Source organism: Nicotiana sylvestris, chromosome 5, assembly GCF_000393655.2.
Source record: "Nicotiana sylvestris chromosome 5, ASM39365v2, whole genome shotgun sequence".
NCBI lineage: Eukaryota > Viridiplantae > Streptophyta > Magnoliopsida > Solanales > Solanaceae > Nicotiana > Nicotiana sylvestris.
The window spans coordinates 114,596,747-114,668,835 of NC_091061.1; the positions used below are offsets into that span (position 1 = coordinate 114,596,747).

The 72,089-nt window shown below is 39.7% G+C and overlaps 4 protein-coding genes across 4 annotated transcripts; all 4 read right to left on the reverse strand.

Moving 5' to 3' along the window:
• Nucleotides 1–5,029: 5,029 nt before the first annotated feature.
• Nucleotides 5,030–6,031, reverse strand: LOC138869190 (uncharacterized). Its single transcript, XM_070146788.1, has 2 exons — nucleotides 5,382–6,031; nucleotides 5,030–5,336 (listed from the first exon to the last, which is right to left on the reverse strand). Exons 1-2 carry the CDS (start codon nucleotides 6,029–6,031, stop codon nucleotides 5,030–5,032), a joined length of 957 nt encoding a protein of 318 aa, XP_070002889.1.
• Nucleotides 6,032–22,808: 16,777 nt separating this feature from the next.
• LOC104238121 (uncharacterized) lies at nucleotides 22,809–25,486 on the reverse strand. The gene is made up of 3 exons (XM_009792402.2): nucleotides 25,067–25,486; nucleotides 24,092–24,434; nucleotides 22,809–23,142 (listed from the first exon to the last, which is right to left on the reverse strand). Exons 1-3 carry the CDS (start codon nucleotides 25,444–25,446, stop codon nucleotides 23,077–23,079), a joined length of 789 nt encoding a protein of 262 aa, XP_009790704.1. The 5' UTR covers nucleotides 25,447–25,486; the 3' UTR covers nucleotides 22,809–23,076.
• A 3,085-nt stretch (nucleotides 25,487–28,571) lies between these two features.
• LOC138869191 (uncharacterized) lies at nucleotides 28,572–29,856 on the reverse strand. The gene is made up of 3 exons (XM_070146789.1): nucleotides 29,365–29,856; nucleotides 29,250–29,305; nucleotides 28,572–28,977 (listed from the first exon to the last, which is right to left on the reverse strand). The coding sequence occupies exons 1-3, from the start codon at nucleotides 29,854–29,856 to the stop codon at nucleotides 28,572–28,574; spliced, it is 954 nt and encodes a 317-aa protein (XP_070002890.1).
• An 11,573-nt stretch (nucleotides 29,857–41,429) lies between these two features.
• Nucleotides 41,430–42,662, reverse strand: LOC138869192 (uncharacterized). Its single transcript, XM_070146790.1, has 2 exons — nucleotides 42,566–42,662; nucleotides 41,430–41,740 (listed from the first exon to the last, which is right to left on the reverse strand). The coding sequence occupies exons 1-2, from the start codon at nucleotides 42,660–42,662 to the stop codon at nucleotides 41,430–41,432; spliced, it is 408 nt and encodes a 135-aa protein (XP_070002891.1).
• Between the last annotated feature and the right edge of the window lie 29,427 nt (nucleotides 42,663–72,089).

Consider the following 72,089-nt stretch of genomic DNA (forward strand, 5'->3'; position numbering starts at 1 on the left):
TTTGCATAGGTGAGATATTCTATAATAGTGTTGGGATACGGGGAAGACGAGCCATCCTATAGGGCGATCACTGAGATGTTGGCTGACATCACAGCACCCACATTAATTGGGTACCCAACCATAATAGAAGCCACAAGAACTGCTCGAGGAATGGGAAGGCGAGTTTCATTCTAGCACAGATCCAACCTACTGCACACAAATGTCTGCCACCACTTTGGATAAAAACTCAAGGTGTTTTGCTGAATAGGAACCCTGGCAGCAACCATGGTGGTGGTAGCCCTGGTGGTGCTAGAATCTTAGCTAACTAAGGTCGGACTTCATCCCCCAGTGCGCATTTCTCTAGATACTCCTTCGGCTCAACATCCACGAAGCCCAAGTATGTGTTGAGTGTATGCTGATCAAACCTCACCTTGAGGTTACATACTTTGGTCACCTTCATCCCTTTTTTTATATGAGCCACATTGGCATAGAATTCACAGACAAGGTATTCTTTGGCATCCACTATACTCTGGATGAACCACATACACCCCTTGCGTGCCCTGAACGGTCTTAATATAGCTAGGTTGTACCTCTCCAAATCCTTCAATAGAAACTATCGCTCAAGAGTTAGAGACCTTACTGTCCACCACATACAAAAGTTCGTGAAGGCGGCCAGGTTGACCAAACGGTCCTCCCAAACCTCTTTTTTGTTTGATCTTTCAAGGTCGGCAGCTATAACATCTCCCCCTCTACCATCATCGAGGATATCATGAACTGGTGCAGAAACGTGTGCCTTAGGAAATGGTGTAGCCGATGGCTCAGAAGCCTGACTAGTACTCTCCGATCCCTAGAAAGTCTTGTGACATGAAAACAGTTCGTCCCTGAGTTGGTATCTCCCCTGCGGCCTCGACTGTATGGCTGGCTTCTCCTAAACAGAGGTTGAGTTGCCCTCTGACACTTCTTAAGATGGGACATATAAGCTGGTCTCGGAGAGGTTTTCACCTCTCCCTCTGCCAGTTGTTGCTTTCTTTCTTATTGTCTTTTGCTGGCCAAGGGGCAAGGTACTTTTGCCTTGGCCCCGAGAAGATTCACCTCTCCCTTTCGAGGTGTTGCCTCATCCTCTAGATCGAACCATTGTCTGTATTAAGCAAAGGCGATTGTTAGTTGCAATTCGATATTCAAACACATATAGGAGACATGTGAGTAAAGGAGAAACTATAAAACACAGTAGGAGATAGATTTGCATCATGCTTGCAGGGGAAGATGGGGACTTGCGAACAACACATTTTTATTGTGCGGCCGTAGAAGTGAAGTGCGGTACGCACGATTTGACTTGCGGCCGCACCTCTAAATCCCAAAAATGCCAACTCTCTGATGACATTGAATTGGCTAATGTGCAGTCGCAAAAGGATTTTCGCGGTCCACACAATTAAACTTGCGGCCGTACATTGGAGTCTCAAAGTAAGGACTCTCTTATGACAGTCAATGTGTTGTTCCACAGCCGTGATGGGAATTTTGCGGTCCGCACATTTTAACTTGCGGACGCAGATTCTTTCCTCACTAAGTTGCCCAAATTCATCATCTGCGGATTGCACAAATTCAAGTGTGGCCGCAGATTTCAAAAATTACGTACAAATCAAAAATTCCTACTTAGGTTTTTCAATTTCGTGCACAATTAGACATGGCAACATGGTAGAAACATGAAATTATACTAACCTAATCCCCATAGAATATGTATTAAGCTAACCTAGTTGAGATTTTATCCCATATGGATATACAATTGAACACTAGTGACAAATAGCCTTAAAAACTAAAACAAAAAGTAACGTAAAGTTGAAGCATACCAGACAAAGTGAGTGTAATAACTGAACGATCAAAGTGGCTGTGTGTGTGGACAGATGGAATTTCCAAGAAAATTCAATAGAGAACAATTTTAAGTTGAGAGAGTGAAATATGTAAATTTTGCCCTGATCCTCTATTTATACTAATGGTTTGCTAAGGGGAAGAAGGACGAGTGTGGCCGTACATTTTCATGTGCGGTTCGCACTCTGTTACTTGGGGACCTCATCTCAGCTTTTCTTTTGCGGTCCACACATTTTCATGTGCAACTATAGATTCACGTGCGGTCGCAGATCGACCTCCACACTGACAAGCTTAAGCTTCAGAGAGTTGGTAGTTTTGACATCTTAATTTTGCGGTCCACAAGATAAATGTGCGACCACAATTCTTCTTCTGCTATAGCACCAACAATTGTGCGGTCCGCACAATTAAAATGCATTTTCGTCCACAATTCCTGTAAGTCACACTCACCCTTGTAGCACACTTCAAATCTAGTTAGAACAACAATAACACCAAACTACAAAAGAAAAAGGAAAAGAAACATGGGTTGTCTCCCAAGAAGCGCCCGATTTAACGTCGCGACACGACGCAAAATACATTCAAGTGAAATGAATGACCGCCACGACATGGCTATATCCAACTTTTCCCAAGTAGCGCTTCACCCGGTGACCATAGACTTAGAATAATTTATTATTTTTGTTCTTCAAGTCTAATGCACCAAAAGGTGTCACACCCACAATCTCAAAAGGACAACTCCATTTGGATTTTAGCTTCCCGGAAAACATCCTTAACCTTGAGTTAAATAACAATACAAGATCGCCCACCTTGAACTCTTTGTTCCAAATGTATTTGTCATGAAGATATTTCATCTTTTCTTTGTACAAGGATGAACTTGCATAAGCATGGTACCGAAACTCATCCAATTCATTCAAGTGTGTAACCCTCAAATTAGCGGCTATATCCCAATCAAGATTCAACTTCTTTAGAGCCCACATGGCCTTGTGCTCTAGTTCCACTAAAGATGACAAGCTTTCCAGAACACTAACCGGTATGGCGACATTCCGATAGGTGTTTCGTAAGCCGTCTGATAAGCCCATAATGCATCATCAAGCTTCTTGGACCAATCCGTTCGATTAGCATTCACCATTTTGGACAAAATACTTTTTATCTGCCGGCTGGAGACTTCCACTTGCCCACTAGCTTGTGGGTGATAGGGAGTCATGACTTTGTGAGTGACACCATACTTGTTAAGTAAAGTGTCAAAAGCATTGTTGCAATAATGTGACGCCCCATCACTTATAATTGCACGCGGAGTACCAAACCTTGTGAAAATATTCTTCTTCAAAAACGCCACCACACTTCTCACCTCATTGTTGGGTAAAGCAACGGCCTTAACCCAATTGGACACATAATCCGCCGCGACCAAGATGTAGGTGTTTCCACAAGAACTCACAAAAGGGTCCATATCGATGCCCCACACATTAAAAATATCAATCTCCAAAATGGTTGTGAGAGGCATTTCATATATTCTTTGAGATTCCACCGGCCCGTTGACATTCATCACATCTTTTCACTTGCATCTTGGTAAAGAGTAGTCCAATAGAACCCGCAACTAAGCACTTTGGTCGCCGTTCTTGCTCCACCATAATGATCACTATATGGTGAAGAATGACAAGCCCCAAGAATTTCGCCTTGCTCTTCTTCCAATACACATTTTCTAATCACCCCATTCGTACAAATCCGGAAAATGTATGGTTCATCCCAATAATAATCTTGACAATCCCGTTTGAGCTTCTTCCTTGAAGAGAACTCATCTGGAATGATTCCATACAAAGAAAATTTGATAGATCCGCGAACCATGGCACCTCTTTCATTGAAATTTCCAAGAGTTTCTCATTGGGGAAGGAGTCATTGATTTCAAGGCCATCATGCGGCCTCCCCTCTTCCTCCAAACAAGACAAGTGGTCCCCCACTTGGTTTTCACAACGTTTCCTATCTTGGATGTCAATATCAAATTCTTTCAACAAGAGCATTAATCTCATCAACCGAGCTTTGAAGTCCTTTTTTCTCATAAGATAACTAAGTGCCGCATGATCCGTGTAGACAATGACTTTTGCACCCATCAAGTACGGGCAGGTCTTCTCATTTACAAACACAATAGCAAGGAGCTCTTTCTCTGTAACGGTATAGTTGAGTTGGGCACTATTCATGGTCTTACTAGCATAGTAGACCGGATGAAATTTTTTGTTGATGCATTACCCCAAAACAGCCCCAACCACTACATCACTTGTATCACACATGAGTTCAAAAGGGACACTCCAATTTGGAGCGGTGATGATGGGATTAGTTGTCAACTTGAGCTTCAATAATTCAAAAGCTTTAATGCAATCATTATTGAAGTTAAACTTAACATCTTTCTTAAGAAGCTTGCATAGCGAGTTCACTACCTTAGAGAAATCCTTGATGAAACACCGGTAAAAACCCACGTGGCCTAAGAAACTCCGCACACCCTTCACCAAGGTTGGAGGTATAAGTTTAGAAATAACCTCAATCTTTGCTTTGTCAACTTCAATTACGTTCTTTGAGATTTTGTGGCCAAGGACAATGTCTTCCTCGACCATGAAATGTCATTTTTCCCAATTAAGCACCAAATTTGTTTCTTCACATCTAGCCAACACTTTATCCAAATTTGTAAGACAATCATCAAAAGAATATCCAACCACCGAGAAGTCATCCATGAAAACTTCAAGGTAGTCCTCTACCATGTCTATAAAAACAGTCATCATATACCTTTGAAAAGTCACTGGTGCATTGCACAAACCAAATGACATCTGTTTGAACGCGAAGGTACATAGGGACATGTAAAGGTTGTTTTCTCTTGATCTTCCGGAGCAATAAGAATTTAGTTGTAGCCTGAATACCCATCAAGAAAGTAATAGAAAGCACGACCGGCCAATCTATCGAGCATTTGATCTAAGAAAGGAAGTGGAAAGTGATCCTTCCTTGTGACTTTGCTAAGATTGCGATAGTCCATACACATCCTCCAACCGGTCATTGTTCTTGTAGGAATCAACTCATTCTTGTAATTGGTGACCACCGTCATGTCCCCCTTATTTGGGACACATTCAACCGGAAAAGTCCACGAACTATCGGAGATGGGGTAGACAACCCCGACATCCAACCACTTGATATTCTCCTTCTTGACAACTTTTTACATAGCCTCATTGAGTCTCCTTTGATGTTCAATAGATGGTTTGGCGCCATCTTCCAACTTGATCTTATGCTTGCAAAAGGCGGGGCTTATCCCCCGAATATCCGCTAATGTCCACCCAATAACCTTCTTCCTCTTCTGTAGCACCGCCAATATAAAATCTACATGCACGTTAGTTAAACAAGAGGAAATAATAATTGGTAAAGTAGAATAAGGACCAAGAAATTCATACCGAAGATGTGGAGACAATGGCTTCAACTCCAAGGTAGGAGGCTCTTCAATATAAGGCTTTGTAGGAGGAGTTGTCCTATTTTCAAGATCCAAGGACAATTTCTAGGGTGCATAATTGTACGATCCCATTCCTTGCAAAGAGTTCACACATTCCATTAAGCCATCCATTTCGTCATCATCAAAGTTGAGCAAGACGACCTCCAACATATCACCAACATTAATTGTAGCACTTGTTTCATCAACAATAACATCGGTCACCAAGTCCATAAAAGAACACACCTCAGTGCTATTTGGTTGCTGCATGGACTTACACACATGGAATACCACTTTTTCATCACCAACCCGAAATGTAAGTTCTCTGGCTTCAACATCACAAAGAGCCTTCCCCGTAGCAAGGAAAGGTCTCCCAAGAAAAATCGGCACTTCATAATCAACCTCACAATCTAGGATGACAAAATCTGCCAGAAGAATGAATTTATCAACACGAACCAAGGCATCTTCAATTACACCCAAAGGCCTCTTCATAGTACGATTGCCCATTTGCAATCTCATAAAGGTGGGTCTTGGTTTCCCAATTCCCAAAGTCTTAAAAACCAAATAGGGCATCAAATTGATACTTGCCCCAATAATCGTGAAAGCACTGGGATCCTCCAACTTAGGAGCCATTGAATGCACAATTTCACTCACTTGATAAGTGACTTTGATGATTTCAAAATTCATTGACCGCTTCTTTGTTACAATATCCTTCATAAACTTTGCATAACCGGGCATTTATTCCAAAACTTCAACTAATGGCACATTGGTTGAGAGACTATTCATCATTTGAATGAACTTCTTGAATTGATTCTCACCATTTTGCTTGGCAAGTCTTTGAGGATATGGAGGTGGAGGATTAGCCAATGGCGCCTCAGCCTTTTACATTACCAGCTCCAGTATGTCAATAATGTGTTCCCTAGATGGGTTCACCTCTTCTTGAGTCTCTTCCACACTATCATCAATATCAATCCGAACTTCATCATTAGGTTGTAACACATTGTTCGGGAGCTCCTCTTCTTGCATCACTTGATCATCATCAACAAGTTGCCTTTGACTTGAGGTGGGTGCATTCCCACCTTTTCCACTTCTTGTGGTAACAACCATGGCATGCCTCGTATTTTTTCCACCCTTTGGGTTTACTACCGCGTCACTTGGTAGTGCCCCCTTAGGATGGGAATTTAGTGCTTGAGAGATTTGCCCCATTTGAACTTCTAGGTTGCGGATTGATGTGTTGTGTGAGGTAAGTTGGGCATCCGAATCGGCATTCTTTTCCATCATTTTCTTGAACATATTTCTAATATGCTTTGAAGAACTTGGACCATGGGAAGGATAAGGAGGTAAGTTGCTCGATTGCTGATACATCGGGGGCCTTTCAAAACCTGATCCCCGATTTCCTTGATTATTGTTCCATCCGCCTTGATTTTTAACCCCCCTCAATTTCCTTGATTGTTGTTGTTATGTCAATTCCCTTGATTGTGTTTTTCACTCTAACTGCCTTGATTGTTAGAATTCCAATTGCCTTGATTGTTTTGAGGTCACCATTATTGTTGGTTTGGGCCTTGGAAATTATTTCTTTGCCCTCATTGTTCACATATTGCACCTAATCTTCTTGTTCATTATAGGAATCATCTTTCTCAAAGCTACCATCTTCTTGCACATAGTTCTCCACTCGATTTTGCACTTGGAAACCCTTGGTCCTCCTCTTGTTCACCATTATGTTCACTTCCTCCATGGCATTGACTTGCTTGGGATTTTACAATTGATTTAGTTGGGCCTTTGCTAGTTGAGTCATGGTGGTTGTCAATTTGGCAATGGCTTGCTCGTGGTCTTGAAATTCTTTGTGAATGTGGATCATATTCGGATCACCTTGGAGAGCATTGGCCCGGGATATCTAAGTTGATGATGTTTCTGCCATCTCATCCAAAATCTCACACGTCTCTGCATAAGGCGTAGTCATGAAGTTTCCACCGGCAAGTTGATTTACTACACAATGGTTGGTTGTATTAATCCCGTGATAGACGGTTTGTTGAATCATGTTTTCCGTCATATCGTTCTGGGACATTCCTTGACTATTGTTCTATAGCGTTCCCATATCTCGTGTAGTGGTTCATTCGGTTCTTGCTTGAATGCCAAAATCTCATCTCGAAGTGTAGCCATGTGTCCTAGAGAGAAGAACATAGAGATGAACTTTTTTGCCAACTCATCCCAAGTGTGAATTGAATGGTTCGACAATCGTTCCAACCAATCTAAAGCTTTCCCCCGTAGAGAGAAGTGAAAAAGCCTTAGGCTCAATGCATCCTCGGAGACATTCGATTGTTTTCTCCCCCAACAAGTATCCACAAACCCCTTCAAATATTTGTACCCATTTTGAGTTGGAGCACCGGTGAAGAAACCCCGTTGATCAAGCAAAGTGAGCATCACATTGGTAATTTGGAAGTTGCCCGTCCTAATAAAAGGAGGGACTATTGCACTAGAATATCTTTTATTGGGTAATATCTGGCGTGGAGCCGCTCGTGGTGGAGGTAGGGGTGGAACGGGAACATTGTCATGAGGTATCCGACCTTTACGATTGGCTTGTAGCTCATGAGGTACATCCTCTACTTGCTCATCCTCTGCATCTAAATCCCAGCTAATTTTTGAGCTCATTGTTCACATGGTTGTACCTATGATTTCTCACACAAGTTAGTAACACGGAAGGAAAAGAAGATATTCCAAAAATAAACCCAAATATATAGCTAACACCATTTTAACTCCCCGGCAATGGCGCAAAAAATTAATGACGTCCACAATAACCTCGATAAGAGATATGATACGGTCGTATGCAATATAAATTACCCAACTATGAGTCGGGGTCGAATCCACAGGGAGTTATAAGGGGTGTTAGGAGTATACACTTGATGAGAGTGAATGGACTGACTAAATTTGCACTTCCACATCAAAGTTTTGATTTCTACTTCTACAATTACTCTAATAATTGCAAGCTAAGGAAAATAACTAGAAAGGAACGATTGTTTTTGGTGTTTTTCCAAATAATTTAAAAGCCTCGAGATGTGACCATAACCTAGGTGTTCGCCCAATGGGATAAAGACGTTAATACTTATTTTATTGATTGTGGTGTATTATAACTCTCAACTCTACATTACCTACTTAATATCTCTCAGTCAAAGAGTGATTTTGCCCAATTTGGCTTTCTCAAGTTCAAATGGTATCAAACAAAATAGTTGATATGAACTCAAGTCAGATTCTTACTATCTCTAGTTTGAACCCTTTAATTAGGCTAATCGAACTCTTAATTAGCCCTATTCCTTGTTAGCCAAGTTATCTAGACTATGTCACTCTTTCTCAAGTAGAGACTAAGTCAAAAATGCATGAATCAATGTTTGCAACCATTAATTCTAAAATTGAAGCATGAACTAAGATACATAATCAACACCCAATCATAAACAAGTATTAAATTAAATACTCATAAAGTTTACACACTAGGGTTGAGTCACGACCTAGTAAAAATCTAGCTACTCATAGTAGGTATTGAAGGAAATAAAGATGAAAAGCTAATTAAACTTATAATCAAATATAAAAATGATAAAATATAATGTTTAAACACTAAAATAATCACAAACTTCTTAAAATGGCAAAAGGTAACGGCTACATCAGCTTTGAACTTCCAAACTTGATCTAACATTGTGAAACTCGTCTATTTATACTGGGCCAAAATTCGCTGACAAAAATGCCCCTCGGGAGGTTCTGCGGCTGCAGGATTTCATGTGCGGTCCGCAAATTTCTTCAGTGGGCAGGAGATGAGATTCTGCAGTCGCATATTTCTGGATTGCGGCTGCAAAGTATCTTCTGCGGCCCCACAATTCTTGTGCGGTCCGCACCTTAGCAAGGCTTTAGGACTTGGTCTTCTGCACACTCTCTAAACTTGGAATTATTTGTCAATGCAAACCCTGTTTTGCGGCCGCACAAATCATATGCGGTCCGCACATTTGTCAAAATCCTTTTGGGTTCTTTAGCTTGGTTTGCGGCATCAGATGGAATTCTGTGGTCTGCACTTTCTTCTACAGCCACAAAAATTCTTCTGCAGACTGCACTTCTTTACATCTGTGCCCTTTATTGCCTTGTGATTCGGAACACTCCCTTTTGAAGTGGATTTCATCATGGGAGATCAAACTTCCAACATTCTTGAAATTTGCACAATTTCATTTGTTTTAGGAACATAAATCAACATTTTCGGACTAAAATAAAAGCAAAAAGGTGCTAATAAATAGTCAAAATCCCCACTTATCACCTGACTTGAGAGGTGACTCATGGTTGCTTTCTGCTGTTCTCTTAAGATTTTCATGTTTCCACGACATGTTCCTCCCCTGCATCATCGAGGGTTGGTTCCCGTGCATGCCGAGGGTACTGCCCTTCCCGAACCGGGGTTGTTTCGTCCTCTTCGTTACAGGTATCACTGATTGAGTCTTCATTGTAACGACCCGACCAGTCGTTTTGAGCTCTAGCGTGTCGTTCAGCAGTTGGAAGTCATGAACAACTTCATTTCAGGTATATTGACTTGTGCGTATGGTCAGAGTTGAATTTCGGGAAATTCAGAGTCAAATTGGAAAGAAACTTTTCATTGCGGCAACCTTAAGTTGAAGAAAATGGCTAAGATTGGAATTTTGAGTAAACGACCTCGGAATTGGGATCTGAAAGTTCCAGCATGTTCGTATGATGATTTCGGACTTGGGCGTATGTCCGGATTTGGTTTTGGATAACCCGTGAGCATTTCGGCGTATATTGTGGAAGTTAGTATTTTAGAAGAATTTCATAAATTTGGGTTGGAAGGCATTTCAGAGTTATAGATGTCCGTTTGGGATTCCGATTCTGGGAATAGCTCCGTATGATGATTCTGGGGTTGGGAGCGCGATCGGAAATGAATTTGGATGTCCGGAGGTCATTTTGAAGTCATTTGGCTAAATATAGAAATTTGAAGGTTTTTGAGAAAATTCGACCGGAAGTGGAAATTTTGATATCGGGGTCAAAATGCGATTCCGAAAGTTGGTGCAAGTCCGTAATGTCGAATGTGACTTGTGTGCAAAATTTGAAGTCATTTGGACTAGTTTTGGTAAGGTTTGAGACACTTAGTCTATTTTAAGGAAGCTTAAGTTGGAAAAGTCAACCGAATATTGACTTATGTGTTAGAGGGCTCAAAATGCAAATTTTATGGTTCGGATAGCTTCGTTAGGTGATTTGGGACTTAGGAGTATGTCCGGAATATTTTTGTGATGACCGGTGTAGAATTAAGCTTGAATTGGCAAAGTTAGTATTTTGGCGAATTCCGGTTGATAGGTGAGATTTTGATCCGAGGGTCGGAATGGAATTCCGAGAGTTGTTGTAGCTTCGTTATGTCATTTTGGACTTGTCTGCGAAATTTGAGGTCATTCGGACGTGGTTTGGTTGAGTTTTTGATCAAAAAAGGAATTTGGAAGTTCTTGAGATTCATAGGCTTGAATCCGATGATGATTTGATGTTTTGATGTTATTTTGGGTGTTATGAAGGTTGGGACAAGTTTGAATAATATTGTGGGACATGTTGATATAATTGGTTAAGGTCCCGAGGGCCTCGGGTGGATTTCGGAAGGTTAACGGAATGGAATTCGGACCCAAAAAAAAAAGAAAAAACTGCTGCAATTTCTGCTGCTAAGCTGTCTTTGGACAGCAAATGTGCAGTCGTTGAGCATACTTTGGAGGCCTATATCTTTTGATCTACAAGGAATTTTGACATGATTCACAAACGAAAGTTGTAGCCCTTCGTGTCTAGTTTCAAGAAAGCTAAGGAAATTGTAATTTGGACTCATGTAGAGAAAGTTATGATCGATTGAAGATGACTGGTGGAGCAGTTTCTCCAGAATTTTCGGATTTCATGGAGCCGACTTTAGAAGCTCATATCTCGGGATATATAAAGAGTTATATGGTTTACAACCTATCAAATTAGAGATCTTCGAGTCTAGTTTCTAAATCTTCAAACCGTTTGTAATTTGGATATTTATACAAGACGTTATGGGTGTTTAAACAGAAGGTGTCCGACAAGGAAAATTTTTAATAGGATGTACAACTTGTATAGCACAAGTGCAAGGTACAACTCGACGAAGCACGGGCAAATTCTTTAAACACGGATTTGGCTTATTTCTTTCATTTCTTTCATTTGGCTTGGATGATTTTGGAGAGAATTTCAAGGGGGATTTTATCAAGCATCAAAGGTGAGTTGTTTCTACTTATTTCCAAGTTAAATACAAGATTATATGTGAATTAGAATATGAAAATCAGTAGAAAAGTGGGGTTTTAGGGCTTGTGCTTTTGAGATTTTCTAGGGTCGATTTGGAGGGTCAAACGAGCTCCGATTTTTGTGTTCTTTATATTTACGGGCTCGTGAGAGGATGAAGAACATTTTGGTATAAAAATTTTTGAGTTTTGAGACGTGGGCCCGGGGCTCGGGTTTTGTCAAATTCGTGAATTTTGATATTTTTCGATTGCTTTCGATTGGGTATTGTCCCTTTAGCATAATGCGACATATTCGTTGTGATTTTGGGTAGATTCGACGCACGTAGAGGCCAATTCGAGGGGCAAAGGCATCGCGAGCTAAAGAAGTAGCCGGTTTGAGGTGAGTAATTGATGTAAATGATGTCTTGAGGGTTTGAAACCCCGGAATTTCACATCGTAATGCTATATTGAGGTGACTTGCACGCCGGATAACGGGCGTGGGGTAGAGCACCATTGGGTATTGTGACTTAATCCATCCCGAGAGATATTTTTACCGTGTTTTCTACTTGAACTAAATTGAAAATCATCCTTACTTGGATTTAATTGTTACATTTGGGCTTCTTGCCAATTATTTGAATCCTTCAGCAATTGACATCACTGTTTTCGCATACATGCATATCATTTGATCTCAGTCCAAGGTTTTAAATACTGTTTGCAAACTCAACCATCTTTCTAAGATTTGAAAACTTAAATGATATTTCTAAATGATATTTCGGACTGAGAACTACTATTTTACAAATGCCCAAGGGGATTATTATGATTTCTGGACTGAGCATGGATCGGGCTGCGCGCCGCAACAGTGATTTGAAACAGTGGTAACAATGACACTGTATGATGTGACTTGAAACAGTGGTAACAATGGCACTGTGTGATATAAATTGGTCAGGTAACAATGACTGACCAGGACTTGATTGATGCCACGAGATGGCTTGTTATTGCGCTTGGGCTGTAGGAGCCCCTCCGGAGTCTGTACACCCCCCAGTGAGCACCGTCGACGATAAATAAATATGGATAGCTCGGGCTGCACGCTGCAGTGGGTACCAGAGGGTACCGTCATATGCATTGCATTGCACTCATGCATTTATTCCTCATCTGCATTATCCGCCATAATAATTATGTGCTCTTATTTCATTGACTGGTTGCTTCATACTGTTCTGAGCCTGAGGGGCTGATACTGTTCTGAGATACTGAGCCCGAGAGGCTGATACTGTTCTGAGATACTGAGCCCGAGGGGCAGATTTCTACTTATTATTTTGATACTGAGCCCGACGGGCAGATTTCTACTTATAATTTTGATACTGAGCCCGAGGGGCAGATTTCTACTTGTTGTTTTGATATTGAGCCCGAGAGGCAGATTTCTACTCGTCATTTTATTGCCAAATTATCTTTTTTTACTGGTTTAAAAGAAATTTCACATGATGTTTCACTGAATTGTTATTTTAAATGATTTCACTGCTTCTGTATAGAGTGTTGTGTGCCTTAACGTGTTTTCTTACCTTCAGTTATTATTTATATTTATTACTCACTGGGTCGGAGTACTCACATTACTCCCTGCACCATGTGTGCAGGTACAGGTATTCCTGAGGCATAGAGCGAGTTTTCTGCTGTTCAGTTTTCATCGGAGTTATCGAGGTAGCTGCATGGCGTTCGCAGACCCGTTTTCTCCCTTATCTTCTGTATTTATGATATCTTCAGATGTCGTTCCTAATTCCATACTTTGTAGAATTTTAGTAAACTCTGTAGTAGCTCATGACTTGTGACACCCCGGTTAGGGCTGAGTTGGGTTGGATTTCTGTATTTTATCTATACTTTCCGCTATTGGATATTATTAAACCATGTTTATACTATAATTGTGTTAATTAATTGTCTTAAAAGGATGAATTGGGTTGAATGGCTGGCCTTGTCTTCATGAGAGGCGCCATCACGACCAGGTTCGGGAATTGGGTCGTGACAAGTTGGTATCAGAGCCTAGGTTACATAGGTCTCACGAGTCATGAGCAGGTTTAGTAGAGTCTCGCGGATCGGTACGGAGACGTCTGTATTTATCCTCGAGAGGCTGCAGAACCTTTAGGAAAACTTCACATTCTTGAATTCTTATCTTGCGTTCTTGATTCAGCTTGAAAAGTATCTCTTGAAATTCCTTCCACGCGTTCGCATGCGCACATGAGCGCTCAGTATCAGATGTGCCTTGATGGCTTGTGATTCTTTGATTGAGGGGCGAGACGTGATATCTATGAGTTGATGTTGGGCCAGTCTGAAGGACTTGAGGCCGGATCTTTTTCTACGGCTTAAGCACCGAGGTGCTGATTGTGTGAGCAACTGTTTTGAACTTATATGTCCGGTATTGCCCCTATTAGCGGGAATGACGACTGGGAAGCAATGTGATGGGTATGTTAGTCCTGCAGGATATTTCTATATGACTTGGAAGTGTCGAGGAAGATCTGCTGGATGATAGGTGAACTATTAAGTGTATGATTTCCATTGTGATTAGAGGTGTAGCTCCGAGTTATGGGCGTGAAGAATCTTTTCAAGTCTCCTATTTGGAGTGAAGTAAATTTCATGTTACAGTATGAGTTTAGACCCAGGAAGACTAAGTGATTGTGTAATGTGTATGACGGTGGAAGGTATACAAAAATGTTAATTGGAGGCAAAGTAGGTGGGTTATCTCATGCGGAATAATCTACGTAGGTGTGTTCCTTATAATGTTGAGTAGAGAGTTTCTTTTCTACTAACAGGGTGTATGTGTTGAGATTTGAATTTGACTCTAATTGAGAAATTTGAGTTGATTGTCACGAGAATTGAAGGTGATCTTAGTAGTGGAATTGAGGTATTTTACGGTCTGTGTTACCTAAGCTTGTGAAGAATTTTTGTTGAACTAGCTGTAGTAATATGGCAATATTTCTGAGTTTGATGACCTGCGTGGCCTGGTTGAATTAGAGGAATTTAGTTCTGATAGCTTGATTAGGAGAAAATGGATTTCCAAGTGTTCTTGATGGTTTCTACCATGGTTTAAAATAGATACTTTCTACAGGTATGGGGAACGTGTTGTGTATTGTGAGTTCCTGTATATTTCTTCATTATTGATGGGGTACGAAGGTTTTGGAGCGAGGTTCTGTTTAATGTGGGGTTTCCTACTGGTACTTGGTTGGTTTGAGTGGTTATGGTGATCGAGAATGGTGTTGCGAGTATACGAGTTGTGTAGTATGTTATGCGATTATATCTAAGGTTATTGTTATGGCTTGACACAGTTTGTTTGGACTAATACAGTGTGTGTAAGTGAGATTCGGGTCTTGAAAAGAATTCTGGATGTTAGAAATTGGGCTCCAAGGATTTGGGGTAAGGTTAAAGTAATGTTTATTATTCACTACAATGAGTTTAATGTGTTTCGGAATAATTGGTTCCAACTTTTTTTATGAATTATATGCCCTACCGGTATGAGGGTTCGTTATGTGCTATGAAAAAAAATGTTTACAAAATTTATTGAGAAGAAGAAAGAAAGGAAATTGAAAACTACAGTTGGCACAATATGAAATATTTAAACCGGGCTACAAGCCGCGGTGGAGGTTATGTAAGGACAAGGTCCTTGTGGTAAATAATTATGAGTTTAAAGTTTTCCTTTGTAAAGTTTAATTCGTACGATAATATTAAAGGGAGTCATGCCAGTTAGGTTGATTTGATAATTCTTGTATATTTTATGTTCATATTCAGCCATTTTCGTACTGTAAACATTGAGTTTTAGCTTATGAGATGAGTTCCCAGGTGGCGTTAAATGTGACTCATTAATCCGAGTAAGTAATAATGAGGTCTTCATGCCTCACATTCTGTTGTCAGTATTGTGAAAATTTGAAGAGGTGGTGGTTAATATGAGATTTATTGATAATGATGGAATTATTTATGAACAACTATTAAGACCATAAATGTGGTTATGATCATACAAATGATGCGTTTCATGTCAAAATATCATTGTGATAATGTCGGGTTTGTAATGCGGAGATTAATGTTATTGATATACTTGTGGTACTTGTTGGGTTATGGACATGCTGTTAGGAGTTGTTTTGGTGTTACTCTGACAGGTGGATAGGCCCAATTACAAGCGAGACTCTGCCGAAATATTTGAAAAATCTGGGAATTAGTCAAATTTTGGGGACCTAAGAAAGTTGAAATGTTGGAAGAATATCTAAGATCTATATGAAGTCGTTCGGTTCATTTGGTTGTGGATTGTGGGGTGTTGTCCCAGCTATGGGGGTAGTTCTTTCATGTTATGAGAAGAAATGACTTATTGCGGTCCAGGAAAGGCTATCAGCCTAGTTCAGTGCGAGCAGAATCGACCTGAAGTGGGTGAATGGATTTAAATAGGATTATGGGCTTCATGTGAGTCAGATGTGTTCATTTTAGTATAGCGCTCCTCAAGGAGGGGTGTTGGAATATCATATGTTGTTCCATGTTCGCCAACTCATGTAATATTGTGATTGTGTCATGTGTGCTGTGAAACGACTTGATAAATTCCTATTCTCTGGGGAAAAGTCCATATTAGTTGTGTGAGTTGAGCAGTCCATTCCTGAATCATTTCCTTATGTATCTTGTTCGCATTATGGCCTATTGGCGCATTTTTGCATCATGTGAGACCGTTGGTCATTGTCTGTGGTGATTGGTTGTCTGAGCAGCTCGTACTAGGTGAGGCGAGACTATTGGTATCGGGGACCATTGCAGTGGGATTATGTGAGGTATATTTCAGGGCAGTTACCAGTATTTGGGTAGTAATGAGGTGATGATTTTAGTCAAAAAAGAGAGAATTAATGTTTGGTTAACTCTGCAATTGGTTAGAAATTTCTGCACATCTCCTCCGTTGTGGTTGTATCGTCAGCATTATAACAGAATGTATAGGTATATCATCATATGCATTGGGAGCATCAGAGTCGTAGAATTTTGGTTATTAAGGTTCATGGAGTGTCATTGTGGTTAGATGGTGAATTATGCGATGCATGGTGCTAATTCAACAAAGGTACTCAGTCGTGTTCTGGTACCTCGTGTGGTAGTTGATACAATGTTTATTTACAGGGAACAGGTCTGGTAGAGAATTTCAAGTGTTGGAATTGGGTTCTGAGCTTATTGTATGGATAAAAGAGGATATCTGCATATTTGATCAAACTAATGTGTCCATATGAGTTGTGGTAGCACAGGCAGGTGCACGAGGTGTTAAACAGCGATTTCAGATAACTTAAGAGCAGTTCTTGGAACGTTCGAGGACGAACGTCTATTTAAGTGGGGGAGAATGTAACGACCCGACCAGTCGTTTTGAGCTCTAGCGCGTCGTTCAGCAGTTGGAAGTCATGAACAGCTTCATTTCAGGTATATTGACTTGTACGTATGGTCAGAGTTGAATTTCGCGAAATTCGGAGTCAAATTGGAAAGAAACTTTTCATTGCGGCAACCTTAAGTTGAAGAAAATGGCTAAGATTGGAATTTTGAGTAAACGACCTCGGAATTGGGATCTGAAAGTTCCAGCATGTTCGTATGATGATTTCGGACTTGGGCGTATGTCCGGATTTGGTTTTGGATAACCCGTGAGCATTTTCGGCGTATATTGTGGAAGTTAGTATTTTAGAAGAATTTCATAAATTTGGGTTGGAAGGCATTTCAGAGTTATAGATGTCCGTTTGGGATTCTAAGTCTAGGAATAGCTCCGTATGGTGATTCTAGAGTTGGGAGCGCGATCGGAAGTGAATTTGGATGTCCGGAGGTCATTTTGAAGTCATTTGGCTAAATATAGAAATTTGAAGGTTTTTGAGAAAATTCGATCGGAAGTGGAAATTTTGATAGCGGGGTCGGAATGCGATTCCGAAAGTTGGTGCAAGTCCGTAATGTCGAATGTGACTTGTGTGCAAACTTTGAAGTCATTTGGACTAGTTTTGGTAAGGTTTGAGACACTTAGTCTCTTTTAAGGAAGCTTAAGTTGAAAAATTCAACCGGATATTGACTTATGTGTTAGAGGGATCGAAATGCAAATTTTATGGCTCGGATAGCTTTGTTAGGTGATTTGGGACATAGGAGTATGTCCGGAATATTTTTGTGATGACCGGTGTAGAATTAAGCTTGAATTGGCAAAGTTAATATTTTGGCGAATTCCGGTTGATAGGTGAGATTTTGATCCGAGGGTCGGAATGGAATTCCGAGAGTTGTTGTAGCTTCGTTATGTCATTTTGGACTTGTATGCAAAATTTGAGGTCATTCAAACGTGGTTTGGTTGGGGTTTTGATCAAAAATGGAATTTGGAAGTTCTTGAGATTCATAGGCTTGAATCTGATGATGTTTTGATGTTTTGATGTTATTTTGGGTGTTCCGAAGGTTGGGACAAGTTTGAATGATATTGTGGGACATGCTGATATAATTGGTTAAGGTCCCGAGGGCCTCGGGTGGATTTCGGAAGGTTAACGGAATGGAATTCGGACCCAAAAAGAAAAGATAAAGCTGCTGCAATTTCTGCTGCTAAGCTGTCTTTGGACAGCAAATGTGCAGTCATGGAGCGTACTTCGGAGGCCTATATCTTTTTATCTACAAGGAATTTTGAGATGATTCAGAAACGAAAGTTGTATCCCTTCGTGTCTAGTTTCCAAAAAGCTAAGGAAATATTAATTTAGACATCTGTAGAAAAAGTTATGATTGATTGAAGATGATTGGTGGAGCAGTTTCTCCAGAATTTTCGGATTTCATGGAGCCGACTTTAGAAGCTCATATCTCGGGATATATAAAGAGTTATATGGTGTACAACCTATCAAATTAGATATCTTCGAGTCTAGTTTCTAAATCTTCAAACCGTTTGTAATTTGGATATTTATACAAGACGTTATGGGTGTTTAAACAGAAGGTATCCGACAAGAAAAAATTTTAACAAGATGTACAACTTGTATAACACAAGTGCAAGGTACAACTCGACGAAGCATGGGCAGATTCTTTAAACACGGATTTGGCTTATTTCTTTCATTTCTTTCATTTGGCTTGGATGATTTTGGAGAGAATTTCAAGGGGGATTTTATCAAGCATCAAAGGTGAGTTGTTTCTACTTATTTCCAAGTTAAATACAAGATTATATGTGAATTAGAACATGAAAATCAGTAGAAAAGTGGGGTTTTAGGGCTTGTGCTTTTGAGATTTTCTAGGGTCGATTTGGAGGGTTAAACGAGCTCCGATTTTTGTGTTCTTTATATTTACGGGCTCGTGAGAGGATGAAGAACATTTTGGTATAAAAATTTCTGAGTTTTGAGACGTGGGCCCGGGGCTCGGGTTTTGTCAAATTCGTGAATTTTGATATTTTTCGATTGCTTTCGATTGGGTATTGTCCCTTTAGCATAATGCGACATATTCGTTGTGATTTTGGGGAGATTCGACGCACGTGGAGGCCAATTCGAGGGGCAAAGACGTCGCGAGCTAAAGAAGTAGCCGGTTTGAGGTGAGTAATTGATGTAAATGATATCCTGAGGGTTTGAAACCCCGGAATTTCACATCATAACGCTATATTGAGGTGACTTGCACGCCGGATAATGGGCATGGGGTAGAGAACCATTGGGAATTGTGACTTAGTCCGTCCCGAGAGATGTTTTTACCGTGTTTTCTACTTGAACTAAATTGAAAATCATCCTTACTTGGATTTAATTGTTACATTTGGGCTTCTTGCCAATTATTTGAATCCTTCAGGGATTGACATCACTGTTTTCGCATACATGCATATCATTTGATCTCAGTCCAAGGTTTTAAATACTGTTTTGCAAACTCAGCCATCTTTCTAAGATTTGAAATTTCTAAATTATATTTCGGGCTGAGAACTACTGTTTTACAAATGCCCAAGGGGCTTATTATGATTTCTGGACTGAGCATGGATCGGGCTGCGCGCCGCAGCAGTGATTTGAAACAGTGGTAACAATGACACTGTATGATGTGACTTGAAACAGTGGTAACAATGGCACTGTGTGATATAAATTGGTCAGGTAACAATGACTGACCAGGACTTGATTGATGCCACGAGATGGCTTGTTATTGCGCTTGGGCTGTAGGAGCCCCCCGGAGTCTGTACACCCCCCCAGTGAGCGCCGTCGACGATAAATAAATATGGATAGCTCGGGCTCCACGCTGCAGTGGGTACTAAAGGGTACCGTCATATGCATTGCATTGCACTCATGCATTTATTCCTCATCTGCATTATCCGCCATAATAATTATGTGCTCTTATTTCATTGACTGGTTGCTTCATACTGTTCTGAGCCTGAGGAGCTGATACTGTTCTGAGATACTGAGCCCGAGGGCTGATACTGTTCTGAGATACTGAGCCCGAGGGGCAGATTTCTACTTATTATTTTGATACTGAGCCCGAGGGGCTGATTTCTACTTATAATTTTGATATTGAGCCCGAGGGGCAGATTTCTACTTGTTGTTTTGATATTGAGCCCGAGAGGCAGATTTCTACTCATCATTTTACTGCCAAATTATCTTTTTTTACTGGTTTAAAAGAAATTTCACATGATGTTTCACTGAATTGTTATTTTAAATGATTTCACTGCTTCTGTATAAAGTGTTGTGTGCCTTAACGTGTTTTCTTACCTTCAGTTATTATTTATATTTATTACTCACTGGGTCGGAGTACTCACATTACTCCCTGCACCATGTGTGCAGGTACAAGTATTCCTGAGGCATAGAGTGAGTTTTCTGCTGTTCAGTTTTCATCGGAGTTATCGAGGTAGCTGCATGGCGTTCGCAGACCAGTTTTCTCCCTTATCTTCTGTATTTATGATATCTTCAGTTGTCGTTCCTAATTCCATACTTTGTAGAATTTTAGTAAACTCTGTAGTAGCTCATGACTTGTGACACCCCGGTTAGGGCTGAGTTGGGTTGGATTTCCGTATTTTATCTATACTTTCCGCTATTGGATATTATTAAACCATGTTTATACTATAATTGTGTTAATTAATTGTCTTAAAAGGATGAATTGGGTTGAATGAATGGCCTTGTCTTCATGAGAGGCGCCATCACGACCAGGTTCGGGAATTGGGTCGTGACATTCATGTTGAGGCAAATCTTCGCGTTCCTCAACGTTGTGTGTGATGTTGACATCATTAGCTGCCTTTACTGATTTCTTGCTTAGGAAAAAATCAAACAAGTTAGTAAGAAACGTAAGGATCAACGCAATTATGCAATTGTCTAAGCCCGACGGTAAGCGCCAAACTGTTTATCCATAAAATGCTATAGTTAAATTTGTTACGTGGTTTATAAACAAATGAACTAATTTGATCCAAAAATAATAAAAAAATAAGATTAAAGATGAGATTTAGCAATTGAAATTGAAGAAGACAACAAGCCTGACTCTGAGCGCAATGTCTCCGAGGACAAAAGTGAAAGCAATGATAAAAAATACGTAAACTTGTTTTATTGAGAGCAAAAGTAAAGTACTGCATATGTTTGCAAAGAATTTTCTCCCTTACAATGGCTGTTGAGCCTATTATTATAGCCTTACGTAGGAAACAAGATCTTAGGATCAAGCTCATCTTAAGTGATAAAAAGAGTTATTGATGAGCACGTAACGGCAGACCATGAATGCAAATATTCTCTGCAACGGTTGCTCATTTAATGTGAGAAAATATTCCCTCATTGAATATTATCCGATGGCAAATACCCGATCTTCTCTCGTTGACCATGGTCCCTTCGGTATTTGTCTGATGTCGGTTGAATTTGTTGTATCCGATATTGGTCGTTATTTGACTTGACTTTTACAATTTTACCTATCTTCAGTTCCACATGTTATACTACAATTCGACCATTTATTATAAATCAATTTTACCCCGTAAACTGTAGAATGGTGGAATGGATCTAAATTTTTTCTGTCCATCTTTCATGTTCCATTAATTCATCATCTTTTAAAAAGTAAAAATGTCTAGAAAATTTTACCAAAGCTATATGCAAGTACGCCTCTAATCGCGTTCTAACTTTTACTAGAAACTCTTACATGATGTTTTTTTTAGAAAAATATATCCAAAAACAATCAAACTGTATCGATACCAAAGAGAAACCAAGATGATTTGGACGATTTTAAAAAGTCTAATTTTTGTTACACAAAATAGATAACCGAAAAAATAATATGGTACAAATTTTATAAAATAACTGACTGAATCGATCCATTGACACCCCTAAGCCCCTGTTTCTTCCAATTTAGCCACATTATTTGTTTTGTCTATTTCAAAAAAATAATATTTGAAAATAATTTATTTATAAACTTTTCATTTTATCATTACTACCATAATTTTATAGCTATACTAATACTATAACGTGTTTAAGATCATAAATTCTAAAAGTATTTCTTTTTCTTATTGAATTTCTTGCTCAATCAAACATGTTCACGTAAAATGAAAGGAGTACACCATCGGTTTTTAAGGTACTGAGTTCTCACTGAGTCCTCAGTCGTATATGTGTTGTATCTGTATTAGTAAAGCATTCGCCTTCACCTATATACATATCCGGAGCTCTACTGTGGAGTATCTGTATTAGTAAAGCATTTACCTACAATATATAAATATCTGGAACCCTAGTAGACAAATAGGTTTCACTTTGAAAAATATATGGCACTATATTCCTTGCCTTCCTTTCAATAGGTCTGACGTGGGATGAAATGTATAATGCAGTTGAACCGGCTGACAAGTGACGCCAACAATATCTGTTATTGGTGATTAGGAGTGGCAAATGAGCGGGTCGGGTCGGATATGGTTCGAGTCGAAAACGGATAATGAAAAAACGGATCAATTATGCGACCCGATCCATATTTAATACGGATAAAAAAAAACAAGAAAGCATGTTCAAATTGCTAGTGGTATCTATAACAAACACTTCTTAAATCGCTGTTTTCTAGTCAAACAAGTCCTTGGTTCCCATATACCAAAACCTAAGAACAGCAAAGAATGGAGATGATAATGACTAAAACACTAAAAAAATTATTTGACTGAAGAATGCTTACAACAACAACAACTAAAGCTCGATCCCAAGCAAGATGGTATGGACTATTTGAATACTCATTGTTCATATCTTTGTACTATGATGATTCATCCTAAATTGACTAGTGATAACGGTCAACCTTCCACAACCTCCACTTTTATCTGGACTTGGGACATGCATTGTAAGCAAGCTCACCAATGCAGAGTTGACGACTATTCTTATATAGTTCTTAGAGTAATGAAAGATAAATAGAGAAACTAAATTAAGATTTTGTCTTGAGCTGCATTTACAAATACAAAGCAATTACAAGAGCATAGTTTTGTTGCCAAGTGTAGAGTAAACGGTGCTGCTATCTACAGTTGTTAACAGCACAAGCAAAAGCCAGAAAGCAGTGCTAGTCAGGCCTTACTTATGTTACGTATGTAAGGGATACATTGGTAGTTCTCTAAACTGCATGACTATCCCCCCAGCCTATTGCTCATCGAAGCTTGAAATGCTAGCAATTTTCCTAATCATCCAGTAGGAAAACCACCCCATTTTTCTTGATGAAATCATGTGTTGTGTGATCAACCACCTGCACATGTACAATAGATCAATACATCCACAAAAGAACTGATGCATTCATTGCATATAGCTTATATAAAACAACTATTCACCAAATGAGGTTTTATAGGCCAGCACCACCTTGACGATGTTAGTCTGTCCTCAACTTGATGGTGCCCATTCACATATTGCACAGGTTATTTTAGTGTTAAATGGCTCTTTATGACTGTTAAACCCAGCACGAGATCTAAACACATTGCTGCAGCCATATAATACACAAATGAAAGTGCTCCCTTACTATATGTTTAAGAAGGTGATTCACACATTTCAACACTTTACATAACAAATGGAGAGTTCAAGTCTCGCAATCATCTGTCAACCAAATATTACGTGCTTAACCCAAGAAAAAGAATCTGGCCCCCATGGGAAGGGGAGGGGCATGTTGCATACCAAAAATATAAATAAGAAAATCATTCTCTAACAACTTACAGCTTATAAATAAGACAGCTACAACATTTCAACACATGATAATGGTAGTTAGAAGATATTGTAACGTATGAATCAGAATAATGACATGAATAAACACAAATTTAGTTTTCCATCACATCCCAATAGATGTGAAATGTTGCCCAGAGAAATGGGAGGAAAAAGATGCTGAGCTCCGGCCCTCCCAGATATCAATTTTGCTTATATAAGTTTCTCATAGAGGTCCTGTGTTAGAAGTTTTCATCTTCTGGAGCATTTTCTTTTCCAAAAGTTTGGTTCACTAAAGCTTCAAACTGGTGAATCATCACTCTTTTTATCAACAGAAGCAACTAGGCTTAAAAATTAAGAACCAAAACAACAATACTTAACGTTACCAAGAAAAGAAAGGGGGTGATTCCCTGGTTAGTCTAAAACAGTATTTCCATGATGCATGTAATCAACATGCATAAATGTGATCAATTCAACTGTAAAAGTAGAAAACAGAAGATCCTTACATTAGTATTGTTCAGCTCCAGATTGTAAAAGTTCATTTTATCATCTGTAAATAGTGGCCCAGCATGCCATGTACCATGATTCAGCTTTATAAACTTTGGACCTGAAATTCTGAAAGCCTGCACTTCATCAACAGCAGGAGGCACATAAAAGTGCCCACAACGTGACTGCACAATATCAGCACCCCTGGCGCCCTTGATATCAGCTGGATCCACAATAGATGGCTTAGCAACTCCAAGATACCAAACATTGCCTCCAATAGATCCAAGACATTGTGTCACGTTCGCATGATGTGTTATATTAGAAAACCCAAGCGACCTATCTTTAAGCTGCATAATGTAAAACCTGACAGAAAACACCAAGTACACAGCTCAATGCACTTAATTATCTCCGTTACTAATCCAACAAATGATATTTGGATAAATTAAAAAAGAAAAACTATTAGTTCGTGATATGTGGGTTAGGCACACATCAGGGGCAGAGGCGGAGCTAGGATTTGAAGATATGAGTTCAGAATTCTAGTCTTTTTAAGTTACTGGATTCTAACTTTATAATTTGTACATTTTAATAAATTTCTTCAGACAAATACAGGGCCTAGACCAAAGTTACTGGGTCAGCCGAACTCAGTAATCAGCATGCTAGAGCCGCCCCTGATCAGGGGTTTGAATATGCCATAGACAAAAGTGTGGTATTCAGTGGAGAAGGTTAAAGGTGCACGCCCATTATCTATAAAGTTTCAGATCATGCTCACTAACCCTCGGGAATTTTTTGGTTATCAATAAATACAAACAGCCAAGATTCATTTTTTTGCTATTCCTAGGCTACATAGTTCGGTTTTCTAATCTTATTTGTATGAAAATGAGTTCAATTGAAGCTGATCTTACACTAATTCGTCATAGCAACAGCAGTTTTTATTCAGAAGAGCATCAATTTATACAAGAAAATGTTATCTGAGCTAAATAAAGAAGAATCCTGACCTGGGAATGCCACGGCTCAAGTCAAGCTGAGCATCACGAGGTCCAAATTCTTCTCCATCAAGGGACGCCTCAATTACTTGACCAAACTCTTTAAAACTCTCTGGCGTTGCTTCTATAACTTTCAGCTTCACGACGGACGGCGACGTCGTCGTATTAACACCGGCAGATTCCATTGATACAGAACGAGAACGGTGGATTAAGCGACGGCAATTGGGAAATATTTTATGAGGAGATTCTTTGCGTGAATTCACCGGAAAGAACCCGGAATTTTTGTCGGCAACCGGAGATCCGGCGAGTTGGAGAGGAACAGTTGAAGCTTCTGTGACCACAGTATGTGGCCTAGCGGATGGGAAATATATCAATGGCTTCAATTTCAGCATCGTTGAACATCACCATACGTTCGCCTTTGACTGAAATTGCTCTAATAAATACTTACTCCGTTTCAATTTATCTAAACTATTTCCTTTTTGGTCCGTGCCAAAAAGAATGATTTTTTTCCCTATTTGAAAATAATTTACCTTTATGCAATGATTTATAGTCACATAAAATATATATGCTTCATTTTACACCACAAGTTCAGAAGTATTCTCTCTATTGATACCAACTTGTCACGACCCGGATTTTCCACCCTCGAAAGTCGTGATGGCGCCTACTAGTGAAAGCTAGGCAAGTCAACCAATTGAACTATCTACCTTATTTCCATTTTTAATCCGATAACGGTTAAGAGCCAACAATTAGATAACAACATAATTGAATAAGCGGAAGACTGCATTGTAAAGATTTAATAATACTGCTAATACCAATCCATAACAAATCTACCCAAGACTGGTGTCACAACTTCACAAACTGTCTAGGAGTACTACAAATAAAGGTCTGAAAGAAATAAATACAACACTGTCTCTGAAAATACATGAAAGAAACAAGAATAGTAGATAGAAGGAGACGCCAAGGCCTGCGGACGCCTGCAGGACTACCTCAGATCGCCTGATGAACAAGAAACAGCAATAACTTCGTGCACAGTCAAATGAGTTCACATAAATTGAAACGGAGGGAGTAAGAAAAAAATAATAAGACGGTTATTTCTTCTTTATTTTAAAAGGATGAAAATTATTATAAAAATAAAAATTGAGGACTACCAATCTTTTTTCTTTTAACGGAAAAGGCCTAAAAATACCATTCAACTTTCAGAAATGACTTATCGATGCCATCCGTTAAAAATTTGCTATTTCCATGCCATTACCGTTAAAGAAATGGCCTATCTATGCCATTATTTGACTAACAGATGGAATTTGTTTTTAAAAGTTTTTTATAAGACTTGAATTTTCACGTGTCCTGTTATTATTTGTCCGAATTAACCCATGCCCCAATTCTAACCTTGGTTAGATCCATCTACCCATACCCAAACCCAAACCGGTTAAAACAAAACAAATCCCTAACCCAAACCTAATCCTTCATACCAAATCCTCACTCTCCAGTCGTCTCTTTCATAAAAAAAAACCCCATTTCTCAAAATTCCCTCTTTAGTCTTACTAGGTTTTCGAACGGAAGCAAAGCTATTGTCAAAGGTGGCTTCAAAAATGTCGGATGGGTCAAGCAACTCAATTGACTCAAAGAGGAAGTGTCGTTGTGGATTTGTAGCGCATCATTTTACGGCGACAACTCCTATGAACTGTGGGAGACGTTTTTACAAGTGTCCATTGCCTGAAGTAAGTATAATTTACATAATGCAATTCGGCATTTTTTGTGTAATGTTTTATTTTTATCGGAACATAATCGGGGATTTTATTGTATAATTACTTGGCAGAAACAAGGTTGTGGGTATTGGGAATGAGACGATGTTTAATTTCCCCCGCGAGCTGTAATCGTCATTAGCAGTCAAAAGAGAAAATTGGAAGCTTTTGAAATTGAAAGAAATAGGTTGTTGAAGAAGATAGATGATTTAGAAGCTTCTGGTGTTATTGATGTTGCAACGATAACAGAGTTGAGGGAAAGATTGGATGCACTTGAAGCATCTGCTATTGAGGATAACTTGAAGATTATGGAGTTGAGGGGAAAAGTATTCCGACAGTTGATTTTCTTGATTAGGTTGTTCGTTTGCATTATTGTGTTCATGGCAGCATGAGCTACCAAATGATCTATGTAATGATCATTGCTTAGAATTTCAAAAGTTTGGTCTTTTGTTAGGTATATGTTTGTTCTATGTAATTTGGACATGTTTCCAATCTTCCCGAATCATGTAATAGTCTATATTGTGAACTTGTAATAGCTAGACTTGGTAAAGCTAATGCACAATCATTGTGCAGTTTTGAAGTTGATAGGCTTGCTGAACATTTTATGAATTAGGACTATTTGGATGGCATGAGATAAATAGGCTTGTGAATTTGCTCTTATCCTTTTCAAACATGGAAACAATAACTGGACATTAAAAGTACACATAATTGATGCCATATAACACTGCAAAACTGAACATAAAATTGCACAGAATTGAAGCTGAACACTGCAGTAACTGCACATAACTGAAACTAAACAACACTGCAAAACCTGGACATAAAAACTGCACATTCAGCAGTGTCAAACTGTATTCACACAATATTTTGCTTAGCTAAACATTACAAAAAATAGTAGGTTAGCTGCTAGTGCTAATTATAAAAAGCAGTACTTTAAACACTCTAGCTGCTAGTGCTAATTACAAAAAATAATACTTTAAACAGTCTAGCTGCTAGTGCTAATTACAAAAAATAGTAAACTAGCTTTCAATCAATCTGCTGGTTCTCATTGGCCCTTCATTGCCTTCATTTTGTACTTCTTTTTTCTAACTTCTGCTTGAAGTTGGCTTGAAGTAATTGCTGGTTTTCCATTCCAAGTAGCCTTTGTGGGTGAATAAGGCAGGTTTGTTGGTGTTGCTACACTTGTTTCATCTCCAGTAAACTGGATCCTTCTTGTACCAGTTGCAATCATCTGTATCTTCCTCATGGCTAGTCTTGTGTCAGTTTCAGATATAACCATTGGCCTAATTGTTGGGTCTTCATCATCTCCAACATCAGGTCCATAACTGTTGAACTCTTGTGTTCCAGCTTGAGTGTTAAATACTGACTGTTGTGACTGTTGTGTTCCCACTTCAGTTTCAAAGAATGCTTCATCAAACTCTTGTGTTTCATCTTCTGAAGATGTCACTGTGAGGGTTGTGTCCACAACTTTTCCTTTGTTTGAACCAAGTCTAGCCCCGCTACCCTGCCAACCAAAGACAATAGTTAGTAAATAATCAACAAAAACTGTAATTATTTCATAAACTACAATAAATATAAAGCTTTACCTTGTAACATCCTCTTGCATTATGATTTTCATCACCACATTGTCTGCATGTCATTATAATTCCCTTCCTTGAACTACTCCACTCACCTTTCCTCTTCAAAGCTTCATCTGCAACCCTATTCCTCTTTACTTTGGGTCTTCCAACCATCTTGACAATTTCAGGTGGCTCCATGGCCTGACTAGGCAGAACTTTCTAGAATTGCACCCCTCTAACAGGCTGAATTTTGTACTTGTATGTTAGCAAGTAAGCCTCCTTACTATACCACCAGTGTATTTGTGTCACTGGTTCAATCTTCTCATGCATCAATGCCTTAATAGCATGGGGACAAGGTATTCCAGATAAATTCCACAACCTACAGGTACATCTCTTCTTCTCAAGATTCACTGTATGTTTGTCTTTACCTTCTATTATTTCATAGCCATTGTCTCCATTAAAGTTCAAAGTGCAAACATGTGATATTTCCCTATAGTCATGGTATAGTTTCATATATAGTGGACTGAAATTGTCAGTCCAGCTCATAGCTTTGCCTTCATAGTCTGCAAGCCTTTCCATTACCTTGATCATTATGTTCTCCAACATCTTGATAATTGGCATATGTCTGGCATCTAGAATTCATGCATTGAAGGACTTAGTAAAATTGTTATCCACCATTAGATTTTTACATTGTGTATCAAAGTAGGCTCTACACCATGCTTTTGGTGGATAGTTGATCAAGTCCCTAGCAACATCCTCTGACATCCCCCAAGCCTCAACAACTGATCTTTAAACTCTTCTTCATAAGTACTTCAAGCACACCACCATATCAACTTCCTCATTTCCCCACTCCTCCATTTTTTTAACCAGTTGGCTTCAATGTGTCTAGCACAATACCTGTGATGAGCATCAAGTAGTACAGTGCTCACAGCATCTAATAACCCCTGTGATGGCTGATGAGAACATAAGAAAAAACAGAAGCAAAAACAGAATTGAAATAAGAGTATGGTACCTTTTGCATGTCTGATATAAATGTCACTCCAGCCCCATTATTTAGGTCCAAAGACCTCTTCAAAAGATCAACAAACCAACTCCAGGTCCTGCTTGTTTCCTTGTCAACCACTGCCCAAGCAAGTGGATAGAACTGATTCATAGAATCCTGTACCATTGCCACCAATAGCTGACCCTTGAATTTTGCCTTCAAGAAAGTACCATCCAAACCAATAAGTGGTCTCAGTCCACTTTTGAAGCCTAGCTTCAAAGCTTGGAAATATATGTACAATCTCAAGAACCTCTTTTTTCCTTCTTTCAAAGCATCCTTTGATATGTTGATTGCAACATCACTCCCAGGATTAGATAGTCTTAGTTCTTGACCATAGGCTTCAAGCTTGTTATATTCATCCTTGAAACTCCCATCTAACTTCTCAAGGATCATCACCTTAGCCCTTTTAAGCTTAGATCTTGTCACATTTAGCTTAAAATCATTCTCTAATTCCCCTCTCATATCTTTAATAGTATACTTGGGATTGCTTTGTAGTTTATTCTTAAAGTATTGTGCTAATATCTTTGCATCAACCCTTGGATTTTATAACAAGGATTACAATTATGTTATACTAAACTCATTAGTCTTTTTAGCCCTTGAGATAGAACATCTAAAAGGGCATCCAACATCACAAATATATCTAGCTCTAGTAGGATATGTTTTTTTCAATCTTCAAGCCATATCCATTAGCAATTGCATAATAGTTCACTACCCTTCTAGCTTCCACAATATCTTTAAATGTCATGCCCTTATCCAAATCCTTAAAGTTCTTCAACCTATCACTCACTACCCTCCTCCTTTGTTTGCTAATAACCTCAAGTCCTTCAGAATCATATTCAACATCAGATGGAGCATCAATATCAAAATCATAGTTCCCAATAACATGCTCATTTTCAGATACTGCTTCAACATCTACATGGAATGTTTCAGTATGGTGCAGAATACTTTGAGTATGGACAATCGACTCTAACTCATCTACAACAAACAAGTTTATGATTTTGAAGTTATATATAGAACCTGTAATAAAAGACTGTAATGCCCTGATACCATCATCTCCATCAATTATATAGAACCTACCCGACGGCCCAACAACTAAAAGTTGTTTCACTTCAATAAACCCTAACTCTTTTGTGAACTCTCACATAAATCTTTATAAGACAACAAATCTGGGTCAAACCTATTTCACATATGGACCAGCCTCTTATTATACAATACTTCTGGAGAAATTACCCATTCACCCCCATAGTTGAAATACACGTCAACTGTGTCAGTCATGCTTCAATGAAGTTCACATGCAAAAGGAAAACAAAATAGAAAATTGAGGGAATAAATCAGAATTACATATTTCGGCAATTAAAAATACAAGAATAGCAAAATCCTAGAAAGACAATTTTTTGGGGGGACCGGCATAGAAAGAACAAAAATATAAAATTAAACCCCACATGCACAACATTTGAAAGACATCCCCAAATAAAAGACAAAAACATGTAACCCCACATGCACAACAAACCCCACATGAACTGAATTTACACGCACCCTATTAAACCCCAGCCACCAAATTAAATAAGTTTTTGGATCTACTAACCTTGATAATTACATTAATCTTCCAACAAAATCAAATTTTGAAGCCACCTTCGACAATAGCTTTGCTTCCTTTCGAAACCTAGTAAGACTAAAGAGGGAATTTTGAGAAATGGGGTTTTTTTATGAAAGAGACGACTGGAGGGTGGGGATTTGGTATGAAGGGTTAGATTTGGGTTAGGAATTTGTTTTGTTTTAACCGGGTTAGGTTTGGGTATGGGTAGATGGATCTAACCAAGGTTAGAATTAAGTGGGGCAGGGGTTAATTCAGATAAATAATAACAAGACACGTGGAAATTCAAGTCTTATAAAAAAATTTAAAAATAAATTCCATCCGTTAGTCAAATAATGGCATAGATAGGCCATTTCTTTAACGACAATGGCATGGAAATAGCAAATTTTTAACGGATGGCATCGATAGGCCATTTCTGAAAGTTGAGTGGCATTTTTAGGCATTTTTCGTTCTTTTAATAAAGGCAAAATGGCCTCTGGGCCGCCTAAACTTATACTTGTTTGTCAATGCGGTAAACTTAGAACTTTCCTATTTAAACACCTCAACTCAATAAAATAAATATCAATAAACACCTTTGACCGTTGCCTATGCTTTATCTTTGTGGCAAAGGTACATGCAAATCAAGCTTAAAAGGCGCGTTGATAAAAAAATCTTTGATTAAAAAAATACTGAAAATAAAAATAATTATAAATAATAACTAAAAGAATAAAAAGAAAAAGCAAATATAAACAAATCAAACTCGTCCCTTCTCCCCCTTTCTCCACCCCGCCCACCCACCCAATTCCCTCTGTCCTTCATTCCCTATGCTATGTCATTCCTGCGCTCCTCCTCTTCTTCCCGTTCCCAATCTCTTATTTTTTTTTTCTCCCCTTCCTTCTTGTTAAAAGGTGTTTTTAGTTTTAAAAAAAAGAATTGAAGATAGAAGAGATATTGCGTGTGAGGATTGGCTTTATAGGGAGAAGATGGGACTGTTAGTGAGACATATATAATTGGTTTATTAATCGATAGGGAAATTGATAATAGGAGGAAATTATATGGAGGATATGGAGATGCATGATAACATCCATAGTTGGAAGCTTCAGTTGTGAGGATGAATGGGGAAGAAGACGAGAGAAGTTTAGAGAGAGAAATTCTGAGAGAACTGAAGAACTTCCATTGTCTTATTCTAAAAATGAAATGCATCTATACAAGAGCTATTTATACACTAACACCTACAGTAGAGTTAACCGCCTTTCTACAGTGTTAACAACCTAACTAACTGACTATACAAATAATACAACTTAATATAACAGTATTCTACTGCCACAACTTGCACTAGCTCACCACTCTTCTAAACTTCCCCTCAAGCTGATGTCTTGAACAAGTTCTTCAGCCCAAGGTTCTCCGATAGGTAATCATGTTGCACCTTACCCAAGTTTTTAGTTAATATATCAGCTAGTAACTCTTTGGTAGGTACATGCTCAGTTCTCATAACTCCTTGTAGGATTTTTCCCCTCACAAAATGACAGTCTATGTCTATATGTTTAGTCCTCTCGTGAAAGATTGGGTTGGAAACAATCTAAATAGTTGCCTTATTGTCACATAAGAGATCAACACGTAGTTCTAGCTTCGCACCAAGTTCTTCAAATAGCCCTATCAACCAGGTCACTTTAGCTGCACATGTGGCCATGCTTCTGAATTTAGCTTTTGCTGAGCTCCTAGAGACAGTGTCCTGTTTCTTAGACTTCCATGATACAATGGCATTCCCAAACATGACTAATTAGCCAGTGACTGATCTTCTTGTTTGTAGGCAAGCTCCCCAGTTTGAGTCACAAAATGCTGTAAGTTTATTTGTGTTGTCAGCAGCCATAAGCAGGCCAAGTCCAGGTTCAACTTTGATGTACCTCACCACTCTAAGGGCAACTTCCATGTGTGACACCTTTGGACAATGAATGAATTGACTAAGAACTTGCACTGCAAAGGATAGGTCAGGTCTGGTCACGGTGAGATATAGTAGTCTTCCAACTAACCTTTGAAAGCCACTAGGGTGTCTTAACATCTCATCTTCAGCATTGGTTTTCATCTCGTTGTCATACTCTGCTGAAGTTAGTTTCTGATTCATTTCAAGTGGTGTTCCAGCAGGTTTTGCTCCACCTAAGCCAGATTCAGAGATTAATTCCATGGCAACTTTATTCATCACTATGCCTTCCTTAGACCTGGAAAATTCAATCTCCAGGAAGAACTTCAACTCACCAAGATCTTTCATATTGAAGCTGGCCTGCAGATCACTTCTTGTCTCATTTAGTTGATTGGGATTGGTACCAATGATGAGTAAATCATCTACATACACTAGGGACAACCAAAATGTCATTATTTGTTCTTTTAGTGAACAGAGAATAGTCAAAGTGACTCTGCCTGAATCCCATCTTCACCAGGGCTTTAGTTAGTTTCATGTTCCACTGCCTTGGGGCTTGCTTAAGGCCATACAGTGATTTGAGCAATTTGCAGACCTTCTTTTTCTCCCCATGTCTGCAAAAACCTTCAGGAATATGCATGTACACCTCCTCAAGGGGATCACAATAGAGGAATGCATTGTGGACATCTATTTGGTAGATCAACCAGTATTTAGAGGTAGCCAAATCAATGATGGACCTAACAGTCACCATCTTAGCCACATGGGAGAAGGTCTTAGTGTAATCTAGACCCTCTCTCTGATTGTATCCTTTGGTCACTAGCCTGGCTTTGTATCTTTCAACCTCTCCTGAAGCTCTATATTTAACTTTGAATATCTATTTGCATCCAATGGGAGTCTTGCCACATGGCAAGTCTACAATCGTCCAAGTGTTATTGTCTTCAAGTGCTGCAACTTCCTGCTTCATTGCTTGCACCTATTTAGGATAAGAAACAGCCTCTTTGAAGGTCTTAGGTGTCACACCTCCTTTTTCTACCCTGAGGGGGTATATGAGAGTTTTTTCAATTAAAGTGACAATAATTGAAACGGGATTATTTATTCAAATTCAGAGTCGTCACTTGAGATAATTTATGGTATTCCAAGTCACCAGTTTAAAATCCCGAATCGAGGAAGTTTGACTCTTATTTATGGTCTGCGAACACAGAAATCCGGGTAAGGAATTCTGTTAACCCGGGAGAAGGTGTTAGGCATTCCCGGGTTCCGTGGTTTTAGGATGGTCGCTCAACTATTATATTTGGCCTAATTATTTGATTAATTACATATTTTATACCTATTGTGAATTTTTAACCTTTGACCACTTTTAATTATTTATGAAATTATTCTGGAACAAGTTACGATTATTGTACACTTGTTTGTTTGGTACACATTGCGAATCGTATCACGGGAACCGTACCCACAATTTACAACAGTTTAAATTATTAATATTATTAGTTGTTATGGCCGAGTCACACAAATGTACCTCCGGATTTGGAAATTATGTACCATAACTACGTCACGGGAACCGTACCCGTAGCTATGATAATTTTATTATAAACGCGCCTAAAGCAAACTATGAATGTTCAAAGTATTTTCTACACTAGTTATAAATATTCCAAGTCTTTTCCATACTAATTTTTGCATTAATATGAGGGGCATGGATTGGGATTCATTTTTGAATGGCACGCCTCAATTTATATAAAAAGATTTGTACTCGACTAAAGTGAATTATGGATGCTTAGGTTTAATCTAAATTAAAGTTCAATCTGAAACTACTAATTATAAGTATGCATTGGATAATATACTGGGTATTTAATTATTTAAAAGAATTCTGGGTCAACAGTAAGCCTAATATCATATAAAGATCTTTCAAAAGAAAAACAAGAAAAACAGGGCTCGAAATCGAGCCCAGGGATGAGGACAAAGGCAGGAGGCCACAATAGTTTCGAATGGCCAAGTACCAGGTCCAACCTTCTATGGTCAAACCTCCAGTATTAGAAAAACCATTTCTATTATACCAAACATAAGAACTTAACGAATTAAAATTGTTGAATATAACTTGGCTCGGAATTAAGCCCAAAAAGCGAAAGGAAACAAGAACAACACACATTGAACCTAGTTCTAGGCAGACTACCTCATATGCTTAGGCCCAATCGCCTCTAACGAAGAAGAGCCTTCAGTATTAAAGCCCTCTAAAGCTTAGACCCATATAGCAAACACTACACGAATTCTAAAAAAATCAAAATGTTTGAACAAGCACCTTATGAGTCTTAATTCATCACCACCATTAGCACTAACAATAAAGGATTGAATCCTAAACTTATTCATGAATTAACTTGAACTTAAATACACAAATGCTTCAATATTAAGGCCCTAATGAGGCTCGTCTCCCTCTAATTCACCTATGACAAAACAATACAGAAATTCTGAACATCAAGGTACATAAACGCCCAAATTATAAACTTTACTTTACTGACCTGCTATTAGTAATAACAGTATGGACATGGATTTTAAACTACTCATTAACCATACTAGTTTAAATACACAAACTACTCTAGCAATGATGAGATTAAACAATTAAGCTGAGTGTGTTCAGCAGCCAGACAGTGCCTTTCGAACATGCATGATACCCGAGTCAACATTCTTTAACACAAATGAGCTACAAGAGTTGTCTACTAACTTGAAACTATGAACAATTCATGAAAAGATGAACTAATTTAAACCTTCATATATGAAATTCTCCGACTAAACTAATGCCCATCAAACAGATCCCAAAACAATTAAAACAAAACTGAGGAAAAACTAAACTAACAAGAAGCTAGGTAACTCAGGAGAAACGCATGTAAAAGAACTAAAACTCAATATTTCAACCATTAAAATTCACATTACGAATACATATTTCAAAGGAAAAGGCATGCTTGCACTTCAGTGGACAACATAGTCCCAAGAAGTACCTGGATATCAAGAATAAAGTAAAGTGGAGTAAGGATTTCAACAAAGCAAACGAGTGAGGATGATAGAAAATAACAATAATACACAGCTTCGATTTAGTCCATATTCAACCCAGAAAACTAGAAATCCAGCAGAGGTTTTTCTAAATTCTTACTAAAGAAAAATCATAAGGAAATAAACTCACTCCCAATCCAACAGTGCAGAAAACTTTTGAGTCTTTTTTAGGGTCTGAAAAATCTCTTCCAATCAGTGAAGAAGGGTTCTATATATATATTTAAAGAGTGTCATGTGCTGAAAAGGATAAGGGAATTATTCCCTTCAGCCACATGGCATCCTTTTAATAGAATTTGGACAGCTGCCAGCCCCTCATTGGCTTCAGCATTTTGTGCTAACCAAATAAGGCCAGCTGCCCCTATTCTAGAACCTTTCCACCTGGTCTTATCCTATTTCATACTTACCCACCCTTCTAACAAACCCCTTAAGATTTCTTTATTGTTCAATTAACTCCTACAAGCTCTTAATGACTTACAAATTATGGCAAATACAAAGGAACATGTCAATGTAAATCAAAAAACCAAACTAGACAATGACTGAATTTTGAACATCTGAACATTTAAAAAAAATAAACCTAGAATGAACTAATTTCACGGTGAATCTCTGATGTGAAACACCAGAAATCTAATTCAAACGGCTAATGACAATCTACCCAAGTCACAACAAAATGTTATACAAATCAAATTGAGTCTAAGAGACAAACAATGAAGGATACACTGACATGGAGCATTCAAATCAAACGGATAACAATAACACAAAATATCTTAAACAACCTAAAATATGCAATTAAACACCAGAATGAAAAAGAACAAGAAAAAGAAAGAATAGACAGCATAAGGAATCTACCCTAAAAATTGTGATTTAGTTAATATTACTGCTTAATTAACAAAAACTAGAGAAGACATAGATGAATAAAACCTTAACAACACATTTTTTGTTTTCTTTTGTTTTCATGGGTGAGAATCAGCACAAACAAAAAATAACATAAGATAAAAAAACAAGATAACAAACAGAGGGAAGTACCTAATAAGACACGGAGAAGAACAAAATGGACCTCGCGTTTAGCTTCGATACCGCTTAAAATCGACCCCAAATGGTTATTCTTGTCAAGAACAACCATTTGGGGTGAATCTCAACCCTATCAATTAAGAAAAGAGCAACGAGGAAAGGATATGCATGACCTAGTGTTCTTAGATCCAAAATTCGCGGAGTTGTATGGGTTTTTGACGGGAGATATTTGATGATTAGTGGCGAGGGAAGAAAGGGGTTGTAGGTTGTGAGTTTGGCGATGTTTGGGTGAACTAGAGTTTGGGTCTGATTTTCAGATCTAAAATTGATGGATTTGGGTGGTAATTTTGGGGAAATGGATAGTGGGATAGTGTTTGGGAGGGCATCAAGATTACGGGGTGTGAACTTGGAGCGATTTGGTGAAGATCCACCATCGTAGGGCGATTTTCGGACGACGGAAAAGGCGGAGCCGGCGAGGGGATAATGGGCGGCTAGGGTTTCGTTGGGTTTAGAGATAGAGAGTGAAATGAGGGGGGTTCTGTGGGGGGTGGGGTATGAGTTCAGACAGTATTATACAAAACAAACGACCAGTTTCCAGCCGTTAGATTCATAGTGATCAATGGCTGAGATTACAACCCAAAAAAAGGGCATCGTTTGGAACTAAGGGGACTGGACCGGGGATATTAGGGGATTGGGCTGGGTTTGGACGGGTTGTATTTGGGTTAATTAATTGGGGCCAAATTAAGGATTGACCCAATTTTGAATAAACAAGGCCAAACATTTTTCTATTTTCTTTTATTTGTTTTCTTCTTCTTTTTAATTAATTAAAAACCTAAATTGAGTCCTAAATTAATCTAATTTATAAAATTAAGCTAATTATCTAATTATAGTATTTACAAAAACTAGTTAATCCTAAATTAATGAAGAGAAAGATACTATTCTAGCATTTAAAGGTAAAAAAATGTAAATGAATGATATTTTTGTGATTTTTATTTTAATAAAGTAATTAATTAACTAATTAACCTTAAAATATGAACACGAAATCTAAATGCAATGCATGATATTTTTGTCATTTTTTGCATGATTTTAACAGAATTAGACGTGCACAAAAAAGTAAATAATTAACAAAATCCTATAAAATTGCAAACAATTTGGAAAAAATCCATTTCTTTAATTTGTACGAGTATTTCACATAGGGGAAAAATCACGTATTCACAGCTGCTCCTCTTTGCTCAGAAACATGAAGAGTTTTCGAGCAAAGATAAAGTGAGCGAATACGAGCGATTTTTACCCGCTTGGATACTCCGTGGGAAGCATTTTTGAAAGATCTGACTGAACATTGCTTCCGAGGTTGCCTACATATCCTTGGCTCAAAAGAATCATGTCAGTGTAGTTCTGGAAGTTTTGGTAGCTGGGACTACCGAAAAGTTGTGATTTCACTGCTGCTGCCGCTGCTACTGCTTGCTGAACTCCTTCTTATACCGAAACGAAAAATGAGAAGAAGCTAGGCTAATCTATTATCTATTAGTTACAAGATTCCTATCTATATATCTTCAAACTTGATCTTGAAACTTCTGGAGTTCTGACGTGCATCTTGAACTGTTGACTCACACTCTTCAGGCGAGCTTCTGTTAGTGCTAACTCGAATTGAATTCTGAAATGAATTCCCTTATTTTCTAGGTGGGCTCCTGATGCTTAAACTCGAAATGAATTCCCTTGTTTTCCAGGTGGGCACCTGATGCTTAAACTCGAAATAGATTCCCCTATTTTCCAGGTGGGCGCTGATGCTTAAACTCGGAATGGATTTCCTTGTTTTCCAGGTGGGCACCTAATGCCAAAACTTGAAATGTATTCCCTTATTTTCTAGGTGAACGCTTGATGCTTAAACTCGAAATGTATTCCCTTGTTTTCCAGGTGGGCGCCTGAAGCTAAACTTAAAATGTATTCCCTTGTTTTCTAGGTGGGCGCCTGATGCCAAAATTTGAAATGTATTCCCTTGTTTTCCAGGTGGGTGCCTGATGCCAAAACTTGAACTGAATTCCCTTGTTCTCCAGGTAGGCGCCTGATTCCAAAACTTGAAATGTATTCCCTTGTTATCCAAGTGGACGCCTGATGCCAAAACTTGAACTGAATTCCTTTGTTTTCCAAGTGGGCACCTGATGCTTAAACCTTGAGATGAATTCCCTTGCTTTCTAGGTGGGCGCCTGATGCCGAAACTTGAAATGTATTCCCTTATTTTCCAGGTGGGCGCCTGATATCGAAACTTGAAATGAATTCCCTTATTTTCCATGTAGGCGCCTGATGCCAAAACTTGAAATGTATTCCCTTGTTTTTCAGGTGGGTGCCTAATGCCAAAACTTGAAATGTATTCCCTCATTTTCCAGGTGGGTGCCTAATGCCTAAACTTGAAACGTATTCCCTTGTTTTCCAGGTGGACGCCTGTCATTACAACAAAACAAATAAAATAAAAGAAACTTTTCTGCTCCAGTTTGGTACTGGGAACATCTGTGAGTTTTAATCGAATCATGTTACCCAAAAGAGCTCTAAAAATTTAAAAGCTAAATCCCATTATCTAGGAGGGCCCTGAAAATTTAAAATTAAATCTCATCTTAAGAGTGAAAACTTCAAAGCTAAATTCTATTAGGTAAAACTTACGCTAAAACTTATTATCTATGAAGGTCTTAAAAACTTAACTAAATCCCATTATCCAGGAGGGTCCGAGAACTTTAAATTAAATCCCATTATCCAGGAGGGTCCTGAAAAGTTTAAATTAAATCCCATTATCCAGGAGGGTCCTGAGAATTTACGGCCGAACCTGTTTGGCACATGCTTTCCTCACGGAGGGTTCCCCGGAACAAACGAAATTTCCTGCCCTTATTTCAATCAAAGAAAATCTTATCAGTTTGAAAATGTGGTGGTTAGTTTGCGGCTTGCTGAAGGTGGCCTTTTCACTGCCATGCTTTATTCTGATTAGCTGCCTTGGACTGGCAAAGAATTGTTTGACCTTCTGATTGAACCTCAACCGCAGGACCCTAAATGACCCGAGTGCCCCGCACTCATCCTGCTGTTTTACATTTCTGTCCTTCTAATTTGAACCTCTGTATTTACTCAAAGTTCACAAAACCACTTGACCACTTGAACTTCCACTAACACTTTATTTTCCATTTTGCATCTATTTCTGGTATACTTTGGCCGCACTTTGCTTTGTGCAATTTGAAAGTAGGTAATAAGCTTTGAAATCCTTTCTTGCTTGCTTAACAAGGCTAACATTGGAAAAGACTTTAAGAAGTAGACCCAAAAGAAAATGAAATGAAGTGACTTCGAGAGTTAGGAATAAAGAAGAAAATTTGAAACAGGATGACTGTTTGAGGAAGAAAGGGAAAAAGACTTATCTGAGCGAAGCAGCTGACACCAATGATCATGACATGCATTTCGGATTAATCAACCCAGACCATTCACCTAATCATATTTCATTTTGTGCCCCTTCTTCATACTTCGAAACCGGGATTTTTCCATAATCCCATCTCTCTGCAAAGTCACGAGCCTCATTCGACTTGTAGTGCCTTGACGGGTTTTCACCAACAAACCTCTCTTATTTGTTCATTTCTTAACTCACTGTTGCCTTATGGTACCCGCGAGGGTTTTCACCAATAAGACTCTCTCATTTTAGTTTTCTCTCAGCTTTCCATTGCCTTACGGTGCCCGTGAGGGTTTTCACCAATAAGACTCTCTCATTTATTAATTTTTACTCGTGTAGAACGGAGTGTTGCCCATGATGTGAATCATACCTCTATCTCGCTTGACTTGGTATTCCTCAAAGATTGATCGGAAGGTCTTTCTTTGGACCGTAATGTAGGCTTTTGGATAGGGTTAGAAAGAAAGAATATCATAAAGACTCAAAACAGCTTAAAATGAAAGGGTTCAAAATTACAACTTTTGGAATCAGATCTTTTACAAAACCACTACTTCTGCCCCAATTTCTTTGCCTGGGGAATTTGAATTTATTTTGATGGGACCGAATCGTGAGGCTGCCTACGTATCCTTAAAAGGAATCAGGTCGAACGTAGTTCGGGACATAGGAATTGCTTTGTTTTTGTTACTTTTCTCTTTTTCTTTTCTTTTTATTTTCTTTCTTTTGCTTTACTTTTTTTGTTCCATTTTTCTCTTTTTCCTCTTTTCTCTTTTTTTTAATTATATTTTCTATATCTGTATTTCTAAACTCTGCTTCTGATTCCAAAAGAGGGGTATGAAAGAAAATAGATAAGGCTTAAAAGGGGTAACAAAGGATAATGTGTTTAGATAGCAGAATAAAATGTCTTCGTCATTCCAATCTTCAAAACATGCCAATTACAAATAACACAATTAGACAAACCAAAGAAATCATACATAATATCTTTTGACTGCATCAGAATTGATAGCCATATCTACACATTTGCCTTCTATATCCGTTAAATACAAAGAACCATAGGACAACACTTTTGTTACAACGAACGACCCCTGCTAATTTGGGGCAAACTTGCCTTTAGCTTCAGCCTGATGTGGAAGGATGCGTTTCAATACTTGTTGACCCACTTCAAATTTCCGGAGATGCACCTTTTTATTATGTGCTCTTGCTATTCTCTTTTGATACAATTGACCATGACATTCTGCCGCCAATGTTTTCTCATCGATCAGACTTAACTGCTCCAAATGGGTTTTGACCCACTCATCGTCATCAATTTCAGCTTCAGCAACAATCCGAAGGGATGGAATTTCAACTTCCGCAGGTAAAACTGCTTCAATACCATATACCAACAAATAAGGAGTTGCACCTACTGAAGTGCGAACAGTAGTGTGGTAACCCAGCAAAGCAAAAGGCAACTTTTCATGCTATTGCCTAGAACATTGCACCATCTTTCAAAGTATCTTCTTTATGTTCTTGTTAGCCGCCTCAACAGCTCCATTTGCCTTGGGGCGATATGGAGTGGAATTTCGATGCATAATCTTGAACTGTTGGCATACTTCTTTCATCAAATGGTTGTTAAGATTAACAACATTGTCCGTGATGATTACCTTCGGGATTCCGAACCGGCAAATGAGGTTTGAATGAACAAAATCAACCACTGTCTTCTTGGTCACAAATTTGAAAGTCATAGCTTCAACCCACTTAGTGAAATAGTCGATATCCATCAGGATAAACCTGTGCCCATTTGATGGCGCTGGTTCAATTGGTCCAATGACATCCACGCCCCAAGCAACAAAGGGGCAAGGTGCAGACATTGTATGCAACTTGGATGGCGGAGAATGAATCAAATCACCGTGTACCTGGCATTGATGACACTTGCGCACAAAGCTAATGCAATCTCATTCCATGGTGAGCCAATAATACCCTGCTAGAAGAATTTTCTTTGCCAAAACATACCCACTCATATGTGGCTCGCAAACTCCGGAATGCACTTTGGTCATGATAGTCGTGGCTTGTTTAGCATTTATGCACCTCAGCAGTCCAAGATCTGGAGTTCTCTTGTACAAAATTCCCCCGCTCAAGAAAAATCCACTAGCCAAACGTCGAATTGTTCTCTTTTGATCGCATGTGGCCTGTACCGGATACACCCCCATCTTGATGTATTCCTGGATATCATGGAACCACGATTAACCATCAAGTTCCTCCTCAACCATATTATAGTAGGCATGCTGATCACGAACTTGAATATGCAAAGGGTCAACATAAGCCTTATTCGGATGGTGTAACATCGACGCCAAGGTAGCCAAAGCATCGACAACCTCATTATGGATCCTAGGTATATGCCTGAACTCTACTAATCTGAACCGTACAAAAATCATGCAAAAATTATCGATACGATATAAGCTTTAAATCCCGAGTCTCCCATTCTCCCTGAATCTAGTGCACCAAAAGATCCGAATCTTCCAAGACCAAGACTTCCTGGACTCCTATATCTACAGCTAAACTCAAACCCAGAATGCATGCCTCGTACTCAGCCATGTTGTTGGTACAATAAAAACGCAGTTGGGCTGTAACAGGGTAGTGGTGCCCTATTTCAGAAATGAGCACAACCCTTATTCCGACACCTTTCATATTAGCGGCTCCATCGAAGAAAAGTTTCCAACCTAGCTTTTCCTCCTGCTCCACCTTATCAATATGCATCACCTCTTCATTAGGAAAATAAGTCCTCAATGGCTCATACTCTTTATCCACCGAGTTCTCGGCCAAATGATCGGCCAATGCTTGGGCTTTCATCGCGGTTCGAGTCACGTAGATGATGTCAAACTCTGTGAGCAAAATCTGCCACTTTGCAAGTCTTCCTGTGGGCATAGGCTTCTGAAAGATATACTTTAAAGGATCTAGATGAGAAATGAGGTAAGTAGTGTAGGACGACAGATAATGCTTCAACTTTTGTGCCACCCAAGTCAGGGCACAACATGTCATTTCAAGGGGAGTATACTTAACCTCATAGGATGTAAACTTCTTGCTGAGATAATAGATGGCTTGCTCCTTCCTACTAGTGATGTCATATTGACCTAACACATAACCGAATGAATTGTCCAAGACTGTCAACTAGAAAATTAAAGGTCTCCCGTGTTCCGACGGGATCAACACATGTGGGTTTGACAAGTACCCCTTGATCTTATCAAATGCCTCATGGCACTCATCAGTCCATTTGACCGCAGCATCCATTTTCAGCAACTTAAAGATGGGCTCACAGGTTGTCGTGATTTGAGCAATAAATCTGCTGATGTAGTTTAAACGCCTGAGTAAACTCATCACCTCAGTCTTATTCATTGGCGGTGGTAATTCTTGGATAGCTTTGATCTTTGACGGATCCAACTTGATGCCTCGCCAACTGACTATAAACCCCAACAGTTTTCCAGACGGAACACCAAATGCACAAACTTCCTCAAGTCTCCGACATGGTCAGACTGCTGCTTTGACTTTATGATCATATTGTCTACATAAACCTTAATTTCCTTGTGTATCTGTCATGAAATACTGTAGTCATTTCCCTCATGTAAGTTGCCCCACTGTTTTTCAAACCAAATGGCATTACCCGGTAGCAATATGTTCCCCATGGCGTGATGAACACTATCTTTTCTGCATCTTCATCATCCATCAAGATCTGGTGGTACCCCGCATAGCAATCCACAAAAGACCCGATCTCATGCTTGGCACAATTGTCAATCAAAATGTGGATATTTGGTAATGGAAAATTATCATTTGGACTTGCTTTGTTGAGATCGCAGTAATCAATACACACCCTAGTCTTACCATCCTTCTTTGGTATTGACACAACATTAGCTAACCAAGTGGGTTATTGCGTGACTCAAATGACCTTTGCATCCAACTGTTTTGTGATTTCTTCTTTGATCTTCACACTCATGTAAGTTTTGAACTTCCTTAACTTCTGCTTGACGGGAGGGAATGCCAGATCAGTTGGCAATTTGTGAACTACCAAGTCAGTACTCAAACCTGGCATGTCGTCATATGACCATGCAAAAATATCTTTATATTCAAACAATGCTTTGATTATTTCTTCCTTGATTTGTGTTTCCAAATGTACACTTATCTTGGTTTCCCTGATATTATCTGGATCTCCTAAATTGATTGCTTTAGTTTCATTCAAATTAGGCCTGGGTTTCTCTTCAATATGATTTAGTTCTTTACTAATTTCCTCAAATGCCTCCTCTTCATCATATTCTGTTACATCATCACACTTTATTTCGTGGATTATTATTTCAGAGTTAGATTGGCTTTTAAGACTTGGCCAAAGATTTCTCATGCATGTCATGTCATTGAAACCAGCATAAAAAACTGTACAAAGAAAGACAAAAAATGACAGTATCAGGAGTAATGGAAAAAGGGAAATTGCATTTCATTAAAAATAAAGTATAGAAGGGTTTGTACATCAAAACAAGCGAAAAATGAATATCTGGATTGCAACCCTAGAATAATCCAGATAACAGAAAGGAAAACAAAGCAAACTACCAAAACTCCTTCCGAGTGGGGAGATGAGTAGCATTCCAATTGTTAAGCTTCACTTTTGGCCCAATAAACTGCACGTCTGCTTTGCTGGAACCTTCCCCAATTTCTACCATGTTCACTTCAAATAGACTTTGGAACCTTTCAATAAACTCTTCATCAAAGTCAACCATAGGCTTTAGAACTGTTGACACCGGACGCTTCACTACCCCTGACTTGACGAAAGACCTGGAGAGGCGTAGGATAGGCTTAGGGAGTGACCATGCCTTCTTTTTTAACTTTTTATCCTTCTTCACATCATCCCCTATAGGCTTGAACCCCAGACCAAATGTAACCAGATTATCACATAAAGACACTAGCTACACGATACCTTGCAAAGATGCGCCCAAACCCTTGCCCGGCACAAAACCATTCTTCAATATTTCATTTGCTACCATGACAGTCGCAGAAGCTAGATTTGGACCTGGAATATATTCCTCTTCCGGAACCTTCTCAACTAACACTGTTTCAGAAACTTGGTACACTCAAGGCCCCCTATCATCTTCAGCCTCAATAAACGGGATGGATGTATCATTGTAAGCACATAAGTTCTCATCACCAAGCACAATGATTTCCTATATATGTCCCACTCAAACTTTACCATCTGGTGCAAAGAAGATGGGAGTGCTTTGGAAACATGTATGTAGGGCCTACCCAATAGCAAATTGTAAGAGATGGCCACATCCAGTACCTGGAACTCCATGGTAAATTCAACTGGTCCTATTGTCAGTTCGAGCATGATGTCGCCAACAGAATCGTTTCCCCCTCCGTCAAAAACTCAGACACATATACTGTTCTTGTGGATCCTCTCAGCATCAATTTTCAACTTGTGTAGGGTGGAGAGAGGGCAAATGCTTGCATTGGAACCATTGTCAGCTAACACCCTTGTAACCACAGAATCTTTGCATATCATTGTGAGATAAATGGCCTGATTGTGTTCCGTACCCTCTAGAGGCAGCTCATCATCCGAGAAGGTGATCCTGTTTGCCTCAAATATCTTGTTGGCAATCTTCTCCAAATGGTCCACCGTGATCTTGTAAGAGACATTAGCTTCATTCAGAATCTTCATAAGGGCCCAGCTGTGCTCGTCTGAATGTATCTAAAATGATAGAAGAGAAATCTGAGCGGGAGTTTTTCTCAATTATTCTACTATGGAGTAATCCTGCACCTTCATTTTTTTCAAAAATTCTTCCACCTCCTCTTCGGTGACTGGTTTCTTCACTAGAATTAGACTATCTTTCAGCGGCTTAGCTTTTCTTAATTCCTCTGGGGCAAAGCATCTACCGGAACGAGTCAAACCCTAGGTTTCATTAACTTCTTCTTCCACTTCTTTCCGTTTATAAGTTACTATCGCTCGCTTGTAATTCCATGGAACAACCTTGGTGTTATCTATCGGCAGCTGGGTCATAGGTTTAATAATAATAGGGGCAATGCGAGCCCTTTCCACAATAATGACCGGCTTACTTGCTACCCCCCGCACGACCACTTTCAGCTTTCCTTGCTTCGTTTCAACATCATCTGGGAACCCCTTCGTGACTGATACAGGCGGCTTATCATTGGGCGTGCTTAGCTTATCTGTCAGCCCTTCGGTTATCAAAGATATTGCCTTTGTAACAATTGGAGTTTTGACTAGCTTACTTTCACCGGCACGGATCATCATAACAGTCTTTGAAGGCTTCTTGGGCTCCCCATCCTTATGCACTTTATCTATCATGTGCGTTTCGGCATGGGCTAGCAATGGATTTTGATTGATATTGGGTGCTTCTGGGCTCTGGACCACAATTTGGTTTGTATCAATAAGCTCCTGGATGGCACTCTTCAAATGCCAATACTTTTCTGTGTCGTGCCCCGGAGCATCAGAACAATATGCACATCTGAGAGAATAATCTAGGTTTTTAGGAGGGGGATTTGGTAATTTCGACTCAATCGTCCTTAGAACGTCCAATTACCTTAACCTCTGGAACATATTGGCGTAAGACTCTCCAAGCAGAGTGAAAGTTTGTTTCCACTGCTGCCTTTCCTTTTTGTACTCCAGCCTGGGTCAAAAGCTGGGACCAGTAGGGTTTTGGTATGTTTGTGGAGGTGGGTAAGGTTTTTGTGGAGTTGGGGCACGCTATTGCGGGTAAGGAGGGGGTTGAGCATATGACTGTGCGTGATGAACATGGTATTGGGGTGGCCTGATTGAATATTGAGGCTCTGGTGGTGGGAAGTAGTATTGGGGTAGATTATATGGAGTTTGGGTGTAGGTTTGAGGCTGGGGTCGAGGCTGGGTGTAATGATGAGGGGAGCCCCTTGGGCCATGCCACGATCCCGAGATGACCATAGCAACATCTTCTTTCTTCTTTTTCCCTAACACACCCCCGGTGCCATTTTGGATTGCTTGTGTAGTTGCTTTGATGTCAGAGTAACTCATGATCTTGATTGATTTGAGTCCTTCCTCTACCATTCCTCCCATTTTTACCACTTCATTGAAAGACTTACCTATGGCCGAGATCAAATGACCAAAGTAAGTAGGCTCCAAGTCCTGGAGAAAGTATTCTACCATTTCATCTTCCTCCATTGGAGGGTTGACTCGTGCCACCTATTCTCTCCATCGGAAACCATACTCCCTGAAACTCTCACTGGGTTTTTTCTCTATCTTAGTCAAAGACAAGCGATCTGGAAAAATCTCTACGTTGTACTAGAAATGCCGAGCGAAATCATGGGCCAGATCATCCTAAGTGTACCACCAACTATTGTCCTGGCGGGTGTACCACTCCAATGCTGCACCACTCAGACTTTGGCTAAAATATGATATCAACAGTTTATATTTCCCACTGACTCCGCTCATTTTGCTGCAAAATCCTCTCAAGTGGGCCACGGGGTCTTCGTGCCCATCATACAAGTCAAACTCAGACATTTTGAATCCGACAAGTAGCTCGACATCAGAAAACAAGCACAGATCCTTATAAACCGCACTCACTTCGCCTCCTAACCCTTGCATATTTCTCAGCGACTGCTCCAAGCTCTTTACCTTCCTAAATATCTCCTCTTGCTCTATGTTTTTGGGTGGCTTCTCAGTATCGACAGGAAGTTCGAAGCGGGGAGTGTAGGAGTAGTGATCTGGGACCTTAAAGGTGGTCTCTGGGGCATAGTACTGGTTCTCTTGGGCTTGGAATATCGGCTCACTGGAAGATCGATGGAGTGTAGCTGGTGGAGGTGCTACAAAGACAGGGGTAGCTGGCGGAGGGTGGTATGTGGTTGCTTTGGCTGGTGGAACTTGGATGGTTTGGGAAGTGGTGCCATGATAGTGGTGGTAAGGGGTGAATCTTGGTGCGTGATGTGGAGATAGATCAACAATGGGGGGGGCTCTTGAGATTGAGCCAGTGGTGGGACGAAAGCAGGGTTAGCGGGGTATGATGATGGGGGATGCCCTTTCATCCATACCTGGTACATTTCGGCCATTTGGTGTTTCAGCTTATGTTACTCCTCTTTCAGACCAGGTTCAGATTCCTCCTCCTCTCTTGGCGGGTCAATAATACTCGCGTCCAATTCTTTGCCAGCTATGATTACCTTGTGTTTAGACCTGGTATTGTATGGGTGGGTTGCTAGAATACCGAACAAACTAACCACCTTCTTGTGCTCAATGACAATAGCAAACTTGTTAGTGTTCAAGATTTTAACAGATAGGCAACCACACGTTTGGGATGCAATGCACCTGAGCAATTAAAAGTTTCTACTATGTATTTGAACGGTTGCATGTTTCATCCCGACTTTTAACTAACTCTTTCACTTTGCACTTTCTCTTCTCTCTTTTTCTTTTCTTTTCACTCTTGCCCTTCTTTAGACACTATTGACCTTTCCCACTTGGTTCTTATCGCTCCCCTTTTATTTTTTGCACTCGCTTTTGTTCTCTCGTTTTGCCATTCTTTATTTTCACTCAATTTCTTTTTCTTTTTATTTTCTATTTTTCTTTTTTCATTTTATGGTTATGATCGAATCCTATGGGGATTGTCTACGTATCGTGATGCCGCATGAATCAAATCATTACGTAGTTCAGGGGATAAATGCAAAATAAAAGAAAGAAATATTTTTGGGTTTTCAAATTTTCATAAAATAAAAACATTCTGATTTTCCTATATTACAACGACTCCATCAGACATACTTAAACACAAACAAAAACCAAACAAGACTCATAGTGGAAAAACAGACTCTAAAAGAAACTGAAAATACAGACTCGAAAAATAAAATCAGAAATACATAAGTGCCTCAACTACTGCTCCAGGGGCCCGCGAAACATCAGTCGGTCTCGCCGCGGGCCTACGTGCCATATCTTCTTGGAGGCGATATAGGTCGTCCATTATCTGACGGACAAAAATCATAACTGCAGTGAAGAACATGGACCTGGTCATGTCCTCGCATTCATTTCACTTCATCACAATATAGTCAGCAATTCTTCTAATTCTCTCACTGATGATGCCCTTCTTTTGTAGCAAACGACCAATTTGTTGAGATCTGGCCTCCAAAACTTGTGTGGCCGTATGATTTTGCTCTTGCAACTGTTGCAGGTCCTCTTCTAGTTGCAACATCAAGGCATAACAATGTTCTCTTTCTGCTTTGAAGTTCTTTGCTTGCTTGGTCATTTCGCTCTCAAAGGTATTGATCTTTTTCTCTAAACCCATGATTCCTTTGTCGTATTTTTCCTTCAACTGTTGAACTAAACTTGCCCGTTCCTCCGCATTCTTAGCCAACTTCGCCCAGGCCTTTGCTAGTTCCCCCTTAGTCTTTTCCAAATCAGCCCTATAGTCACATACTTTCAGCCTAAGGCTGTTTATAAGTTTCTCATCTTTTCCACTTCTGGCAGGGTTCTCAGCTGCTATTTTCATCTTCTGGATTTGGGCTCGGAGGGCTTCATTTTCTTGGGCTAACCTTTTCTTTTCACCCTCATCCACAGCAGCTTGCAACCCATTTTCAAATTTAAGATCTCTAACTTGCTTATGGTAGCCCTGTATTCATTTTCTTTGGTCAGCCAATCCCATTGTTCCTGTGATACTTCAACAAATTCTTGGAGATGGGGTCTTTTAGCTGGTCTTCCAAACTCAACACTCCTTCTATACCAAGCAAGGTAATCGGGCAAGACTTCACCCTTGGATAAATCACGTACTCAGGTGATCGCCGTCAAGTATTGGCACTCACTCCAGATCTGGCGAACCACTGCTTCATGAAATTGGCCATCAGAGCGGATCTCAACTGCATGAATGCTAAGGTCTTCGTCCTTAGGAATTATTTGACATCTTCCTAGCTGTCTCAAAACCCGGTATGGGGCATAAGGTTGGATACTTCTGAGACCCATTAGGAGGAAGTGCAGACCGGTGGCAGGCATGTATATAATCTCATTAACAGGAAGCCAACCTAACGTCCATTTTATTTGGTCCGCAGTTACAGAATAAAGACGGGATATCCAATCCTTGACCCCTTCTAGCATCTCGAACCCACTGACCCTTGTACCGAGTTCCTCTATGCAACTTTTCCCTGTAGATTCGTAATTCATGTATCGAGGACGGTGACACAAATGCTCAATCATACACATTTGTAGCAATAAATTGCATCCTTCCAAAAAATCTACTCCGGCTTTGCAAGCTGTGAGAGCTCGGAATATTTCAGACACTATCATAAGTGCAAGGGTGCTCTTGGCATAGACAATCAAAGTATTGACGATTCCGGCTACCCGTAGATCAATATTCCCATCCTTCCTGGGAAACACTAGAAGACCCAAGAATGCTACCATGAAAGCGAAACATCTATACTCTTCCCATTTTGGTCGGTTCCCTTTACTACAGATTCTGCTTTCCAGGTTATTAAATCCCCTTATATGCCCGTACTGCTGGCATATGAAGTATAGAGTGGAAAACCCATCCGCCAAATCTGCATACTGGACCTGTCTGCTTATTTTTATCAAATCTAGAAACTTGTGTGGGATGACAGCCCTTGAAGCGACCAGGTATTTATGTCTCATACCCTCGGTACTCCCAGCATAACCTGTTATCTCCTCCAATGTAGGCGTGAGTTCGAAGTACGAAAAATGCAGAACGTTGTGAGCTGGATCCCAAAATGTCACCAGTACTTTTATTATATATCCCCTAGGCCTGATCTTTAATAATCCGGTGAGCGCCCCCAAGTAATAGCTGACCATGTCTCATCCTTGCTTACCCAAATCTTCCCACCACATGTGTAGCTCCAATGGAATCTTGGTCATAACCTTCACTGGTAAATTTTGACTCGTGTTCATTCTGCACATTTAGATTAAGGTGATTGGTTTAAAGATAAAGTGAACCTTATTTGAAAACAGATAAAAGGTTTATTTTGCAAAAATCAAATAAATCAAGGCTATTTTGCGAATATGGCCCTTCAGCACTTCGAAATGGAAGTTTTTAGGGTTGTGTTTGCTAAATGGCCAAAATTGACAAAGAAACTGTCGGTGGCTATTTTTGCAAAAATAGCCTTCCGACGTCTCGTTGGGACATTCAGCTATTTAGACAAAAACGGCATCACTCACTTATTTACGACAAGAATGAGGACACTTCATATTTTTAAAAAAATTTCAAAAGCGGGGCTGGACCCGATAAGGGTTGCCTACGTATCTCACATCCGGTGAGAATCAAACCCGTGTAGTTCGCTCATTTTTGACGGTAAAAATACAAACACTTTGAAATAGCTTTTCTCCTTTTTGTTTTTTTTTTCAAAAAATTCGGCAGAGTTTCGGGATATTTTGGATACCAGATTTTGGGAAATGGATGAAATTTTCTCTCATACTCTGAACTTGGTTTTTCTTTGTATCTTTTCTTATCTAATCTAGAAACCGGTCAACATGCAAGCCGAAACAAATAAATGCACAGGTAGCATATAAAGATGCATCAGGTTGGTCTTTTATTTTCGGGTATACCTGTCCTAGACGGACCCAACCCCTGTGTTGAGTCCCCAAAGTCAAATGCACATAATGCAAATAAGCGCTTCTACTAGGGATCCGGCATGAGGCTGTGTTCTTCTAGGTTTAAAACCTGAGTGTATTGTTCTAGACCTGGTTTACCCGATTGGACAACTCGAGCCGAGGGGGGATACGTACCGGGAACCAAAAGGCTATCCGACTTTGTAAATTATCCGAACCTCATTCTAAATTAAGGTATGACACTAACAGAAAAGAAGTCACGACAGCGTGCACTTCCCAGAAGATTAGAAGAGAAGGGTTTCACAACAGTTTATATACAATTTAAATAATATCAAAGCGGTAAAAACAGCATTTAGCACATTAGGCCCAAGCAAGTAATAAAAATCAGATAATAAATAAAAGCCAAATATAACAATTATTCTAAGTTCGAATTCTTGAACCCTGAACCAAAGATTCTGGGTTCTATCCCTAGCAAAGGCGCCAGAGTTGTCACACCTCTTGTTTCTACCCCGAGAAGGGTACAAGGGAGTTTTTCTAATTAAAGTGAAAATAATCGAAATAGGATTATTTATTCAAATTCAGAGTCGCCACTTGGAATAATTTATGGTGTCTTAAGTCACTGGTTTAAAATCCCGAATCGAGGAAGTTTGACTCTTATTTATGGTCTGCGAACACAGAAATTCGGGTAAGGAATTCTATTAACCCGGGCGAAGGTGTTAGGGATTCCCGAGTTCCGTGGTTTTAGCACGGTCACTCAACAATTATATTTGGCCTAATTATCTGATTAATTACATATTTTATACCTATTGTGCATTTTAAACCTTTGACCGCTTTTAATTATTTATGGAATTATTCTGGAACTAGTTACAGTTGTCGTACACTTGTTTGTTTGGTAAACATTGCAAATCGTGTCACGGGAACTGTACCCACGATTTACAACATGTTTAAATTATTAAAATTATTAGTTGTTATGGCCGGGTCACATAAATGTACCCTCGAATTTGGAAATTATGTACCATAACTACGTCACGGGAACCGTACCCGTAGCTATGATAATTTTATTATAAATGCACTTAAAGCAAACTACGAATGTTCAAAGTGTTTTCTACACTAGTTATGAATGTTCCAAGTCTTTTCCCTACTAGTTTTTGCATTAATATGAGGGCCATAGATTGAGATTCATTTATTAATGGCACACCTCTATTTATTAAAAAAGATTTGTACTCGACTAAAGTGAATTATGGATGCTCAGGTTTAATCTAAATTAAAGTTCAATCTAAAACTACTAATTATAAGTATGTGTTGTATAATATACTGGACATTTAATTATTTAAAAGAATTCTGGGCCAGCAGTAGGCCCAATATCATTAAAATATCTTTCGAAAGGAAAACAAGAAAAACTGGGCTCGAAATCGAGCCCAGGGATGAGGACAAAGATATGAGGCCACAATAGTTTTGAATGGCCAAGTACCAGGCCCAACCTTCCATGGTCAAACCTCCAGTATTAGAAAAACCATTTCTATTATATCAAACATAAGAACTTAACGAATTAAAATTGCTGAATATAACAGGGCTCGGAATTGAGCCTAAAAAGTGAAAGGAAACAAGAACAACACACGTTGAACCCAGTTCCAAGCAGACTGCCTCATATGCTTAGGCCCAATCGCCTCTATTGAAGAAGAGCCTTCAGTATTAAAGTCCTCTGAGGCTTAGTCCCATATAGTAAACACCACATGAATTCTAAAAAATCAAATGCATCAACCTTATGAGTCTTAATTCATTACCACCATTAACACTAACAATAAAGGATTGAATCCTAAACTTATTCATGAATTAACTTGAACTTAAATACACAAATGCTTCAACATTAAGGCCCTAATGAGGCCCGTCTCCCTCTAATTCACCCATGGCAAAACAATACAGAAATTATGAACATCAAGGTACATAAACGCCCAAATTATAAACTTTACTTTACTAACATGCTATTAGTAATAATAGTATGGACATGGATTTTAAACTACTCATTAACCATTCTAGTTTACATATACAAAGTACTCTAGCAATGTTGAGATTAAACAATTAAGCTGAGTGTGTTCAGCAGTCAGACAGTGCCTTTCGAACATGCATGATACCCGAGTCAACATTCTTTAACACAAATGAGCTACAAGAGTTGTCTACTAACTTGAAACTCTGAACAGTTCATGAAAAGATGAACTAATTTAAACCTTCATACATGAACTTCCCCCAATAAACTATTGCCTATCAAACAGATCCCAAAATAATTAAAACAAAACTAAGGAAAACTAAATTAACAAGAAGCTAGGTAACTCAGGAGAAACACATGTAAAAGAACTGAAACTCAATATTTCAACCATTAAAATTCACATTACGAATACATATTTCAAAGGAAAAGGCATGCTTGCACTTCAGTGGTCAACGTAGTCCCAAGAAGTACCTGGATATCAAGAACAAAGCAAAGTGGAGTAAGGATTTCAGCAAAGCAAACGTGTGAGGATGGCAGCAAATAACATCAATACACAACTTCGATTTAGTCCATATTCAACCCAGAAAACTAGAAATCCAGCAGAGGTTTTCTAAATTCTTACTAAAGAAAAATCAGAAGGAAATAAACTCACTCCCAATCCAACAGTGCAAAAAACTTTTGAGTCTTTTTTAGGGTCTGAAAAATCTCTTCCAATCAGTGAAGAAGGGTTCTATATATAGTTAAAGAGTTCCATGTGCTGAAAAGGATAAGGGAATTATTCCCTTCAGCCACAAGACATCCTTTTAACAGAATTTGGACAGCTGGCAGCCCCTCATTCGCTTCAGCATTTTGTGCTAACCAAATAAGGCCAGCTGCCCCTATTCTAGAACCTTCCCACATGGTCTTATCCTATTTCATACTTACCCACCCTTCTAACAAGCCCCTTAAGATTTCTTTATTGTTCAATTAACTCCTACAAGTTCTTAATGACTTACAAATTATGGCAAACACAAACGGACATGTCAATGTAAATCAAACAACAAAACTAGATAATGACTGAATTTTGAACATCTAAACATTTAATAAAAATAAACCTAGAATGAACTAATTTCATGGTGAATCTCTGATTTGAAACACCAGAAATCTAATTCAAACGGCTAATGACAATCTACCCAAGCCACAATAAAATGTTATACAAATCAAATTGAGTCTAAGAGACAAACAATGAAGGATGAACTGACATGGAGCATTCAAATCAAACTGATAACAATAACACAAAATATCTTAAACAACCTAAAAAATGCAATTAAACACCAGAATGAAAAAGAACAAGAAAAAGCAAGAATAGACAGCATAAGGAATCTACCCTAAAAATTGAAATTTAATTAATGTTACTGCTTAATTAACAAAAACAAGAGAATACATAGATGAATAAAACCCTAACAACACATTTTTTGTTTTCTTTTGTTTTCATGGGTGTGAATTAGCACAAACAGAAAATAACATAAGATAAAACAAACAAGAAAACAAAGAGAGGGCAGTACCTAATAGGACACGGAGAAGAACAAAACGAACCTCGCGTTTGGCTTCGATACCGCTTAAAATCGACCCTAAATGGTTGTTCTTGTCAAGAACAACCATTTGGGGTGAATCTCAACACTATCGAATAAAAAAAGAACGACTAGGAAATGACATGCATGACCCAATGTTCTTAGGGTTCTTAGATCCAAAATTCGCGGAGTTATAGGGGTGTTTGACAGGAGATATTTGGTGACTAGTGGTGAGGGGAAGAAAGGGGTTGTAGGGTGTGAGTTTGGCGATGTTTGGGTGAACTAGGGTTTGGGTCTGATTTTCAGATCTAAAATTAATGGATTTGGGTGGAGATTTTGGGGAAATGGATAGTGGGATAGTGTTTGGGAAGGCATTAGGATTACGGGGTATGAATTTGGAGCGATTTGGTGAAGCTCCGCCGTTGTAGGGCGATTTTCGGACGGCGTAAAAGGCGGAGCCGGCGAGGGGATAAGGGGCGGCTAGGGTTTCGTTGGGTTTAGAGATGGAGAGCGAAATAAGTGGGGTTCTATGGGGGGGGGGGTCTGAGTTCAGACAGTATTATATAAAACAAACGATCAGTTCCCAGCCGTTAGATTCATGGTGATCAACGACTGAGATTAAAACCTAAGAAAATGGCATCGTTTTGAACTAAGGGGACTGGACCGAGTATATTAGGGGATTGGGCTGGTTGTATTTTAGTTAATTAAGTGGGGCCAAATTAAGGATTGACCCAATTTTGAATAAACAAGACCAAACATTTTCCTATTTTCTTTTATTTGTTATTTTTTTCTTTAATTAATTAAAAACCTAAATTGAGTCCTAAATTAATTTAATTTGCAAAATTAAGCTAATTATATAATTATATTATTTACAAAAACTAGTTAATCCTAAATTAATGAAGAGAAAAATATTATTCTAGCATTTAAAGCTAAAAATGTAAATGAATGATATTTTTGTGATTTTTATTTTAATAAAGCAATTAATTAACTAATTAACCCTAAAATATGAACACGAAATCTAAATGCAATGCATGATATTTTTGTCATTTTTTTCATGATTTTAATAGAATTGACGTGCACAAAAATGCAAATAATTAACAAAATCCTATAAAATTGCAAACAATTTGGGAAAAATCCATTTCTTTAATGTGTAGGAGTATTTCACATAGGCAAAAATCACGTGCTCACATTGGGTTCAAATACAGCTGAGTGAAGAGCCAACATGTGTTGATAGGGTGGTTTCAGATGTAAGTAACATAGGAAGAAATAAGATATGCACAAGAGTTGCCCACTGGTTTAGTGACATAATCCTGCAGCCACACTGGTGGTTTGCTTGGTCTGCTAGATCTTCTGAGCTCCATAGAGTTGGATGTTTAGGTAAAGGACTGACATCTGCAGGTGAATGTGAGATGATTTTTGCATAAGCTTGTTCAAAAACCTGAGGAGATGATGAAACCTCCCCCTCAGCTGAATCATTTATAAGGCTGGGCTTATTTGTGAGAGTTTGAGACATATCTACAGTAGATTCAGCTGATGGTAGCAGGTCCAGAACTGGAAATATAAGTGTACCTGTAGACTTCAGATGTTTGAAGGGAAAGACATCTTCTTTGAACACAATATTTCTACTTACTAAGAGAGCCTTGTTCTGGAGATCATATAGTTTATATCCCTTTTGTGTAAAAAAAATAGCCCAGAAGTACTGCTGGGATGGCTTTAGAAGCAAACTTATCCATGCACTTAGGGAAAACTGCATAGTAGAGACAACCAAATACTTTTAGATGACTCAGAGAGGGAGTATGCAAATAAAGCATCTCAATGGGGATTTGAAGTTGATGACTCTTGATGGCAGCCTGTTCAGTAGATAGACAACAGTGTTGACACATTCACACCAAACAGCAGTGTTGACACATTCACACCAAAATCTAAGAGGGATGCCTGCCTGGAACCTCAATGCTCTGGCTATTTCAAGGATAGTTCTGTGTTTTCTTTCTGCTACTCCATTCTACTGGGGAGTGTACACACATGTACTTTGTCGTTCAATCCCAAGAATGGATAGGAATTTCTTGAAATTAGTGCTAAAGAACTCACTGCCATTATATGTTCTGAGTATCTTAACAGAAGCACCGAAAATGTTTTTAACCTTAGCAAAGAATTCCTTAAGAACTACATAGTATCAGACTTTGAGTGCAAGAGAAATATCCAAGTGAACCTAGTGTAGTCATCTACTATTGTGATAAAAAATCTTTTGCCATCAAAGGTAGGAACTCTGTAGGGTCTCCAAATATCACAATGCAGTAAATTAAAAGCAGAGGCAGACACAGTGTTACTCAGCATAAAAGGCAACTTTGTTTGTTTTGTAAGGGGATAGACAGTACAATGTTGATGAGTATCAGATTTTAAATGTCTAAGCAACTCATGCTTCTTTATTACTTCTAATGGTGCGTGACCTAGTCTCTTATGCCATAGGCTACTAGAATATGATATAGTAGACATGTAAGCATGACCAGTCTTATTCATAGAACCTGTGCTGGTGTTATTATTCACTTGTTGTCTAGCATCTTGACATGAGGCCTTCACTTGCTTCTCCTGCAACACATATAGTCCATGTTTCTCCCTACCAATCCTCTTCACCTGTCCATTGAAGAGGTCCTGGAAGATGCAGAAGTCGGGAAAGAAAATTACCAAGTATTTCAGTTCTTTAGTGAGTTTGGATACTGAGAGGAGATTGAACTTAAACTCAGGTATGTACAATACGTTAGATATATCTTGGTTCTTAAAAATAGAGGCCAATCCTGTGTGTGTAACTGATACTACACCTACTGCAGGTAGATGCACATTACTCCTATATGATTTTGGTACTAATCTGTATGCCTTTAGCATTTGTAAGATAAAGGCCACGTGGTTAGATGCATCTGTATCCACAATTTATTCTCTATCACTATAGACAGACATAAGATCTGTTTCTGTACTTGCAGTTGCTAACTTGGTTGAGGATCCTTCGTCTGATCCCTTGTTAAGCATTTGAATGATTTGCTGATACTGCTCTGGTGTGAAGAAGGCTGCAGGATCTTGTTGCTGAGCTGCTAGTGATGCAATAGAGGTGAAACCTCCCCTGACAGGTGGTTATTGCCCAAGTTTTCCAATACTGTTGGTTGCATCATTGACTCCACATATTGCATCTCCTGTGAGTGGTTCATCAAGCCAGCGTGATTTGCATAGGAGTTACCAGTTCTAGTTGCTCCTCATCTCCTTTTGGACTTGAAATCTGGTGGATATCTAACTAGATTATAGCAGTTTTCCTTAGTATGCCCCCTCAGATGGCAGTACTCACACACATGTATGTTTCTTTTTTGTCCAGGTTTGAAATGGTGCCAGCATAGTTTCCACCCTTATTGCTGAACAAGGTAGTGCTTTCTATTGTGAGACTTATGTGAAATTAGCAAGGTGATGATAGTCTATAATTACATATTTTAGTCACTTATTACAATCTAATTTACTGCGCTTTAATTGAGTTTGAGTTTTAATCGCTAATGTTTTGCACTAATGGCGTGTTTTATGCCTTGGAGGAGTGATTTCGAGCTATGTATATGTTACTGAATGAATTCAAGTTATTTGGAGCTTTTAAATATGAGTAAAATCCCAAGAAATTAAATCGGTATTGTGTTCGGGGATCAATGAATGATAGTTAAGAACGAACGATGAATCGAGTATGCATATTGCGCACTGTCTAGTAAAATGCACATAAGTTTTCTCTAATAACTCCATTTAGAATCCACAATATATGGATAGAAACCAAATTCAAAGGGATACAACTTTAATATTTTACATTTTTCCAAATTCAAAACAGAACAGGGTAAAAAGTGCACGGCCCATCCGCGGTTGATCCGCAGCCGCGCACGTCTGTCTGGGAAAAATGTCCTTTTTCACGTAGGAGAAGGTATAATTGTTTGGGCCCAACCCTACTTGGTATATATACATGAAAAAATGGTATTTTAAGTACTTTTGACATAATTTAGACCTAAGAAAGCTAAGGAGACCGGGGATTCGATCCAAGGAGGCAAGAACACACTAGGAGCAAGGCGAAGAATTCTTCTACGAGTTTTTCACTTTCTTCTTCCTATTTCCATTATTGGTTATGAATTCTAATATTGTAGTTTTGCATACTATTATGAATAACTAATTTATTATCTAGGGTTTTGATGGAACCTATTGAAGGATGATTTTCTTGTTACGTTAATATAGATTTGCCATAATATTTTCTCTATTTGTTCAACTATATTATTATTGTGGTTGGTTGAAGAGCTCTCAATCGACTGTGCCTATTTAGTATGTATTACTCAGGAGAGAGTGTATATTTAGGTAGTTGTTGAACAACATCATTCCTAACGTATATGAGGGATCAATACAGAGGGTTTAAAGGTGGGATTAGGGATAACGAAACCTTAGTTGCGATCCGAGTGAGCCGTACTTAATGCCAGCTAGCGTAATTGGGGAGAATATGTCTAGTAAATTGTGGTAGTTACTCAAGAGAGAGTTACAACAGTTAGAGTGCTCATGATCGGTAGAGAATACTTAGGCGAATTTATAGAAAATATAGCGGAAAGAATTCCGACAATAGGGAAAATCATAACTCTAGACCTCCTGAATCTTGTCTCTAACCCTTAGTATCTTTAGTTGTTAATTTACTAATTCAATTTGTTAGTTAATTAGATACAAGAATCTTAATACTTATAACATAGGAATTTGTTCAAGCTTGTCTTCTTAGCAATATTGAACAACTGTAGATAAGCCTTAGTTCTCTATGGGATTTGACTCCGGACTTGTAAACCGGATTATATTTGCAACGACCGCTTAGTCCTTTTTATAAGGCATAGTTGGGCGTGATCAAATTTTGGCACCGTTGCCGGGGAACTAACGTTGTAGCTGTAGGTGTACATATTGCTAGGTTTCAAGTTTGAACTTTTATTTTTATTTTTTGTATTTGATTTTTATTTTTATTTTTTTGGTTTTACTTATTAATTTGAGAAACATGACATCTTGGAATTATGAGAGTTTTGATGTTGGTAATTCTACTTTTGATCCCCTTATGCATACTGTGGAGGAAACCACCCAGGGCAAAATTATCAAAATATTCTTGAGAGCGAGTTTTGTGCACCAACTCAATCTTATGTGTGGAATGTGTGTGATATGTGTGGTGGTCAAAATAGTCACTTTCATGGTTGTGATTATATTTCTTATCTTCCCACAACCCCTTACTTTAATGGTTCTTTTTTTTCTTATGAGGATAACAGGAACAAAGAACCTAGGGAAGCTGACCTGAAGAAGATCGAAGATATGCTAAAATGCCTTGTAGAAAAAAATAATGAGACACAACTGTGGGTACAAAGGCAAGATGTAACTATTCACAACTTGGAGGCTCAAGTGAGTCAACTAGTTGAAACTTTTAATGCTCAATATGTCAATATTATGGATAGTATCCAAGAAGAGCGTGAATTAGATACAGAAATTGAGGTGCTAGTGGAGAAGGCCAGAGTAGAACACCAACAATCAATCGAACTAGATTTTAAGGATGCTGATGTCGTAGAAGAGACACTAGAGTCAACCAAGGATATTGAGGATACATATTTAGTTGACTCTAGTGTCATTGATACTGAATATGTTGACAATCCCAATATTCATGTAGTAGAGCGCATTGGTCCACACTCCAAGCATTTTTCTACATTGTGTTTGGATGATGATATGGAAATAGAGTTGTCCGAGCCACTTGAGGAGTCAAGGAGTAAGGAACAAGATGACTACATTCTAGAATTCTTCTTGCCAGAAAGTCGGGAATATAAATCTCATCCAAAGGCCAAGAAGTGCAGAATACTACATTGTTTTATTGGGCCAGTCAGATTCATTCTACTACCCTAGGAGCATGATCATAGAGCAGAATCAAAACTCGGGGTCCAATTTTTAAGTTCGAAGTGGAGGCAAAAAGTGATTCGCGCCGTGCCGCGACGTTAAATCAAACGTTTGTTGGCAACCCAACTTTACTGCTTTATTTTTATTTTTTTTATTATTGTATTATTTTTGTTGTGTCGATTTTAGAGTTTCTAGGAGCATGGAAAACAAAGCTATTGGAAGGATGCAACAACAAACCAGATGGTTAGAACTAAGTGTGAGGTACCCACACGAAGGACCAGGCCTGGGAGAAGTCTAAGTACCTCATGAGCTGCTAGTGCGTCGGCCTTTGGGCTACTAGGGAGTTTCTTTTACCCTCTTATTCGTTATGATGTGCATTGGGGACAATGCACAATTTTAAGTGTGGGGCGAGGAGATTGTCTGGGTGACTTTTTATGCTGTTTTAGTTGTGTTAGTTTAATTGAATATTCTTTTTTATTTTTTTTAGAAAAACGAAAAAAAAAGATTGGACTTTTCCCGACAATGGATATTCTAGACAATTTTCTTGAGGGATTTAAGTCTAAAAAAAATATTTCTTTGTAGGTAGTGAATTTCCCCTTCGTTTTGCTTTGTGCCGCAGTTCTTTTCCAAAGGTTTTGTTTGAACCAGGTGTAGTTAGTTTTATTTTTTTAGGAGTAGGAGCTAGTGTGAGATGAATTGAATTACAGCGATATTTGTTAACTTTATGCCTTGAGAATAATAAGTACTCTGGTTGTGACACTTAGACTCAGTTTTTGACTCTTGTAGAAGTACCTTAAATTGTATGATCTTAACTTTGCTTAACTACTTTGACTAGAGTGTCTTGATGAGTTTAATCCTGAGTGAGTGATGTGCCATGTGTGTGTGAGGTTTGCTTGTTATTCTGTGCATTGCATTTGATGTATAGAACTTGCCCCGTGTGTTTGCAAAGCGAAATAGTAGTTTTGTTCAATCTTGGAAGTGATATAGGCATTTTTTTATTGAGCCATATATATATTTTACCCGCCTAATTGTTATGTATCGTGGTTACCCATTTGAGCCTATAATCCTGTTTCTTTGGCAACCATATTACAAGCCTTACCCATTTGTTTGAATTAACCATCTATTTGAAAATTTTCACCTCTCATGAGCACTTGAATTGTTAGGAACTATGTAAAAGTTAAAGTGTGGGGTGTTTGGTTTGGCTTTTGAGTGGAACTAATGAAATAAGGAGAAAGGTGCACTGTTTTGAAAAAGTAAGAGCCACTTGAATTGAAAAAGAAAGAAAATAGAAAAATAGTTGTATTGCTGTAAAAAAAATATTCCTTGATAAGTGGTGACTCTTGATGTAATTGTGCTTAAAGAAGTATGGGGTAATATACATTGATGTGAATGTGGAGTTTTGGTTTGACATAAGCATGGGGCTTGAATGTTAAAGTATATGTATTAAAGTTCTTAGGGAGGTGTAGTCACTCTTATATCCAAATGTATCCTACCCATCCCGCAGCCTACATTACAACCAAATAAAGTATTACTTGATCCTAGATGGAATGAGCTCGATTAGTAGAGTAGTACACTACAGGCAAGTCTATGGTGCATCTTTTGTGGCATATGAATGTTATTTCTAAGAGTGAATGAATTCTTTTTATCTTGAGTTTCTAAGTGTTCTTAAATTTTATTGTGTAGAACTACTCTCTTTTGTTGTGTGAGGGCACATGATTCATGAAGGAACAGTAATGTCAGTGACCTCTTTGTTAAAGTAAGTGGGTGAGTTGTGAATAATGTGGTACTTGTGAGTCAAATCTTGACGTGAAGATGTTACGCTTTTGTGCTTAGTCTATTTTAAATATTTTTGGTGTGATGGTTGTAAGTCCCACAAATCAGGATGATGTCACGACGACAAGCATCATTATGGCGCGATTTCCCGATGCGTTGCTTCGTTTCACGCACATCTTTTGATTGAGTCTACCACTTCGTTACAGTGCTAGGTAATGATGAATTAATTCCTTGGTTATGAATCTTGAATTCTTATAAATAGGGGTGTGAGGGTAACGCTTCAATCTTTACAAAACCCTTGCATCAAAGAGCTATGTATCTTCTTCCTCCTCATTGTTGTGCCTCTTCTTATCAGAATCCTTTGCCTCCCTCTTCTTCCTCTATTGTCACGTATCTTCTTATTGTTTTAGCGACTCTCGCTGCTTCTAACACTTCTTTGCTTGAATATCCTCCCTTGACAACATGGCTAATGTATCTTCTGATTCCGGTATGGCAACTGACCTTATATCTTTGGCGGTGTTTATGCCCCTTCACGCTGATGGTGTCTCTGTCTCCATTGAAGACGAAAATTTTCCCACGGTGGAGGAAATAATCCCTCGTAGTGAGAAGGTTAGGTCCGACTTCTCGAAGGCGCCTGAATGTGAGCCCGAGGTCTCGGAGTCAAGGACGAAAGAGGCTTATATGGCTGAGCTTAGTTCAAAATTCAAAATTCCTACCCACATTGATTTGGTCCCGGCAGGGCGTGATCTGGTGCAAATCCATCGCACCAGGTATTGCGTGTTCTACGCATATCCATTCCAGGTCAGCTATAATCTTCTTCTTTTCCCATTGGCGGAGGAATTTAGCCGCTACTATGGTGTTTGCTCGGCCCAACTCTCTCTTTACATCTACAAGCTTATTAGGATGCTCACAAAATTTGCAGTGTTGGCCGGGGTCGGGGTCACGCTCCGCCATATGATACACCTCTTTGCCCCTAGCTTTTATAGGGAGACGATGTTGCACCTTCATCTCCGAGGAGGTAAATGCCTGTGGTGAAGATGGACGACAAAGCAAATCGTCAGTTTTGGCTCAACTAATTTTATCTAAGAACCGAAGATGTGGTAACCAACACGAGCGGCTTCCCTGAGACGTGGAATCATGCTCGTAAGTGTTTATTTTTATCAACAACATTTGATTTATCTATCTTTAGTTGCAGGCTCTGAAATTTTATCTCTTTTTTGTACAGTCAAGACTACGCCTCCTTCTTTGGTTGGGGACATTTCCGAATGGGTTGGTTGGGTTCTGCCTCACATTGTGGGGATTCGTGAGTTGCTGAGCTTTCTCAAGAGGTTCAGTCCTGCTTCTTCCTTGGCCGGTGAGTTCATCTTTTTACATTTCTACTGTTTTGATCTCATGGTTGCTTGCCCGCAACAACTTATTCTTGATGGTGACAATCTTTTAATGTTTCTTTTTTAGTCTGAGGATCTTCGAGGAGGCCGAGGGCTCCTCCTCCTGCATTTCATAAAAGGAAGGCTTCTTCTTCTTCGGGGTTGGTTCCCGTTGTGATCCCGACCAGGCCTGCCCGACCGTCTGCTTCTATTCCTTATTCTACCGTGGCCAAATCTGCCCGATCATTAACTACATCTATAGCAGAGCTCCTTGTATCCACTTTGCATCATCTAGAGGACGAAGAAGAGGAGTTGTTGCCGAGTGGTGGGAATTTGGTTTCCCATAAGAGAATATCGATAGACGCCGGTGACGGGGTCATTCGAGCTGTGGATTCAGTAAAGGGAGATCGTGAAATGGCGACCGTAGTGCTCAAAGATGACGTCGAGTTGTCATCTCAGATACCACCATCAACTGAGGCCGCAGAGGGCGTATCCCTTCCCAATATCGCGATGTAAGCTGGAGAGCCATCTATGAGAGTTTCTAATCCTTTACGGCGAGATGAGCCATTGTCCTCGCGACCGGCTAATGTTCCTTCTTCGCTGGTTGATGGGAGAGGTAAGGGCGTTGCCGAGGATGCTTATGAGACGGGCTCCGATCTTTGATGCTGAGGAGGTGAGACTAGGGGAAGGTACTACCCCGCTTGAAGGGACTACCAGGCTTGAAGTGAGACTGGAGGGATCCACAAGGACCATTGCGGTCCCTATAGATCGGGATTTGTTGGTGGATACGGAGAACGTGGTTCCTTCCCTCGCTCCCCTCTATTCCGACATGGAGGGAAAGACTCTTGAAAAGTTTGATGATGCTACTTTATCAAGGAGCATAGCTAGCCTCGCTCTCAGGGTAAGCTTTTCGACTTCCTTCGTTCTTTGTTTGTTAGGTTCAATGTTTTTAGGCTTTGTTCTTACTCTCCGTTTTCTTTTTCTTTCTTTTTCAGACTATGATTTTGGAAATTGAGAGTGCCCGAAGAGAGGACAGGCGTAAGGCTATCTTTCTGAAGATGGAGCAAAAATACTATGAGTACTGTGGCAAGTACCGCGAGATTTGTAGGTGGTTTGGCAAGAGCGGCAATTTCCAAGCTCTCCGAGATGAACTGAAGGAGAAAAATGACGAGCTGGTGAGGGTCATCGAAAAATGCAGCATCCACGAGGGGGGCGCTAAGAGATAAAGAAGAGGAACTTGAGGTTAGTAGGGGGTCGAGGCCTAGTGCAGCGATCTCCAAGCCTAGGTGATCTCACTACGCGCCAAGCTCGAGGAGTGTCAGTTCAAAACGGATGCTTTAAGTGGCAAGGTCGCCGAAAAGGTAGCGGATCTCAAGAAGGCGGAGCCAGCTCGGTCGGAGTCTATGAGAAAGGCGGAGGCTATGGAGATCGTGGTCCGTATTCTTCATTTCGAGCAGGAGAGTGCCTTGGAGACGGCCAGACTTAAAGAAGAGCGGCTTGATGAACGAATTGGAGAGTTGGAGAAAGAAGCTTCTGGCCTTTGTGATCGAGTTGCCGCTCTTGAGGCCGAAAAGGCACAATTACTGGCTCGACCATCCTCTTCCTGCACTTCTAATATTCCTCGGCATTTGTATAGGGAGTGTATTCACGCCGAGGCCCAGCTAGATATATTTAGAGATTTGATGAGGGCCGGAACCCTTCCAGAAACCATTTTCGAAGATGCTTGTGTTAAGGCACGTGGAGCTGCGGTCGCTTGTGGCTATGATCCTGCTACATTGAAGGCCAGCGATGACGAGGAGGATGTGGTCATGGATCGTATTGAAGAGGACGCCTGGTATGAGGACGAGTATCCTGAGGGCGATGGTGATGGTGAAGGGGCAGATGTGGATGACCTAGGTGATCAGGACGACGACACTACTGGGCCTGGCGGCGATTAGTAGCTTGCCTTTTCCTTCTTTTAATTTTGTCATAAACTTGTGCGTTTTGTGGGCGTCTTTTTGAGCCTTTGTAAAAATATTCTAAGTATGAAATACTAGTTTTGTTATTTGTACCTGATTCTTTTTCTTATGTTCGATTTTGTATGATTTTTGATTTTGTTGCTTGGTTGTCTTAGTTTCCTTAGTCGTAATAATGAGGTTGAAGCAAAACCCAAGTTTGATCATAGCTGAGGGCCAGTAGATGTTAGTTCGAACGAGGTCGAGCATATCGTGTGTTTATTTATGGCCGAATGCTGATTAGGTGTTAATTCGAACGAGGTCGAGTGTAACCAATACTTAGTTATGGCCGTGGGCCGATTAGGTGTTGATTCAAACGAGGTCGAATATAACCAATACTTAGTTATGGTCGTGGGCCGATTAGGCACGCCTCTTGGTGCAACCTTTGTCGATGTTGTGAAATTTTAGGCGACGTTGCCTTGGTTGTACATTTGGATCAATACAAATGAACTTCATGTATTTATGCTTTGTTCATACACTTGGAAAATTTACATATTTTTTCGGGCGTCGGCTGGCGTTCCAGTCCCAGTCCCGATATATTTAATCCCTTTATTGGTCGAGCTGGAGAAGTCTTGAGAGGTCGAGCAATGAACTAGCCATCCTGTGCTTCCGTGTGTTTGCACTTCAACCTGAAAGTGTCTCTTTTATTGTCTCGTTAAAAACCTCCTTAAGAAAACCGAATTGGGATAAAACTCAAGTGAGGGAAAAATGAGTACGACTTGGAAGACGCTTTTTCTTAAAAGTTGAAGTGCTTGAGGTGGGTGATATTCTAGTTGTTTAGTAGTAGTTTTCCTTCCATTGTTTCTAGTTAGAATCCTTTTGTTTGCTGTTGCTGTGATTTTATATGGGCCGTACTAATTTGTTCCCAGTTTACCTTCCCGTGTGTCTTTGCTTGCTTGTGTTTTAGATTTGAGCGTGTAATCCCCGACTTTGAGTGGTCTGACCTTTTCCTTTTTGTTATAATAGCTTTCTGCCTGTTGTTTTTCGGCGATCATCCTTATGTAGGCCATATCCCTTTGTTCCTTGACTTTGTCGAGCTCTTGCCTTCTACTTTCGTCATTCGTTGGCCCGCTCTCGTAGGAGTATCTCAGACTGTGCTCTCCAACTTCGACCGGTATTACAGCATCAGTCCCATAGACTAATGAGTAAGGCGTCTCTCCTATACTCATCTTTGACATTGTTCGGTAGGCCCAAAGTACTTCTAGTAGTAATTCCGGCCATAGCCCCTTGTCGTCTTCAAGTTTTTTCTTCATGATGTTCAGTATCAATTTGTTGGAGGACTCCGCTTACCCGTTACCCGCAGGGTGATACGGTGTTTAGAGTATTCTTTTGATATGCCATTTTTCAAAAAATTCGGTGACCTTTTTTCTTGTAAATTGGGGTCCGTTGTCGCGACTGATCTCTTTGGGGAGGCCAAAACGACATACGATGTTTTCCATATGAAGGCGATCACTTCGTGTTTACATATTTGGGCGAATGCTCCTGCTTAGAATTAGAAAAGTAGTCCGTTAAAACCAAAAGAAATCGTACGTTACCTCGCCCCGCCGGGAAGGGGCCCAAGATGTCCATTCCCCATTTGATGAATGGCCAAAGGGAAGTGACTGAGTGGAGGTGCTCGCCTGCTTGGTGGATCATTGGGGCGTACTTTTGGCACTGCTTGCATTTTTTCACGAAATATGAGACCTCTTTTTTCATGGTGGGCCAGTAATATCCTCCCTGTATGAGGCATCTGACCAAAGCTCGATTGTCGGAATAAGCTCCGTTGTGGCCTTCGTGGACTTTTTCAAGGACGCGCCGCGTCTAATTTGGGGCTAAGCATTTCTCAAGGGGGCCGCCATACGTCCTCTTGTATAGGTCGTTATGAATGATGTTGAACCTGGTTGCTTGCGTTCACAATTTCTTGGTTTCTTTTTTATCATCTGGGAGTACGCCATCCTGCAAATCTGTAATAATACGGTTGCGCCAGTCCCAAGTCAGGTTTACGTTTCTTACCTCGATTTGATCTATCGATGAGTTGAGGAGGTGGAACACATTTTCTTTCTTCGGTTGTGATGTTTTGGTGGATGCTGCTAGTTTGGCGAGGCCGTCCGCCTCGATATTCTATGCTCGGGGGATTTGGTCGAGTTGACATTCATCAAACTCGGGTAGCAGCTTACAGATCTTGGTTTGGTATTTCTGTAACATTTTCTCTTTGATCTGGAAAGTCCTTGTGACTTGGTTGACAACGAGTTGAGAATCGCTGCGTAGTCTTAACCGTCTCGGTCCGTATTTAAGTGCTAGATTTAACCCTGAAATTACGGCCTCATACTCGGCCTTGTTGTTAGTCATGTCTTATGGACTGGGGAATCACTTCACCGATTGGAACTTTGAGTACGAGTCCTAGTCCAGATCCTGACGCGTTACGAGCACTATCGGCGTACAGGACCCAGAGGTCCTGTGTTAGGGGAGAAGCATGGACGACTTCTTTTTTGACTTCAAGCATTATTTTTGCGCTAAAGTTGGCGACGAAGTCAGCAAGAACTTGTGACTTTATCATTGTTCGTCGTTGATATATGATATCATGCTCGCTTAGTTCTATGGCCCATTTGGCCAACCTTCTCGATAGCTCGGGTTTATGCAAAATACTTCTTAGGGGGAAAATCGTGACTACCGAGATGGAGTGGCACTATAAATATGGTCTAAGCTTTCGTGAAGCTATGACCAAGGCCATGGACAGTTTTTCGAGGTGTGGGTATTTCGTCTTAGCGTAGGGTTTTGCTAATGTAATAGATGGGAGATTGCGTACCTTTATTTTCTCGGACCAGGACCACACTCACAGCTACTCTGGATACAACGAGGTAGACGAGGAGTCGTTCCCTCCTTCTGGTTTTGAAAGCAGTGGTGGTGACGACAAGTAAGCCTTCAACTCCTTCAGGGCTTGGGAACACTTAGAGGTCCATTGGAGGTCGCTATCATTTTTGAGTACGCCGAAGAATTTGTGGCACTTATCAGATGATCGCGAAATGAACCTTGAAAGGCCGGCAATACGGCCAGTCAACCTCTAAACCTTTTTTTTGTGGTCGAGTGCTCTGGTATCCCTTCGATGGCTTTGATTTGGTCAGGGTTGACCTTGATACCTCTCTGTGATACTAGTAAGCCCAAGAATTTTCCTGAGGCCACACCGAATGCACACTTTTCGGGGTTCAGTTTTATTCCATATTGCCTGAGTATGTCGAAGGTATCTCTCAAGTGGTCGATGTAATCTTCTTTCCTTTTGTCATGCCCCAAGCCTGACGAGGCGTGGCCGGCACCCGGTTACATACTCGGCCCAAACGTACCACTTTGTAACTGTAAACTCTGGAGGGGTAACCCTCAACTTAGGCCGATGAGGCTATATTCTGAATCATATGAAAATATCTTCTCTCTCATCTGAGGAGTAAACATACCCAAAAGCTCATATGACTTGACCAACATGTCGTCTATGTGGACTTCCATCATCTTGCCGAGTTGGTCTTTGAACATCTTTATCACTAACCTTTGGTACGTTACCCCTGTATTTTTTAGTTCGAAAAGCATGACTCTGTAGCAGTACGTCCCCTAATGGGTGATGAAAGTCGTTTTCTCCTGATCCTCCTCTTCCATGAGGATCTGATTATAGCTTGAGTTGGCATCCAAAAAACTCAGCAGTTCATGCCCGGCTGTTGCGTCGATGAGTTGGTCGATATGAGATAATGGAAATGAATCTTTAGGGCATGCTTTATTCAAATCTGTAAAGTCCACGCACATTCGTCTCTTTCGAGTTTTTATTTTCACCATGACCATATTGGCGACCCATTGGGGGATATTTTGACTCCCTGATTGAGCCATTTTCAAATAATTTTTCAACCTCTTCGCATACTGCATCATTGATTGTGAAGTTGAACTTGCAACGGACCTGTCTCACCGGGGGGTGGGGGTGGAATAGATCAATGTTCAATTTGTTTGTAGAGATTTCCTTTGGAACGCTTGTCATATCTCATGGCTAAAAGCAAGCAGGTCCGCGTTAGTAGTCAAGAATTAACGAAACTTACTTGGTTCCTGAAGTTTACAGCCGATGTAAGCTTCTTGCTATGATTGTTGCTATCTAATTGGAGGGGGTCAAGGTCTTCTATGGTCGATTCCGCGGCTTCAACCACATCGAGGTCTTTGATGATGTCCTCATTCGACATCGACCCTATTGATTACTATGCCTCTTTTTCTTTGTCCTTCGTTTGTTGAGGGACTGTATAGTCTAAAGTGATACAGTAGCATTCCTGAGATGTGCGTTGTTCCCCTCGTATACTAAATATTCCCCATGGAGTTAGGAATTTGATGACTTGGTATAAACTGGAGGGGATAACTCTTATGGTATATATCAATGGCCGTCCAATTATGGCGTTGTATGCTGTGTCTTGGTCAATGATATGAAATGTGGTTTCCAGAGTGATGCCACCAGCTAGGACGGGGAGTGTGATCTCGCCGGATGTCCGCTCAACTGCATTGTTAAAACCCGTAACGTGATGCAACACGACACTATTTTATCCTCGAGTCTCACTTGTGCAAGTACTCGAGGGTAGATAATGCATGCGCCGCTTCCATAGTCTACCATAATGCGTCTCACATCAGTATCTAAATTCGTAAAGTGATAACAAGGGCATCATAGTGAGGGAAAACCAAACCATTGGTATCTGAATTATCGAGGATGATACTTTCTTCGAGTTCATCATACCGTTCATGGGTGATCGACCGTTTGAGTTTGTGAGTTGTGGTGAATTTCACACTGTTGATAGAAGCATCGTTGCCGCCACCAATGATCATGTGGATGGTGTGGGTTGGTGAGGGCGGTTTCGGCAGTCCTTGATGTTGTTCACGTCCTCTGAAAAAATCGGCCCTTCCTCGATCGCTCAGTAACTCTTTGAGGTATCCCTGTCGTAGCATGTTTACAACCTCCTATCTTAGGGCGGTGCAATCCTCGATTTTATGTCCTCGCTCTTGATGGAGCTCGCAAAGGGCATCTGAATTTCTGGTATTCGGGTCTGACCTTATCTTTTGTGGCCCCTTCACCTTAGTCCCGAGCTTCTCCAAGGAGTAGACTATTTCTGTAGGTGACACATAAAAATTGTGAGCGGATAATAGGGGTGCATACCTCTTTCATTCCGGTGAGTCCCTTCTCTTGATCGGGGTGGGCCCTCTTCGTGACGGGAAGAGGATGCAATGGCGGTTCTGAAATACGGTAGATGTCGCTCCTTATTGGGTCGTGGAGTTGCGAGGTCCCTCCTGATATCATTTCTTCGATCTTTTCTGGGTTCGACTTGTATCGAGATCAGTCGATGAGTCGGCCTATATGGGTCATCCTCTTCTGCTAAAACTTTGACACAATACGCGTTGTATATTTCATCCCAAGTCGTTGGGGGGGGGGGTACTTCATAAGCCGACTTAATAACTTTCTTGTTTCCCTTGAACCATTTCTGCTCAGCCCATTCTGGAAAGCTGCGACAACCATCCCTTCCGATACATTCGGTAAGGACATTCTTACTCGGTTGAATCGGGCAAGGAAATCCATTAATCCCTCTCCCGGAGGCTGTTTGATACGAATATGTCGTCTACTCTCGCCTCTGGCTTCTTGGCCTAGAGTGGGCCATTACGAACTTG

What these genes read in the sequence shown, in the direction of transcription:
- LOC138869192 (XM_070146790.1), bottom strand. Translation starts at nt 42,662, where the DNA reads ATGTTACACCATCCGAATAAGGCTTATGTTGACCCTTTGCATATTCAA. An exon ending in GGTTGAGGAGGAACTTGATG is followed by an intron (nt 41,741 to 42,565) that starts GTTAATCGTGGT and finishes GCACTTCAGTAG; the next exon opens with GTGCAACTCCTTATTTGTTG.
- LOC138869191 (XM_070146789.1), bottom strand. Translation starts at nt 29,856, where the DNA reads ATGAGAGGGGAATTAGAGAATGATTTTAAGCTAAATGTGACAAGATCT. An exon ending in TTATATCAGACATGCAAAAG is followed by an intron (nt 29,306 to 29,364) that starts GTACCATACTCT and finishes TGTTCTCATCAG; the next exon opens with CCATCACAGGGGTTATTAGA. An exon ending in CTACTTGATGCTCATCACAG is followed by an intron (nt 28,978 to 29,249) that starts GTATTGTGCTAG and finishes TCTAGATGCCAG; the next exon opens with ACATATGCCAATTATCAAGA.
- LOC104238121 (XM_009792402.2), bottom strand. Translation starts at nt 25,446, where the DNA reads ATGCTGAAATTGAAGCCATTGATATATTTCCCATCCGCTAGGCCACAT. An exon ending in TTGAGCCGTGGCATTCCCAG is followed by an intron (nt 24,435 to 25,066) that starts GTCAGGATTCTT and finishes GTTTTCTGTCAG; the next exon opens with GTTTTACATTATGCAGCTTA. An exon ending in TGGAGCTGAACAATACTAAT is followed by an intron (nt 23,143 to 24,091) that starts GTAAGGATCTTC and finishes GTACATGTGCAG; the next exon opens with GTGGTTGATCACACAACACA.
- LOC138869190 (XM_070146788.1), bottom strand. Translation starts at nt 6,031, where the DNA reads ATGCCCGGTTATGCAAAGTTTATGAAGGATATTGTAACAAAGAAGCGG. An exon ending in TCTTTGCAAGGAATGGGATC is followed by an intron (nt 5,337 to 5,381) that starts GTACAATTATGC and finishes TCTTGAAAATAG; the next exon opens with GACAACTCCTCCTACAAAGC.